Genomic DNA, 72089 nt, shown 5'->3' on the forward strand with positions numbered 1-72089 from the left:
AGCTCTACAGGCCAAGGGAGATGGTGTTTGTTCGCTTCCGCAGACAGTTTTTCTGGATCATGTGGCCAGCATGACTAAGCCGCTTCTGGCAAAGCCAGAGCAGTGCATGGAAATGCCATTTACCTTCCTGCCAGAGCAGTACCTATTTATCTGCTTGCACTGGCATGCTTTTGAACTGCTAGGATGGCAGGAGCTGGGACCGAACAACGGGAGCTCACCTCGTTGCAGGGCCTCAAACCGCTGACCTTCCGATTGGCAAGTCCAAGCAACACAGTGGTTTAAACCACAGCGCCACCAACCATGACTTTGACACTGACTCAACAGCACCAGTCACATAAAACGGGGCTCATCTCGCTTTATTGGCTGAGGGAGCCGGCGTACAGCTTCTGGGTCATGTGGCCAGCATGACTAAGCTGCTTCTGGTGAACTGGAGCAGCGCACGGAAACACCACTTACCTTCCCGCTGGAGTGGTACCTATTTATTTACTTGCACTTTGATGTGCTTTCGCACTGCTAGGTTGGCAGGAGCAGGGACCGAGCAACGGGAGCTCACCCCGTTGTGGGGATTCGAACTGCCGACCTTCTGATCGGCAAGCCCTAAGCTCTGTGGTTTAGACCACAGTGCCACCTGTGTCCCTTGGTACAGAATTAACCTTGGTACAGTAGGCTAATTTTCACTCACACACACAGAATCATAGAATTGTGGAGTTGGAAGGGACCCCAAGGGTGAGCTAGTCCAACTCTGTGCAACTCTGTATCCTCCATCCAAGCAAGCGAGAGAAATTATAAAAGTCCAAAGACACATTCCACCCAGGCAAAATCACTCAAGGAGGGTGCAAAGCATACCAGTGATGCTTATGGCTTGTGGAGTGGGTGTGTGGCTTTGTAAGAGTCCTGAGGGTCAGATGGAGAGACATGGAGGGGCACATTTGACCCACATGCCTGAGATTACCTTCCTCCTGACTACAGCCTCTGAGCTAGACCAACGTCCTTGCCCTGAAGGACCTCACATGTTGCAAATGCTCACCACTACAGACACCATGCCTAGCCAGAGAAAAGAGAGAGGAGACCAGGTGCTGGGCTCGGACCAGAATATTGCCTCTTTCAGGATCCGCATTCTCCCCCAGCACAATTTTCTCTCCCTCCCAGAACAAGAACCCAATGATTTTGGTGGCAATGGCCAAAAAAAGTAAGTAGGCTTGATTCTGGGGATGGCGAAGAGGTTTAAGGCTTTGTGCCTGGTACCCTTATAGGGATGGGGACCACAGGGTCAAGGAACCTGGGCTCACTTTCACAGACTGCATATTCCTTCTGCCTACCATGACTATGCGTGCCTCACAACCCAAAAGTTTGAAAAGATCAACATAGTGCAAGGGACAATGGAAGGCTTCCAGTTTAACCTTTGCCTGTTCTTTCACCAGATATGCCTCTCACCCCCCCTTGCTTCTGAATAATGCCCTCCTTTTCTAAAGTGCACCCAGTACAAATTTTCTCTTATGCAGTCACATCTGCAAAAGCCATTCTCTTTCCAATGAAGCTCTTAAGGAAAGCGCTCGTATTTTCTAGTGGAAGTATCTCAATCACAGAAAGATGGAAGTATCTGAATGAAGACCTACTTATACTTATCTTTCCTCTGCTCTTTCCAGGCATGGTCTGTGCTTTAAAGCTCTGTTCATGCACCATTGGGGGGGTTTTTTGTTTATTTTTTGCTCCAGAGTTTTCTTCGCAACCCACCCCCTTTTAAAACTCAATTGGAGCAAACAGCAATCGGCTGAAATGTCAATTGAATTGACATTTGCTCAGCATTAAAGAGCAGCTTTTTGCAGGAAAATCTCAGGGGGCGGGGGGCGGGACACACAAAAACATGGACATGGAGCTGTTCCTGGAAAGAATGGGATAAGTGTGGAGAAGCACTTGGGCAACTTTGCTCTTCAAGTGACATCAGTTGCCCAAAAGCCCTCGGCACCATCCATTGAGTTGCAAACATGCAATATAATAATTTATAATAATAATTTACTATTTGCCTGTTGTCTTTGTCCATGGAGTTTTCTTGGCAGGGATACTGGAATGGCTTGCCGGTTCCTGCTCTGTATAGTTAAAGCTATGGTGTTCCCAGTAGTGATGTATGAAAGTGAGAGCTGGACCATAAAGAAGGCTGATCGCCAAAGAATTGATGCTTTTGAATTATGGTGCTGGAGGAGACTCTTGAGAGTCCCATGGACTGCAAGAAGATCAAACCTACCCATTCTTAAGGAAATCAGCCCTGAGTGCTCATTGGAAGGACAGATCCTGAAGCTGAGGCTCCAATACTTTAGCCACCACATGAGAAGAGAAGACTTCCTGGAAAAGACCCTGATGTTGGGAAAGATTGAGGGCACAAGGAGAAGATGTTTGGACAATGTTCTCAAAGCTAGTAACATGAGTTTGACAAAACTGCAGGAGGCAGTAGAAGACAGGAGTGCCTGGCGTGCTCTGGTCCATGGTGACACGAAGAGTCGGACACGACTAAACAACAACAACATTAGTGTTTTCTGCAGAAGATGGCCTCCCACAGACAGCATCTCATCAGGAGCTCTGTTCAGTATTATGTAGGAACTCCATCCTATTATATATCAGAAAAACACCACTCCATTGTCTTTTAGTGCCTGCTAAAGAGGCTCCTTTTTCAACAAGGTTTTGGACTGGAGAGACTTATCCCAGCGTGTACCTGTATTGAATCAGAAACTGTTTTTATATATGGCTTTATTGCAGATGCTTTTATCGATATGTTTAGGATGCTTTTGTTGCTAATCGCTTTGGGATGTTTCATGGGAAGTCATTCTTAAGTGAAATACACAAATAAATAGTGATTGGTAGCAAAGCCTCCTTGTTAAAAAAGAAAAAGGCCACAATAGAGAACAATATTTACGCACATACTGCTTTTACTGCTTTGTTCTCAGCTGTTCTCAGCTGCCTTGGGGGTCCACTGGGAGGAAGGGAGGGATAGAATGATGGAATAAGTGAATGAATGAATGAATGGTCCCAGTGTTCAAAGTGCTTCATGCGCAGAAGCAGTAACATCCATCGACTTGGATGGCTTTAGAAGAGAATAAGGCAAATTCATGGAGACTATCTATGGCTGGAAGCTGCCATGGTTGTGCTTGTTCTCCACTGTCGGAGGCAGGATGCCTCTGAATACCAGTGGTTGGGAATCACAGGTGGAGCGAGTGCTGCTGCACTCGGGTCCAGCCCTCAGGGCTTCCTGCAGTAAGGCCAGGCTGCCAGACTAGCTGACCTTTTGGACCAGGGGTCAGCAAGCCTTTTCAGCATGGGGCCTGCCCACTGTCCCTCAGACTTTGTGGGGGGGGGCGGACTATATTTTGAAAAAAATAATGAATACCTATGCCCCACAAATAACCCAGAGATGCGTTTTGAGTAGAAGCACACATTCTACTCATGTGAAAACACCAGGCAGGCCCCGCAAATAACCCAGAGATGCATTTAAAATAAAAGGAAACTGTCAGGGAACCGACATCAGAGCGAGAGGCGAAGGGGAGGCTCCCAGATGATGCTGGCGAAGGACCCAGCAGCAGGGGGAGAAACAGCTCAGTAGAGGGGGAAGCAAATCAGAGCAACACCAGGGATAAAGGGGGGCAGATGGGGGAATCGGAGAGAGGGCTCCAGGACTCTTCACTGGACATCAGTGAGGAGAGCCTAGGTCCTCCGCTGCCCACGCCCTCCCTGCGCAGAAGGCTCCCGTGCAGTGAGAGGAGGAGGAGACTGGGTGTCAAGCAACTTTTATGTTGGAAGAGGTTCAAGAAACGCCCACTGACGGATTCTGCCAGCGACTGAGGCAGCCACGATGAGAAAGGGCTGTGCAGTCAGAAAGGTTTAACAAGGCAAATTAGCCTAGAGAGGCACCAGTTTACGCACGAGTAACTCATACCCATTACAGAAACATTCTACTCATGTAAAAATATGCTAATTCCCAGATTGTCCATGGGCTGGATTGAGAAGGCAATTGGGCCACATCTGGCTCCCGGGCCTTAGTTTGCCTACCCATGCTTTGGATGGATCCAGCAGAGTATAGTCTTCTCGTGACATATTTCTTGCAAGAACCTTGTAAAGTAGGATGCTGTTATTGTTCCTGAGCATGAGAGCCTGGCAGAATAGCACCTAAGTTCACCCCCATGAGATGGGAGCTGAGGTGATATTTGAACCCTTGACTGTCCAGTTTGTGCTCCTAGCCACCGCACCACTCTGGCCCTGGAGGGCAGGGGAAACTGGACAATTTACAGAAGCAGGAACCCTTTCTAAAGCAATAATAGCTAAACAGATATGTTTGGGCCAAAACTCCAATTTCCCATTATACAAAAAATGCATGCTAACTGATTTTTAAAAAATCAATTCCTAGAATATAATACAGAAGCAGGGACTTGCGTTTCACCATTAGCCAGAGATGTGTTAAATACCTGCCTAAATAGATATGGATTTTATTGTCATTGTCGTTCAATTTTAAGTGCAAGTTGTATGAAGCAGTGTTAATTGAAATACACTGCAACATTTTCCCTACCCCAGGTATGCTTAATTTGGCCTCTCTTTAAGCAATTCTTCTGTAATTGTTCTTTTTCTTGCCTTACTTAGCCGAGCAAGATCGCATTTTCGCACATTGATCGCCTTATTCAGGTGTTCAAAGCTACAATTCCCAAAGCGGTTTAAGAATCAATTCCTCTACACAGAGAGCTCTGGGAACTGTAGTTCTGGGAGAGGAATCTATTAACAACTCTCCACACAGCCTCCAAGATTTTGGAGGGAAGCCGTGGCTGTTTAAAGTGGTATCATTGTGTTTTAAATGTATGGTTTCGATGTTGCCTCACGGGTTGTTCCTGTCAGGGCTATGGGTGGGCACACTCCAGAAGACACTAAAGATGTGGGAAGAAATTCATTTTGCTTTACATTTTCATGCAGACCTACTTAAGCAGCACTTCCAGAAACATTACACTATCATTTGAAATTTGCAGTGCTCTGAGTATTGTGATTTGGTTAACACACGTGTACAAAAATGTATGTACTATGCATTAAAATGTATTAATCATATGAAATGGCATACAAGAAAAAAGTGTATATTAGGGAGAGTGTGCAGTAAAATTCTGAAAAAAATCTCATGGTTTTTATTTATTTATTGCGAAACTGATGCAGAACTATAACAAACTTAATCCCAGGGAGAAATGAGGAACTGGGGAAAACTGGAATTGACAGATTCATTCATCTCTACTGGACCCAGGATGAAAAGAAATGGAAATTGGAGCCTTATGTGAACATCTAGTCCTTGGAAATCTCAGACCCTGTGCCTGCCAATTCTAGGATCCAATGAGGACACACAGAAAATGGCACGCTCACTAAGTTACACATCACTACCAGCCCATGAGTTTAGGAGTCTTGCATGGTCAGATCATTGCACATCTAGTTTAGCATTCCAGCCAGCAGTTGATCCTCCGACTTTCTCAGGCGCTCTCACCTACTGCTACTGGATCCTTTTAATACAGGGGGCTCCCAACCTTTTTTAGGCTGGTGGGCACATTTGGATTTTTCCTCAGTATCCCCCTCCAACTAGAGATAAAGAATCCTCCCCACCCCTCTCTCTTGCAAGGGATCTGAGTAAAAGTCAGATCCGCCAAAATTAATCTGAGCCTTGGAAAGACACAGAGCTAAAAGAAGTGGAAGTGTTTGACTCTTCCAACTTCCTCCTTTGGCTCTACGTACTTGTCAGATGTCAGTGGTGGTTGCTCGTGAGTAACCAGGCGGGACTCCGACCTGTCTTTTACAGGCTTTATTTTGGTGCAAAAACTATTTACAGTGCAGAAGCATCAGTTCATGTCTGCCTCAACCGCTAGCAGAATCCGGGAGTGGTTCTTTCTGGGTCCTCCCCCAACATAAGAACTTAGTCACCCCCAGCTGTTTCCTTCCTTCTTTGCATTTTACTCTGCTGTGCAAGGTGGGCGACGGAAGAGGCGTGTTTCCCTCCTGGCCGGCCTGGCCAGGAGCGGTGCTGAGGCTCCCAGCAGCATCCTCTGGTCCCTTCCCCTCTTCCCCACTAGAGGTGTGGCTTTCCCCACCAAGAGGAACTGCTTCGCAAGATTTTCAGAGCTTCCCTGTATCCCAACGGCCCCTCTGCCTCCCTTCCCTTTTCCGATGGCAGTCCCCTGACAGTACTTTTCAAAGGAGAAAAGATATTACCCCTTTCCACCACCTCATGAAGCAGTGGGCAGTGGTGGTGGGTCTCAGAGGCTTTGTGTGGGCCAGGACACGAGCTCAAGGGAGCTACGTAAGCACCTCCTTTTTTAACTAGAGATGCCATAGATTGCACATGTGATTTTTGTGTGTGCAAAGCAGGTGCCCTGGCCGTCACTCAGCTGTGGTTCCTTCCACTCAGTCCCTGGTCAGAGCCCCAGCCAGTGTTACTAGGCACTGAGATATTGTCGAAACCTTCCCTTTGATACCAAAGGCATCAGCCCATATCATAGCAGATCTACACTACTGTCTGCGCCAGGAACAAGCTTTGGTGAATAATTAAGTGGCAACAAATATGTTTCTTCTTAATGAACTTATTTTGGTTGCTTGTTTTTGCAGCACTTCTGCTTAATTAAAGCACACAAGGGCTAGCTTCCAGGGGACTTAATTAACTGAAACCTACCGAGAGGTAAAAATAATCAAGTACAATTAAAATACACTAGGCGTCTTCTGGCGTCTTCCAACCCTCCCTTGCCTCCATTCCCTCTCCCAAGAATTTGAAGCTGATCTGTTATCGTGGAGCGTTTGCAGAGCTCAAAGCAACCCATTGCATATAACAAAACGGAGCTGTAATGGCAGGCATTAAAGGAAATGTCCCCAGGGCTGACGTGAGAGCTGAGAATTTCTAAGAAGGCCAGGGCCATCTTGGAAAATGATGAGAGGTGTGATTGGAAAGAACCTTTTCCCTAGCTGGGGGCAGGGCTGGAAGGGTGGATTCTGCCGAGAAGAACTGACAGCGAATAAAAAGTTAAGTTTGATTTTAATACAGCAATTTCAAGGGTTCAAAATATGTCACACCCATCCTCCCGGTAATTCTTACCACAGGTATGATGGGACCCTGTTGTTAGCCCCCATGGTGCAGAAGGGGAGTGCAAAGGTTGAAAGAAGGGTGAATTCATTTGAAACAGGGGTGCATGAAGCTGCCTTATACCAATCACTGTTCTTTCTAGTCTACACCAGGGTTAGGGAATCTTTGGTGTGGGGTCCAAATGTGGTTCTCCAAGTCTTTCTACCTGGTCCTCAGGAATCTCTGGAGAATCAGAATTCAAAACGACCTTAACAGATCAGAGAACTAGGCACAAGCTAACGAAATGAATTTCAATAGGGACAAATGTAAGGTTCTGCACTTAGGCAGGACGAACCAGATGCACAAATATAAGGGGGAGGGGGACATCTGGCTTACTAGCAGTACATGTGAAAAGGTTCTAGGGGTCTTGGTGGACCACAAGCTTAACATGAGTCCACAGTAATACCTAGTAAGAAAGCTTCTGGTTTTTTGACAAAGGTTTTTTGACCTACCAAAATTACAAAAGAACTTGTTTATGTACGCTACAACAGCCGCACGGACCTTATTATTGGAAAGAAGAAGGTGCCCCACCCAAAGAAGATTGGCAAGTTAAACTAATGGACTATGCTGAAATGGCACAATTGACGATGAAATTAAGAGGAAGAGACGACAATGAATTTAAGGAAGAATGGAAGAAGTTTATTGCTTATATACAGAAGCAATGTACACAGGGTTAGCAGGGTTTTAAGACTGCTTGTAATTTTACAATGATTGGATAATAGGTGATTGAAATATGTTATAAATTTAACAATGGATATGCAGCATGTTGACAAATAATGGAACCAGGGAAGGGATTACAGGGAAGTCAATTTGTTTTGTTTTGTTGTTGTTTAATTTTTTTGGAAAAAAATTTACACACACACACACACACACACACACACACACACACGAGTCAACAGTTTGATGCAGCACCAAAAAACCCCCTAATGCTATTATAGGCTGCATCAACAGAAGTATAGTGTCCAAATCAAGAGAAATAATAGTATCACTCCATTCTGCCCTGGTCAGAGCAGACCTGGAAAACTGTGTCCAATTCTGGGCACCACAATTTAACAAATTAACAGCTTTGTCCACCCCTAAGAAATAAAACATCCTAGCACTTTATGAAACTTCATTTTCCCGAAACGTAGTTCCTACTGCATATTTCCCCTGTTGCACAAAGTATGTCCAAGATTCTGTTAGAATAAACTCTGCAGAGGGCCTTCTGAACCTTTTGAAAGAGAGGGAATTGGATCTTCTGCATGCACTTTGTGTGATCTGTTGTTCCTCTCCTTCAAAGAGCACACTTTCAGGAATTGCAGACTACTGCACCAGCTCCCCTTGAACTGAACCCCAGATCCTTCCTTACTGAATGTCCAGCACTGCTATTTCACTTTGGTTCTGTTACGATGTAAATAGGAATACATAGATCTTCGGACCTCAAGAACAGCAAAGCATTGTCAGGAATGTACTGTTTGGTCCTGATGAGAATCACCAGCTATCATTCCTCATTTGGGTGTTTAATTGACAGTGGAATCAATGCAGTGCAGAGGGCCCATTGTTTTGTTATGGATCATAAACTGTTTCATGACTGAGCCATTGACGGTAATTTGATGGGATCTTCATTTCTTTCTCTCTCAGGCATACAAAGTACGTGATGAGGTCTTTGTTTAGCATAGAACAAAGCTTGAGAACACCAGAAATATGTCTTTTGATGGAAGGGCGGTTTGAGATTATGGCCCCAGCTGCACTATGCAGTTAAAGCAGTATCATACAACTTTAAACATCTATGCCATTCCCTAGAGAATCCTAGGAAGTGTAGTTTGTTAAGAGTGCTGAGGGTTGTTAGGAGATAGAAAGGAACAGCGACTTTTGTTTTTTTTATTAGCCATGGGGCGGGATTCAAAATTAGCTGCACTCGGAATACACCAATTTAAGTTAATGGGCATGGTTAAGTTAGGGTCATTGATTCCACCGGGTCTTCTCTGCATAGGATCTAGTTGAATTCCACCCATAAAGTTTATATATAAACAATAGCCCCCGAGCACCATTAGCTAAGGAGTAACAGCAGCAGAGGGCTCTACTGAGATGATAATTGTGCATATGGAAGTCTCTGGGTGAACAAAAACTGACTTCTGTATTGAAATAAAAATTCTCCAGTCCAAAGATATAGTTCAAAAGTTTTGCTCACAGAACTCAACTTCAAACAATCTAAAACAATAAAAGTTACATTCAGATAGTTGCATAATTTCTTATACTGGTCCCAGCAGAAAGCATAATATCTTAGATTACAAATATATTGCATTTTGAGCTGAAACAAAAGCTCTGTTTCTTCTCCATTATGCTCAGGCTGTTTGCTGGAGGCAGAGGTTCACACATCCATTCTCTTTGGTACCTTGGAACAAAGGGCTTACCCAACATGGATGCCTCCTGTATTAGCATATGCATAGACCTTTAAAGTGGAAGACAGGAGTGCCTGGCGTGCTCTGGTCCATGGGGTCACGAAGAGTCGGACTCGACTAAACGACTAAACAACAACAGACCTTTAAAACTATCTCTTTTGTGTGATTCTGAGCTGATTATCTTGTGACTGAGCCTGCAGAGATACAGTCCCATGATACAGCCCAGTTAATGATTAACCTGGTAGGCACTTGTTCAGCTTCAGAGAAATTTTCAGCCATGCCCCACGGTATACAATACAGACACATTATGTATTTATTTCCATTTCAATGCATACTAAACAATTAATTGGCTCCTGCCTGTGGTCTTTCCATGATAATTTTGCTTGCCATGGTGGTTAATAGGATGCAGGGCCAGACAAAATTTTGGGTTGATCCAGGAGGGCTGGATGTAAAGTCTTGCTATGGCTGCAAGCTTTATCTCAGGGCAACAGAACCTGTGATCCTCCAAAGCAATTTCAGCTGATTTGGGGGGAACCGCTTGAAGCATCCATTGGATTGAGCTATTTCATTTGCTTTTGTTTGATTTGCTCATTGCAAACAGCTGAAAGTTGCAAATTTTGATAATAAACCCAACTTGCAATGGGGGTTGAATAATTTTGATAGCAACTGTATTTAAAATATACTCTGTACCTGCTCAGAGGTCCTGCATCTTGGATTTTATCTTTTCAACTAGTACCTAAGCTAAAAAAGAAGATACTATGTGCATAGGTATTTTATATCCATCCAACTAAAGCAGCCATAGCCTCCCCTTTCCAGTGGAGATGCGCTCACTTTATCAAACTGCTTATGTTTGCGTGTCAGGGGAGGGGGAATTAAAGGCACCATGTGAATGGTTGCTATGCAACAAAGGCCCCTTCTCACCAGCAGGAAATGTGAGGGGCTGCTTGCTTGGTTACCTAGCAACCCCTCCATATAATTTCCCCCACTGCTTTCTGTGGATGTGAACTAGGCATGCAGCTAATCATAATGATATAGCCGTGGTGTACCTTTAAACCTTTCACAGCTGAAAATAAGCACACAGTCTATGTACTTGGGAGGGAAAGACATTCCTGTGCCCAAGGGTTGCAACCACAGCCCTTCTCCCAAGGTGCTGAATAGTGTGTGTGTTCCTTTCATATGTTTTGAACCACACTAAAAATGAGCTAGTCAATTGGTGAGTCAGGCACTTCATGGAAACTTAACTCAGGAAGAGTGTGAAGGCAGAAGTCTTATCGATCAAAGACGCTCCAAGTGTCCCTATTTTCCAGGGACAGTCCCAGATTTACAGAAGCCATCCTGGTTCCTTATTTGATCCCGGAATGTCCTGCTTTTCCTTAGGACGTCCCCATTTTCATCAGAGAAATGTTGGAGTGTAGAGTTATGCAACTCACAAACCAAGGACATAAGTAACAGAACAACCTTTAGAAGATACAGTGGTACCTTGGGTTAAGAACTTAATTCGTTCCGGAGGTCCGTTCTTAACTTGAAACTGTTCTTAACCTGAAGCACCACTTCAGCTAATGGGGCCTCCTGCTGCCGCCGTGCCGCCAGAGCACAATTTCTGTTCTCATCCTGAAGCAAAGTTCTTAACCCGAGGTACTGTTTCTGGGTTAGCGGAGTCTGTAACCTGAAGCGTCTGTAACCTGAAGCATTTGTAACTCGAGGTACCACTGTATCTGAGAGCAGTCCTGCATGGGGACTTTTCTTTACTGTTTAATGTTTTATTATGTTTTTATAATAAAAACATGGAAGCTGCTTAGAGTGGCCAGGGCAACCCAAGCAGATGGGCAGGCTATAAAACAACAATAACAACAACAATGGAACAGGACATCCCTGTTTTCATCGGAGAAATGTTGGAGGGTATGAGATCAGAGGTCGAGCCTTTGCTTGTCACTGTAGACAATACTGAACTAGGTCAACCAAATGGTCTGACTCAGCATAAGGTAGCTTCTTACTAGAGGTTAGGGCTGCAGCTATGTGGTAGAGTATCTCCTTTGCATGCCGAATGTCCCAGGTTTGATCCTTGGCATCTTCAGGTACGACTGAGGATGTTCCTCAAATGAAAAATCTCTAGAGCTGTTGCCAGTCATTGTAGACAATCCCGAGCTCAGTAGCTTCATGGTCTGACTCAGTATAAGGCAGATTCATGTGTTCCCATGTTTGATCCCCTGGTATCTGCTGCTAGAAGAGTCAAGTAGCAAGAGACCAAGATACCTAAATATTTTCATATTCTACATTTCCTCTTAGGATCTCAAGACAGCCTATGTAGAGGCCCCCTGTTTTTACCTTTATTACAACCCTGTTAAGAAGGAGTAGCTAATATTGTGCCTTCCAGATAATGTTGGACTACAACTCTATGCTTTGCAGCTGCCTCCCCCAAATCAAGTAAATAAATAAAAATACTTAACTAACTAACCAGTTGCGTCACAGATAACTCGATTCTGCTACCCCAACATAAAGCCTGCCCCTTGCCCAAATAAATCCATGTCTAAGTCGCCTCTTCTCCAGGGCTTTCCCCAAGCAATTAGAGACTGCCTGCCGGCAGCCTGTCTTTGCCCAACCCATTTCAGCCATCTTCTGGTTCTTGGAGACAAAGGTAGGGGATTTTGTCTCAGCAGGAGGGGGAGACACCTGTGACTCTTCACCAGCCTGAATCATCTCTGCCTCTTGGTCTCCCCCTGGAGAGAGGAGACCTACTCACCTCCTCCTACTCACCTCCTTCAGCTTCTGCCTCTGATTCTAGGCTTCTTTCTGCCACTGACTCTCCTGGCTCACTAAGCCCTGTTAACCTCTTCAGCTTCTGATGTCTCCTCTTCCCAGTCTTCTCCCTCTGCCCACCACTTCCTGAGCTCTGAACCTTCTTCTTTTGGTGAATCTTCAGCTGGTTCCTCCCACCATTCCTCTGCATCTAACCAGTCCATGACATCAGATCTGAAATCCTGCAGGTTTTAAGGACACTTAACTATTGGCTTTGCCTAAGCTCACCCCCCCCCCCGGTCTAATATCCCTAGTGATGCAGGATTGTCACAAGAGCGCCTGGACTAAAATTGTCTATCATAAACTTCACTCTTGTGGTTTATCACCACAACAGCTACTCACTTTGGGTTTTAGTAAAGCAAACAGTCTAATTTGACAGCGCCTAAATGATATGGAGTGTCAGAACAACTTGGCCATAATAAGGAAATTTTGCTCATAGTATGACTATTTCCCACCTTCCCATTTCGACTCTCTGGCACCCTATCTGCATAACCTAACAATTCTAAAATATAGATGTGCTTTTACTCTTGCAAGATTGAATGTATTGCCCTTGGCTGTACTCAAGGGACGATTCCAACCAATTCCATACGAAAAGCGCTTATGTCCCTGTGGAAATGGCAGTACCGAATTGGTGGTGCACGCCCTTCTGGCTTGCACTCTTTATAAAGACTTGTGGAATGAGATTATCACCCCTCTTTTATTGTCCATTCTGGGTCACCCAGCCACTGCCACAGTGTCCACTGCCACAGTATCCAGGTCACAGCAAAGGTTGCAAGGTTCTTAGCTGGGGCAATCAGAATAAGGTCCACTATTTGACTGTTGATTCAGGACCCTAATGTGTGTTTTATATAACTGACTTTTGTTTCTGTTCTTTGTATATCGCATTGTTCTTTTATTGCTATGGAAAATGGCTGACGCAAATAAAGATTCATTCATTCATTTCCACCCCTGTACTAACCACCACACCAGTACGGCACACTGGCTCCCACATCCCATCACTGGTGATGGGAAATACCTCTTCCCAAGCTGCTAGAGAGTTACACTGAGTTGCAGCACTTTCCCACCTGTTGCTGCCCACTCTACTGGTGTATTTACCAATGTGCTGCTGAAAAACATTACCATTTCCCCCTTCCAGTGGTCGGCTTGGAAAATATCAACACTTTTCACTAGGTCTTTTCAATAAAAGGCAATCAGCTATCCACCAAGGCATAATGAACACTAATTAATATTAATGTTTCCAAGTAACTAATCCACTGTTCATCTGGGGGACTTGCTTATTCATCACTCTTTACTCAAGGGGGATATTCGCATTGCCTTTAACAAGGACTTTGCCCCAGTAAAACAGGGCTGGATGGGATAATCTCAGGGCAGCAAATAAAACACGGTTATAGTTAATTAACATCTATCACTTTACGTCATGATTAATTGTGGATTTGACACCCAGTGCAATAGTAGGTAAGATTTAATCACAGATTATTTTTGTTTGGCCCTAATTATTTTTGTGCCTGCTCCATTAAACATTTACTGTTTATTTAATAGGAAACAGTAAATACAGGAAGCACTGATGTTTGTCTGGAGGATTTGTACAGCTTAGTATAGGTTTTTCTGTCGTCTCTTATCACTTTGTGCACTTACTTCCCTCTGCCTATGATCACTGCTCCTCCAACTTTGCCACTCTTAGCTGCCCAAAAGTCTTCTGATCCTTTGAAACCACCATTATAAATATACTGATTTTTACTCTTTTGCGGGGGGTGGAAGGTGTTACTCCGACAAACAACCCATTGTCCCCACATCAGGTTGCAAAATAGGTAGCTAACAGCACACAAAACACTGTAAGTATACAGCAGGTATGAGGAACCTCTGGCCCAGGGCCACGTGTGGTCCTCCAGACCTTTCTATCTGTCCATCGGAACTCTTCCCAGACACCCCACACCCTTTCCCCAGATCACACCCTGCCCTCTGTAAAGAAGGGTGCATGGTCCTCCTAATCCCTGGCCAGAAAGAATATGAGTCCTATCATCCTTGACGGCTAGCCATTTTACTTGGGGCTGATGGGGTTTGGAATCCCATTATATCTGGAAGGCTACAGGTTTTCCACCACCTTTGTTTTGTCTCAGGCAATGGTCCCAGCTGGGGGACGGGGTTCAAGCCAGGCCAGAGGGCTTGTGCTGGTCATCAAGTCCAGGAATCACCAGAGCACATAATCCTCACACCCAAATGAAACTAAGAAACAGAGTCTGCTAAAGTAAAAAGAAATATTCCACATTTGCAGGGAAGGCGCACTCTGTACACCACATGCCCTTTAGTCCTGAAGCTTACGTTCCTAGTTATTTTTTTCCATACTATTATGAGGTATAAACATAACTTCTAGACCCTTTCTGAGCTTCTCTTTCAGTCCCTGATGTCCCATCAATCCTAGGGAATTAATGAAAACCACCTTGGGAAGTTTCGTTTTACGTTAAATGTCAGTACGATATTTCTGTTGAACCTATGGGACTTGCCATGTTCTCCTCATGGAAGGAACACACTTCTAATTTTACAGAGCAACCTAAGGAGGCATCTGTGACAAAAACACATAATTTCTCTCGAAATATAGCTTTCTAAAATATAGTTTGTCTCAGAATTCACGTTTTAAATTCCACTCAATTTTTGAAAGGATTGAGGATTGGAGCTATCATTCTGTGACATTATGAAAGTGGACAAAGCAGTATTGAAAGTTTTAGAATAATAATAATAATAAGATGAAGAAGAAGAAGAAGAAGAAGAAGAAGAAGAAGAAGAAGAAACAATTTTTGAAAGGAGAATTGCTTCACATCATGAACAAAAACATCAGCTGGAGAGGAACGAATCAGGTCAGTTCATTTCAGAATCCACGGTGGTTCCATCACTCAGGCATGCCTAGTTCTTCCTGCTTACTTCCCTTCTTGCTCCCTGCCCTTTCCTGCTCTAGTGTAAACTTCCTACATGCAAATCAGCTTCCTGTGGGCATCTCAGACTCAAGGTTTCATTTCTGGCAGTCACTTCCTTTGCTGTCAAAATGACAGCTCACTAACATGATAGGCTAAATTTACCCAGCATCTTTGCAAAGCCCTGGTAGCGCTTGATAATGAGTCACTGGTGGGTTTCAACTCCCCCCCCCCCCCGCCATGGTATGTGTGAAATGGAACAATTAATTGTACGCTGCATGGCAGTATTTAAATGCATGGCAGTATTTAAATAATATGTGCATAGGAAACAGTGTTGATAGCTTTCCCTTCTTTCTCGGTCAAAAGTATGAAGGTGCACAAGTCCTCGGAAAAGGAGCTAGTTTGTTGTAATAGAACTCCTGGTGCATCGGGGATGGCTAGAGGTATAAAGACTGTCCCCTTGAGCTTGCTAGAAATGCAAGATCAGACTATCTCTCTGTCTAGCTGAGTATTGTCTACTTTGACATGCAGCTGCTCTTCAGGGCCTCAGGCAGAGTTCTTTCCCACTGTATTTTAGATGGAGATACCAAGAAGCAAAGCCGAGGTCTTCTGCATTCAGAACAGGTTCTTCCCCTGCCCCGTGGTACAGCACAGCAAGGCAAAGTCCAACTGGGGTGTAAGACAAGGTGAAGTCCAGGCTGGATGCAAGGCAGGTGTCAGGTTTCGGGGAATCAGATCCCTCCCCTGGTGGCAGTAATTAAGATCAAATGAAAGGAGTGTTCTTACCAGATAAATTCTTTAATAATTGCACCGAGAGACAAAGGAATGCATTTCTCTATAAAAACGGCGTTGCTCTCAGTTAATGTTTACCCCCTCCATCCCCATTAATCTATGCCACTCCTACGTCATGTAATCTGTGCTTGTTGCCTCTGTGCTTTCTGTTCTCATTCTCAGAGCCCGTCTACTCCTGGGTGAAGGTGTGTGTGTCAGGAATGCTGTCCAAAGCCACTGAATTTGCCAACTGTCTCTCTTCTGGTGTGCCCTCTTCTATCTGTTCCTCACCCAGTATTTCCCAGCTTTCCCCCTCTGGACTATGCCCCTCTGCAAACCACTTTTTAAAATCAATACTGTCCCCCTGCCCTTGGAAAGGTTCAGGAGAAGGGAGCGGCTCCCACCATTGCTCCTCAGTCCAGTCCCTGACAGCAGGGCTCACACTTTCAGGAGCACAGAGCTTTCAGTGTGGATCACTATCAGAGAAAGGCTTGAAACCAGGGATGGGGAACTTGTGGCCCCCCAGACGTTGCTGGACTCCAATTCCCATCAGCTCCAGCTACCATGGCTAGTGACTATGAGAGTTAGAGTCCAGCACATCTGGAGGATCATGTGGGGAAGGACCATGCTTCAGTGGCAGAAAATCATCTTTGCATGCAGAAGATCCCTGTTCCAAACTCCAGCATTTCCAGGTACGTCTGGGAGACAACCCTGCCTGAAACCCTGGAGAGATGCTGTTAGTCAGTGCAGAGAGTGATAAGCTAGATGAACCATTGGTCGGATTCCATACTAGGCAGCTTCCTACATTCCTACACTTCTTGTGCCGCTGATTCACCATCCTTGATTTAAACAAACATTTTCAGGGTGTGGTGTTCATAGAAGAAAAATGATATTGACGGATGAACAAAGGATATTGATGATGGTAGCCTTGCTGGTTTTGCACCATCTTCCACAGCGAAGGCTGCAGAAATATATGGCAGTGAAATGGGTAGATTTTGCACAACTTCCTTGCTTCGTGTCTGTCTGCAAGTCTCCTGACAGAGCAGAACAAACAAACAAAACAGAATTGTTGATGATTTCTCTCTTTATGGCAGGGAGATGCATCCCTCTGCTTCCAGCACCTCTTGAGATGACTGAGTGAAATGCAGTAGAAGTGAGTGCTGGATTTGGTGAATTGAGCATTGAAATGTAATCAACCAGCCAAGTGTCCCCCCCCCCATCATCTCCCCCAAATCATTTTTTCCTTGTGTTTAAGTATATGTGACGTCCTTGCTGCATGTGCACTTTGACAATCTGGGAACGCCAAACAGGCATGCTGCAATAACAGAAGTGGGATTGCAGAGTAAAGAACATTATCTGTGTTTAAACCAGTTAACCTTATGAAGCTTACTCGCAAAGGCAAACCTCGACAATTTTATATATGAGCCCTGATTTCCCCAAAGCAGATCTCCCACTGCTTGCAAGTAGAAATGCCAAATTTAATAGCTAAGAAATGTATGTTCTCTTTCCCTTAAACCCCAAGAGATGCTTAACAGCATCTTTCTTTTTCAGAAACTGGCATTCTTTATTGTTGTGCTCAGTGGTGTCTATTCCAGGCTCCTGCAATGGATATTTAAATCAGTTTGCATTGAAATCCTATACATGTGTTCTCAGAACTGTGAGGATGACTGAATCTGTCAGTTTTGCTTTCTCCTCAATCTTCAGTTTGATTCTCTACATTTTAACATTGGTTTGCAATGTTCTCCCCCTGAAAAAGTCCTCATGATAGTGTTAGGATCCTTACTCCGTGTTTGCAGTCATGGGATTCTTTTACATCACATGACGGTGTATGTTTTCATTCCACATAGTAGGAAGTGACGGAGACAGGATGTTTATATTACTGTGTTCCATGATGTGGGACTATTGTCCTTTGTCTTTTTCTCTTTGCTGTCTGATGAGAAAGAGGAAGGAGCTAAAGCAGAATGCTCCGAGTGTATTATATGTAAATAAAGTAGATTAGCCAAAATGCTGTATTACTGAGTTTGTTACACGAACCGCTAATACTCTGCAGGTTCCATAAGTGTGCTGATGACTCTTGGTATCAGTCGCTGTGATGTTTGGGCTGGAGAAAGCTTTTGAATCTCCTGAACGACCGACCAGGAGGGAGAGAACATGCCAGTTGGGCATGTGTCTCTACCAGGGTCCTACACACGAATAGGACAATCCTAACAGAAAGTTCACCAGCATTTTTGTGAGAATTTATCCCTATATACACATCTTTGTATTCGGTTTTCCTGATGTACAGTGAGGGGGGGAAAGTATTTGATCCCCTGCTAAACTTGCCCGTTTGCCCTCTGACGAAGAAATGACCAGTCCATAATTTTAATGGTAGGTTTATTGTAGCTGTGAGAGACAGAATAACAACAGGAAACCCCCCCAGAAACCCAGAAGACAAAAGTCAGAGATTGATGTGCAATGAGTCCTATGAAGCAATATATCCCACAGCCCTTAGGGACCTCATTTCTATTGAGGGCAAACCATCGGGTTCCTACATAGTGCCAGCGGAATCATAGAATCTTAGAATTGTAGAGTTGGAATTGACCCCAAGGGCCATCCATTCCAACCTTCTGCAATGCTGGAGTTTCCGCTGCTTTTCCCATTGCCTTGCCATACATCCAGGTTTCCCCAGACATTTTGCTGATTCAGCAAATTTTTACAGCAAATTTCTCCCCTAACGCCATTTTTACACCCGAAAACCAGGACATGTCAGGAATTTTCCTGACATACGGCAAGCCTAGCAGTATCAACTGATGATTCAACTGGTGGATGAGCCAAATTATTCTCGTGCGACAACAGCAGCAAGAATACTCATCGCAAAGTACTGGAAGACACAAGATTTACCCACTCTGGAAGAATGGCAGATGCAAGTGATAGACTATATGGAACTGGCGGAAATGACTGGCAGAATCCGAGACCTGGGAGAAGAGTTAGCGGAAGAGGACTGGAAGAAGTTTAAAGACTACTTGCAAAAACATTGTAAAATGTTGGAGTGTTAAATTGTTAAAATGTTGGAATGTTAAAATGATGCAAGATATAAAGATAATGTGGCATCAGTGACTTAGGTAAAAGGAGTATGTAACAAATGTTTCAAAATACAAGGGTGGAAAAAAACTAGATTACATTGTGTCAAATGTAAACAAAAGGATATAAAGGGAAGAATTGGAGACACATTGGGTTGAAATCTATAATATAGATCAAGATTTGAAAGAGGGTAAGATATTTGCTGAACATGGTTGTGTAAAAAGGAACACAAAAAAGGGAGGTGTGAGGAAGTCAGGAAGAAGGGTTATGAAAATAACAAGTAAAAAATTGGATTTTATGTTTTTTTTTTAATGTTTTTTTTCCTTTCTTTATTTCTTATTTTTTAGGTTTTTTACTGTATTTTTCTATTTGTTTTGAGTGTGATGATGATGTTTCTTTTAAGGTTTGATTGGAAGGTTTCTTTTACTGTTTAAAACTTCAATAAATATCTTTAAAAAAAAAAAGATGAGCCAAATTATTCTCGGACTGGAAGGAGCTTGCAGCAAAGTGTCCTTTGACGAGAGCTGGGGCTTGCTTGCTTGGCCAAGCAGCTGCAATCTGCCTGCCATTTTAATGTCCCATAATCCTGTGTTGGTGCAGTGGTTAGAATGTCAGACTAGGACACGAGAGGCCAGGGTTCAAATCCTCACTCAGCCACAAAGCTCACAGGATGACTTTGGGCCAGCTACTGACTCTCAGCTTAACCTACACCACGGGGTTGTTGTGGGGATTAAATGAGGAGCAGGAGAACCATATATGCCACCCTGAGCCCCTGGGAGAAAAAGGGTGGGGGTTTAAATGCAACTAAATAAAATTTAAAAAATCATAGGGATAATTAAAATGTCAGGCAGCTTCCAGACTGAGCTGCCAGTGTGTTGGGGTGATGGGGGGCAGGCCTGGCATCAGCAATGGGCCTTGAAGCAAGCTGCCTATTGGGTGCTGGGTGCCCTAAAACAGAACAGGCAAAGCTTTGATTTTGCCTCTAACCCAGTGGGCTTCAAATGGTAGAAGGTCACACAGCCAGCTGCAGAGCATCAAGTGACGGAACATGCACATGTGAAATGGCAGCAGCCCACATTGATTCATACAGTGCAGGTCTGGGGGCCAAACGCATGCCTCTTTGTCTGGCCCTTGGGTTCTGCTGAGGCAGCACCCTTCACTGCCTTTGCTTTGCACCCTCCTTGAGTGTTTTTGTCTGGCTGGAATGTGCTCTTGAACTCTCATTGTGCTTGCCTAGATGGAGGATAAAAGAGGGTTGTGTGAACATGTGCAGAAACTGGCCTACTGCCCAAAGCCAACAATTATATGAATGGCTCTACCCACCTTTGACTCTGGCCCTGCCCACCACAGGCATGTGCCCCCCAGAAGGATTTCTGGAAGGCATTAGGGCCCTAGGGCCAAAAAAATGTTCTCCACCCCTCGTATTGTGTGCCTACTGTTTTGTTCCCTTCCGCTTTCCAAGGCTTATTTCACACAGCTACCATTTGGAATATTCACCTCGCTTCCCATGACCTTCCTCAGGGGTCGTTAGACAATCTTTTCTCCAAAATGTAACCAAGCCCGGACACTCTGTTCCGCAGCAGAAGCAGCCAGCTTGCACGGTCGCTCCTGCTCTGATTTATACGCCTCTCCTCCAGTGATGGATTCCATTTGCTGCTGCCAGCTGTGAGGCTGATGACAGCAAGTGTCCCATAAATCTCCAGCCTGGCCAATGTGCTTGAAGGTCCTCGCTTTCTTCACTGATAAGGCTCTTCTCCTCTTGGTTGCCCTCCCAATTCTTATTGCAAGGCTACTCCCTGAGCACCCAAGGAGCAAAGGATAAGCAAGTCATGGCAGCATCAACAAACAAACATTACGGAAAGGTCTTCTGGGAAAGTGCTAATCAAAGTGGTGGTCCGCAGACTGGCAGTGGTCTGCGAACCATCATCTGCCAGTCCTCAGGGAGTTCTGTCTCAAGCTTAATGATTTATTCAAGCTAGATAGCCATCCTGGTTTATCCTCAGCACTGATTGGGAGCTGGCAGGCATCCACTGTAATCTGCATGGATTTATTATGGCATATGTTTTCATGGAGCACAGTCTTCCACGTCATGAGACATTCAAATTGTCAGACATATTTACACGCCTATGGTGGCGGAGGGGATGGAGAGCACAGAAAGAAACAATGGGAAGAAGAAGGGGCAGAGGAGGAAGACAAGAAGGGCAGCCAGCAATAACTAGGCGAGACCAAAATAGTTATAGCACAGTATTGATGATAACATATACATTCTGGCATTGGTGAACTGATTTATATGCCCAGTGTGATTAAAAAGAATAAAACACTGATATAATATCAATTTAAGCCATAGGCAATGTAGCTGAGTTTCCTAATAAACGATGATTCAACAGTTTTGTGCTGGAACGTGCCTCTCTTCGATATTCCATTGTAATTTCTATTTTATTATTTATGTATACTTAAAAAAATAAAATAAAACTTCATTACGAGACTGGCTTGATGTTTAAATATTTCTTGTTCTTCTGAATAATATGACATAAATATGGTACCTGTACCTGGAACATTGGGGATAGTTTGAGAAGCAGTGTTCTGGGACTTCCCTTTTGATGCATAGTGCAAACAGTTGGGATCATGCTGTGAGCCACACTCCACTGTCCCTGCCCTGAAACGTTGATGCGCTGAGACAAAGTTCTCAATATGGGATGTAATCCACTGAGAGCAGTAAAGTGCAACATTCCTTGTTTTCCTAGAGTGGACATGCAAGGGGATGTTTGGTCCAGACAATCGAAAACTTCCTGTTTATTATTATTATTATTCCTCCTGGGCTGGAACATCCTTCCTTTTGCATGTGACTAGAGGTGGGCATGACCTTACCTGTCCAGGTAACAAAAGGACAAGGCATGCTGCCGCACACTCTCTTTTTCCATCTTCCTTTCGTTGTGTGAACTGCAATGACTGCTAGTCTGCAGTCACTGGGATTATTTCCCCGCGGTGAGGATCCTTACGGGGTCCTTCCTGCAGGATCACATTCATCCAGTGCTTTGCCAGCTTCACTGGCTCCCGGTGGAGTACAAGGTCAGGTTTAAGGTGAAGGTTTTGACCTTTAAAGCTCTATATGGCCTAGGACCCACGTACCTACGGGACCGCCTCTCCTGGTATGCCCCGCGGCAGACCTTAAAGTCCACAAATGACAATACCTTGGAGGTCACAAGTCACAAGGTGGTTAGATTGGTCTCAACTAGGGCCAGGGCCTTTTCAGTACTGGCTCCGACTTGGTGGAATGCTCTGTCACAAGAGACTAGGGCCCTACAGGTCTTGACATCTTTCCACAGGGCCTGCAAGACAGAGCTATTCCGCCTGGCCTTTGGTTTGGACTCAGTCTGACCCTTATGTTTCCCGCCCCTTATGGTTTTGATCTATGGGCTACTATTAAAATGAGGTTGCATTTCAAATTATATTTTAACTTGTATTTTAACTTGGTGGGTGTTTTTTTTTTTTGTAATTTTACTGGTGTCAGCTGCCCTGAGCCCGGTTCTGGCTGGGGAGGGTGAGGTATAAATAAATTTATTATTATTATTAGGGGTAGATCCACATGTATATATTTGTAACTAAGTCTGCCTTCAGGGATTCAACTGTGAACTGATGTGAGTAAACTTCTTTTATTGACTTTAAATAGGATTGTCATGTCTTTATTCTTTTAAGAGGAATAAAAGGGAACTTACCAGGAACATACAATTCAATACTGAGTGAGAGGCTTACGCAAGCCTGCAACCAGCTATCTGCTGTGCATGTTAAAAAGGGGAACGTAAACTCTGCTAAGTAAAGAAACTTGCTAGTGCAAGTTATCCCCCCCCCACAGGTGCTCCATGCAAGCAGGAACCTGGACTGCATAGAGCTCCTGGTTGCATGGAGCACTTATATCAGGGCTTGGGAACCCCAGACTAAGCCAGTAAGCAGCCACAGCTCAGACTCTGTCCTATCAATCTGCAGAGGCTGTTTCTTCAGCCGCTATTAAGGAGGTTTGGTGCATGGTAACAAATTCAGTTGGCTTGGATTAGCTGCCAACCATCTAATGCCATTTATTAATGAAGCCCTGGTGTCTCTCGTCAAGCACGAGGGCCATTTTGATAACTAAAGAGACAGCTTACAAACAATACTTTTGTCATCCTAATGGTGATCAGAGCGACGTGGCAGGAAATTGTGTGTGCAAAGTACCCTCATAAGGGAGCCTTTCGGAACAAATTCTGTTCCCCTTCACTCTCTGTTTAGGTCATGTCATTATGGAGTGGCTCTAATGTGCTCCTTTGGTCTTCTATCAGTTCTCCCTGCCTTTGGTTCGGGGCGCACGAGCAAGAGATTGATGAGGATTACGCCGTTCCCATTTTCTTCTCTGCTTGCATCTGAAATGGTAATGAGCAAGACTTGAGAGGGGTTCGCGAGGCTCATTTGATGTAAAGCGCAGAGAAGCGGATCCCCCTGCAAAGTCAGCTGGTGCCTTTTCATTTCTGTGCACAGAGATTAATGCCATCAAAACAAACATATAATTTTGGAGGGTCTCTCTAAGTGGATGAATTGCTTCCAGGAATGTTCTCACACTAATTAGACCAATGTGTGTAATCATGGCGCAGTGGAAAGAAGGAGCTGCCTCCTTCTCCATCAGAACAATGGACCATTTAGCATGCTGCTGCCTAATCAGACTTAGGTAATAGTGATGGGCAAGTTCCCTCTGGCTCAACTCAGAGAAAAAAGACAAGCTGCTTTGCAAAACTGGGAGATGGCGCTGCTGATTTCCAAGCTCACCCAAAGGTTATTCTCTATATTTGTTGTTGTTTAGTCGTTTAGTTGTGTCCGACTCTTCGTGACCCCCTCGACCAGAGCACGCCAGGCACTTCTGTCTTCCACTGCCTCCCGCAGTTTGGTCAAACTCATGCTGGTAGCTTTGAGAACACTATCCAACCACCTCGTCCTCTGTCGTCCCTTTCTCCTTGTGCCCTCAATCTTTCCCAACACCAGGGTCTTTTCCAGGGAGTCTTCACTTCTCATGAGGTGGCCAAAGTCTTGGAGCCTCAGCTTCAGGATCTGTCCTTCCAGTGAGCACTCAGGGCTGATCTCCTTCAGAATGGATAGGTTTGATCTTCTTGCTGTCCATGGGACTCTAAAGAGTCTCCTCCAGCATCATAATTCAAAAGCATCAATTCTTTGGCAATCAGCCTTCTTTATGGTCCAGCTCTCACTTCCATACATCACTACTGGGAAAACCATAGCTTTTACTATATGGACCTTTGTTGGCAAGGTGATGTCTCTACTTTTTAAGATGCTGTCTAAAAAATGTATATTCTCTATATACACTGCATATATTCACCAGAGTTCCCAGTTTCTTTCAAAATACAACAAAAGTCATGGGAAATCAAAAAAATCTTTGGAACTGCAGATATAACAATGTTGGTGCTGGGTGGGCCTCTCTGGAGATGGAATTCCATCAAAAACAGTGTGCCACCACAGATAAATTCTCTCTCTCAGGTCACCACCAGTCTTAATTCAGATGGTGGTGGCAGAGCTGGAGACCTCTGAAGATGACTTCATTGGTATGTGTCATGGCCCCTGACCCAGAGATTTTGCACTGTGTTGTGGAGGACTATAGGGAGAAGAAGGAGATTCAGGATGCTTCATTTTCAGTATCTTTTGTGGGACTGGGCCATGTTCAAGATTCGTATGCGCAGCCCACCATCTGACCCCTGGCCCAAATCTGGGGTTCCTCAAGAAGGTCAGTGTACCCCGAGTCAATCCATCCTGGATTTGTTCCTGATGGAAATACATCACCATTTCAGTGCAATGTTCTCTAGTCTACTAGAGAATCTACTATACACACAGCCACTGATATTTGTGATGTGATTGGATAGAGGCAGAGTGACCCATAGCTGTTAGTGGGCAGGTCTGTCAGGCAGGAAGGAGAGGCAGGCAGAGCAGGAAGGCTGTGGGGAAAGGTCTGAGAGGTAGCTGCTTCTTCTCAGGAAGAGGTAGATCAGTTTCTCCTTCCTATCTGATGCCCCAGCCCACAGGATCAATACTTTCACACAACAGTCCCACTCTAGTGCACTTTCCTCCCCCTTTTAAATCCCATTTATTATAAAATAGGATTGGAAATCTCCTTTAAGAACCCTTAACCCCCACCCCCCAAATTGCTATGAGGATGAATGGGGGTGGGGGTGGGTCCCTGGTAGCACAGGGCAATTCTGCCTGATGTAGGGATCACAGATCAAGGCCCCAGGGTGGATCAGCAGGGTCTTTGCAGACTCCTATAATCTACACATTTTATAAAATGATTGCTGGGATTTGGCTGTCGGAAACAGTGTTGGCGAGGAAATGATTTTCCTGGTCCGAATGTATGGCAACTAATGTCAGGAGTGTTGATTTTGGCAAAATTCCTAAAAAATAGCTCAGACGCTTCAACTTTTGTGTCTGGATTGTCACTTTTTGAAATACGGCAACCCTACAGGCATTTAAATGTTATTTTCACAAATATGTGCATTTATATGTATGCTTTAACCTAACATATTTCTAGACACGTTACTGGGCTGGAGATTTGTTGCTGGCACCCATCTGTCTTGGGAGTGTGCCTTTGTGGGTGAAGTTAAACAGTTGGGAGATTACAGCGGCTGCTGTGGCTGTAGAGACAGATAAGGGAGAGACATGTTTTGTTGCAGCTGGAGCAGAGGAAGGCGTCCAGTTGTGTTGCTGCAGATGTACCATGGCGTTTCTTCTCTCTGTGCTCCTCCCAGTGGTCATTCCACCTCTGGTCACTGCTATGGATGCACAACCTGTCTGTCTGTCTCCAGGCTCCATGATTGTCTGCAAGGGAGGGTTGGTGTTGCCAGCCTTCACGTCACATTTGCAGAAAGCTTTGTAACTGAGTTGGGATGCGCGTGGCGCTGTGGGTTAAACCACAGAGCCTAGGGCTTGCCGATCAGAAGGTCAGTGGTTCGAATCCCTGCGATGGGGTGAGCTCCCGTTGCTCGGTCCCAGCTCCTGCCAACCTAGAAGTTGGAAAGCACATCAAAGTGCAAGTAGATAAATAGGTACCACTCCGGCGGGAACATAAACAGCGTTTCTGTGTGCTGCTCTGGTTCACCAGAAGCGGCTTAGGCATGTTGGCCACATGACCACATGAGCTGTATGCCGGCTCCCTCAGCCAATAAAGCGAGATGAGCCCCACAACCCCAGAGTCATCTGCGACTGAACCTAACGGTCAGGGGTCCCTTTACCTTTACCTTGTAACTGAGTTGGTCTGCCAATGGGCCTGGTGTTTAACGCCAGCTCCCCATAAAACATATCCTTGGAGATCCTGCCATCCTCCATTCTTTGAACACGACTAAGCCAGCGTAGGCGTCATTGAGATAGGAGTGTGAACATACTGGGAAGAGGCTTGCGAGAGCACATCTTTGTCTGAGCACATCTTTGAACTTTGCTGGAGAGCTCCACTGCAAAATTCAGAGACATGTGAATGTCAAAGGATGGCTGAGTTTTAGTTCTCAGGTTGTTTTGGAATCAACAAATTTGCCTTTAAAAGTGAACTAAATCAAATCCCTGCCCTAGCCCTATGCTCAACATAGGAAGGTGAAGGACTCATAAGGTGTTGACGGGGAAGAATATGTGATAGTGTGTGCCCCCTACATAGGTTGGTATTTCCTTTTGGGGCATAATGGCTGAACAGATCTCTTTATATGCTCCCAATCTCTTTATTATTACTTCAAAAAGACATTTTTTCACACTAACCAATGTATTTCCTTCTTCTTCTTGTGCAAATGGCAAGTGTCTAAACATTTTAGCTTCTGTTGCCTGGGTCACAGACTAAATGGTTTAGACCTTTTTTCGAAAAGAAAACAAGCTCTTAACCTACAGAAGCTTGTCCTTAACCCACAACCACCTGTGGATTCAGCATCTTTGTTGATTTGATTCTGCTCAACACTTGAAGATGTCAGGAATCAAATAAACACCAGGGAAATATGATGGGTCAAATCCAGGTTGCATAAGCTTCTGAAGCACTCAACACATCACTCCCTGCCCCACGTTTCAGGTAACTGACAGAAACTGCCTAAAGATGATAATTTGCTTACTTTCCCTTTCTGGCATAAAAAGGAAGGTAATATTCAGAAAAATGGACAATAATGCATTTTATGCTTATTTTCTAACACTGATATCTCACTGATACACCCCATCATGAGCACGAAGTGTTTGTTTATTTCACACACAAACACACCGTTTAATTGATAATGACAGGCTCTAAATGCTTTACAGGGAAGAATAAAAAGATACATTAAAATATGCTGGGGAAACTCATATTTTAAAGGCAAGATGGCATAACGTTTACAAATCAAAATATGAGTAAAATCCAGCACTTTAAAAACAATTATACACAATAAACTCCTCTTGATGGCAGAAAGTGAGGAGGAATTAAAGGACCTTTTAATGAGGGTGAAAGAGGAGAGCGCAAAATATGGTCTGAAGCTCAACATCAAAAAAGCTAAGATCATGGCCACTGGGCCCATCACCTCTTGGCAAAAAGAAAAGGAAGAAATGGAGTCAGTGAGAGGTTTTATTTTCTTGGGCTCCATAATCACTGCAGATGGTGATAGCAGTCACTAAATTAAAAGACACCTGCTTCTTGGGAGAAAAGCGATGGCAAACCTAGACAGCAACTTAAAAAGCAGAGACATCATCTTGCCGACAAACGTCCGTATAGTTAAAGCTATGGTTTTCCCAGTAGTGCTGTATGGAAATGAGAGCTGGCCCATAAAGAAGGCTGATCGCCAAAGAATTGATGCTTTTGAATTATGGTGCTGGAGGAGACACTTGAGAGGCCCATGGACTGCAAGAAGATCAAACCTACCCATTCTGAAGGAAATCAGCCCTGAGTGCTCACTGGAAGGACAGATCCTGAAGCTGAGGCTCCAGTACTTTGGCCACCTCATGAGAAGAGAAGACTCCCTGGAAAAGACCCTGATGTTGGGAAAGATGGAGGGCACAAGGAGAAGGGGACGACAGAGGACGAGATGGTGGGACAGTGTTCTCGAAGCTACCCGCATGAGTTTGACCAAACTGCGGGAGGCAGTGGAAGACAGGAGTGCCTGGCGTGCTCTGGTCCAGGGGGTCACAAAGAGTCGGACACGACTAAACAACTAACAACAACAATACACAATAAAATTACATGTTTGGGAAGGCTTGCTAGAGCAGCAGCAACAACAAAGTTTTTAGCAGGTGCTGAAAACGCAAAGGTGAAGGTGCTTGACTAATATAAATGGACAGGGAGTTCCAAGGAGGCGATGCTGCCACACTTTGGTTCTCCTACTATACACATTTGTAGGCAATTCCCCCCCCCCCCCAAATGAACATTCTTGCAAAGCCGTTCTCCTTAATATAATGCATTTTTTTTGCATTGTATGTATTTTTCTGTACTGCTAAATTTGTGTGAATTTCAAAATAGGTCTTTGTTGCAGTTCTCATATTGTTTTGAAAAAGCGAAAAACTGGCAGGCTTGCCTTTTGATGCAAACCACCAAAATCCACTACTCTGCTAATCAATCCATGGTCAGAGATGTCCCAGGGCTTTGGGGTACGGATCCTGACAGCAAGGAGGAGGGAGATGGGGACAAAACTGCAGTTGTCTCCACGTGTCATCAGCTCTGGCTCCACTTACTGTTTTTCATTATTTAGTTTTCATTAAAGTTTTTTGTGATACAAAACAAACCAACAAACAAGGGAAAGTACACATAGCATCTTCACTTACTGTTCGGCTCCCTGCCTTCCACTCTACATGTGCAGAACATGTGCAGAGGAGGACAAAGAAGATGATTAAGGGTCTAGAAACTAAACCATATGAGGAACGGTTGAAGGAGCTGGATATGTTTAGCCTAGAAAAGGGGAGACTGAGAGGAGATATGATAGCCATCTTCAAATACCTTAAGGCCTGTCACATGGAAGATGGAACCAACTTGTTTTCTCCTGCTCTGGAGGGTAGGACTCGAACCCAGGGCTTCATGTTACAGGAAAGGAGATTCCAACTAAACATTTGGAAAAACTTTCTGACAGTAAGAGCTGTTTGGCAGTGGAACAAACTTCCATGAGGGGTGGTGGACTCTCCTTCCTTGGAGGTTTCTAAGCAGAGGTTCGATGGCCATCTGTCATGGATGCTTTAGCTCATATTTCTGCATTGCAGGGGGTTGGACTAGATGACCCTTTGATCCTTTTCAACTCTAAGATTCTACTAATTCTACTAATGGGCACCAGCTGTCACTGGGGAAATTTAGGGTCTGATTCTTTCCCAGGAAACATTGGGTGGGCGAGATTCTCTGCAGCAGTCTAAATATTCATTCGGGTTTATTTGCCAGCATAACAAAAATCTAAACGAAGAAAAGCAATGGAATAATAAAAAATAATAATAATGTAGCTAGCTAACTGGAGAGTGTGGCATGTGTTGCGTATGTGCCACTGAACTGGAGAAACATACCCATGTTGGTATCACAGCATGTTAAAATTAATATCCTTCCATTAAAGTGGATAAGATGGAGTTGATTCATTAACATTGTCTTCCATCTCAAACCGAGATGCCTTTCATTAGAGACCTAATGGGGTTTGAAAAGAGGATCTAGGTACATATAACGTTAATCATGTTGCCTCTTCTTTATTGCGCAGCAAAAAGCTCCATTTCTGCCTCTCTTTTTTAATGATTTCTAAACTGACATTCCATTACAAGCTGCTCAGGGCTGAGATTGTTTTCTTGAAGAGAGAGAAAGAGAGAAAGAGAAAGAGAAAGAGAAAGAAAGAGAAAGAGAAAGAGAAAGAAAGAGAGAGAGAGAGAGAGAGAGCCTTTTGTCTGAAAGAAAATAATTGTATATTGATTTATATATATATATATTAGTACATGTGAATTAATATAATATTTTATAAGTATCTGCATATATTTGTAATATCTTGTTTGTCTGTTGCAGCCTCAGGTTTTTTGTACACCGCTTTGCCATATTTGTAATATATCAGGTGGCATAGAAACCCCTTCCAACTTGTAATTCTGTGATTCTGTGAAATCAAATCAAAATCTCCTGGCATAGGTCATCATACAGGGTGACCAAAGCAGTTTCTGTGCCAAAACTGGGCCTCAATGCCAATGGAAATGGAGCTAGAAAATCAGCTTCCTCCAAGGGTGTCTGGATCTGATGAAGCCCAAAGCCTGAACCGAACCAGCCCAATTCAGGTGGATTTAGCCAAGTCATGAGGATACACCCCCACATTGCTGCAGGTCAGGGAAGTGATGTGGGAATATTCAGGGATGCAGGAGTGGATATGTTGTCAGAGTATATCCTTATCCACCTTGTGTTAACAAGTTCCACAGTTTCAGCAGAGTAACAGTCCCCTCTTTTAAATTTGCAGCGGATGTGTTTTGCTCAGGCTCGCTAAAGCCTCTATAATAACTGTTCTGGTATTTCCCACTTATTCCCCCATAAAAGATAAGACACGACACAGTTTTCTACAAAAGTATAAAAAGAGTTTACTTACATTCTGTTCACAATCAGATCCCAGAAGGCAGACTTAGCTTAGAAAAGGAACATACGCTTGGAAACTATTGCATAAGAAGACAGTCCCTCTGTCCTCTCTTGGCTGGAGGCCAAGAGAGCATCTTTGGCTAAGCAGATGTTGTTTCTTCGATGCATGTAGTGAAAGAGAGAGAGATGGCTGCCCTGTCCTGCGCTTTTGTCATTACCTGCACAGGTGAGGCCACACCCACCTCTAGTCACATGCAGAGGAAGCCTGTCTCAGCCCAGAAGGAAACAGGAAGTTTACCTGCTGGCTGGACAAACATCCTTCCCCATGCGCAAACATGTTCACTCTAGGAATGTTGTACTTGACTGCTCCTGTGTTTCACATCCCACAAGTGACTGGCAAATCAACACCCAGCAGGATTGAGCCCTCTGCTCACAAGCTGAAGAGTGGTGGGTTCAATCCCGCTTGCTGCCTTTCCTGCAGGAAAAGCACTGGTGAAGCAGCATCCAGCAGGATCGAACCCACCTGCACAGTTAGGCAGTGGCTGTGCATAGCCTTAATGCACACTCCTTTCGTGATCTGAGGCTGCATGCCTCTGAATGCCAGTTACTTGAGAACAACAGTAGGACAGAGTTATTCCCCCTTGTCCTGTTTGTGGAATCCCCAGGGACATCTGGTTGGTCCCTGTGGGAAAGAGTTTCCTAGACTGGCTTCTGGTCTGCATTAGCATTCACATGGCTTTCCTTATGTTCTTATGCAACATTGTTTGTGCAACTGAGCCTTGAGATCTTAATAAAGGTCACAATTTTAATAAGTAGCAGGTGGAGTTTGAAGAGATGTCTCCTATAAACTTTATTTTTATTATTAAAGAAATCACACACCTTGTAAGAGTATTGCTTTGTGTTCCATTGAATCTGCTGCCTATCGTGTTCTTTTTGTTGTTCCTGAACCAAAAGTGAGCAAAAGAAACTTTTATTAAGGGTAGTTGTTTTTTTTAAAAAAAGTGTGTGCGTGGTACAGAGTCAAGCCAGAAAAAAATGATATGAAAAATCTCTGTTAAATCCCAAATTAAATTTCCCCTTCTGAGTCATCTGCATTTGAAATTTACTGTTTGAAAGATGATAGCTCATAGCTACCATTTGCTGAATCTTATATTTATCATTTACCAGTTTGCATTGGGATTTCTAGAAAAGGAGCAGAAGAAGAAAAGGGGGACAGAGGGGAGATGTGAGCCAAACTTCTGCCCTAACATGGATTTTGACCCACTTTCCCCAAAGCAGACTTTTCCAACCTTCATTCTCCAGATGTTGCTGGACTCCCCTCCTTCTCTGACCATTGGCCAAGCTGGCTCGGCTGATGTGATTTGGAGCCCAATAATGGCAGGGGATCCGACCACTGCCATATGGCCCAGAAAAGGTTGCCCAGAAAAGAATGTGGACCTCAGGGCTGGATCTCGACACATCAAAAATGTGATTCAGTTAAATGCATTGTAAACTTCATAAAGGGAAATCCAATTGGCGAAAGATGGGACTCCACAGCGCCATCTGGTGTCACAGTGTTATAATGCATATAAAGCGCTTTTTCTTTACTAGTATAGCTGAGTCCCTGGTCTAGATGAATAACTAAAAATGGAAGGAGAATAGGTGCAGCAGCTGCACCACATATAAAATTTGCTGGAGAAGGGTTGGAGACACTGAGATAGTTAGTTGAAATGCGGTTGGAGGATGGATGGCGGCTAACAGATTGAGGTTGAATCCTGACAAGACAGAAGTACTGTTTTGGGGAGACAGGAGGTGGGTGGGTGTGGAGAACTCCCTGGTCCTGAATGGGGTAACTGTGTCCCTGAAGGACCAAGTGTACAGCCTGGGAGTCATTTTGGACTCACAGCTGTCCATGGAGGCGCAGGTCAATTCTGTGTCCAGGGCAGCTGTTTACCAGCTCCATCTGGTACGCAGGCTGAGACCCTACCTGCCCACAGACTGCCTCGCCAGAGTGATGCATGCTCTGGTTATCTCCCGCTTGGACTACTGCAATGCGCTCTACGTGGGGCTACCTTTGAAGGTGACCCGAAAACTACAACTAATCCAGAATGCGGCAGCTAGACTGGTGACTGGGAGCGGCCGCCGAGACCACATAACTTACATTGGCTCCCAGTACGTTTCGGAGCACAATTCAAAGTGTTGGTGCTGACCTTTAAAGCCCTAAATGGCCTCAGTCTAGTATATCTGAAGGAGCGTCTCCACCCCCATCGTTCTACCCGGACACTGAGGTCCAGCGCCGAGGGCCTTCTGATGTTTCCCTCATTGCGAGAAATGAGGTTACAGGGAACCAGGCAGAGGGCCTTCTTGGTAGTGGAGTCTGCCCTGTGGAACGCCCTCCCATCAGATGTCAAAGAGAACAACAACTACCAGACTTTTAGAATACATCTGAAGGCAGCCCTGTTTAGGAAAGCTTTTAATGTTTGATGTATTACAGTATTTTAATATTTTGTTGGAAGCCACCACCAGTGGCTGGGGAATGAATAATTATTATTATTATTATTATTATTATTATTATTATTATTATTATTATTATTATTATTATTAACTGAAGTCTAGCTCCAAGGGCCTTCTTGTGGTTCCCTCACTGAGAGATATGAGGTTACAGAGAACCAGGCAGAGGGCCTTCTCGGTGGTGGCACCTGCCCTGTGACATGCTCTCCCATCAGATGTCAAAGAGTTAAACAATTATACAGTTGTTCCATAGACATCTGAAGGCAGCCTTCTATTGGGAAGCTTTTAATGTGTGATGTTCTGTTGTGTTTTTGTATACTCTGTTGGAAGCCACCCAGAGTGGCTGGGCCACCCCAGTAAGATGGGCAGGGCACAAAAATAAATTATGATTATTGTTATTGTTATTATTAGTTGTGGCACATTTTGTTCTGCAGTGTGGAGGAATAACCAGGTTGTACATTTATCCCGCATGCTTTTTAAGTATGATGTCACATAATATAAGCTTGGGGGGGAAATGACCCTCTAGAGCCCTTCCAATTCCAAATTCAGCATTTCTAGCCATCCTTGACAAATCACCACCTATTTTTCACAGAGCCTCATTACTGCATGGATTAATCGGTTACTCAAATTGTGTTCTTTCCCTGATTTTTTGGCCATTCTCCATCACTCTCGCTGGACTGAGCTGTCTGCAGAGATCTAACTAGTGAGACCAATTTCTTATCCTTATTAGCTAAGCATAGCAATAATAAAATATGTAGACCACACACTTTCTCTGCCTTTGCCAGGATTAAACGCTTCCTAGTGTCTCAGCCACAGGGAAGTATTCATGAATTTCTGTCAGTATGTTTTGAAGGCCTTAGAAAAGTGAACTCGCGGCTCCATCTGTGCTGGTGGGCTCCAGAGTGCCTTAGGAATCTCAAACTTCCTTTAGATCACTTTTCATTAGAATGCTGAATTCCAGTCAAGGTCTTTGTGTCCAGATCACCAACTTTTTAATAGCTTCTTCTTCTTCTAGGATAAAAAGTTCTGTCTCTAAGTGTTTTTCTGGCTCCCAGTGTTTGGGGGATAAAATGAATTGAAAATCTCACAGGAGTAGGAAAAAACATCCTAAAAACAGTGCGATTTTTCCCCTCCCAGACATCGGATGAAGGTTAAGCAGGTGTCCAAAAGTGTACAGCAAAGGCACCTGTCTGATGGCAATTGGCAGGGAGTTCCAAAGTGTAGGAATTCCCTACCTATTGATTTCTTACAAGGACAGAAGGAGTATGATGTGGTACCAATGCATTCTGTGAATCGAAGCTGCTGAGAGGCAAATGTGGGGAAAGACCCCTTGGTTGTGAGTGCTGGAAGACCTGCTCCCTGTCTTGCAGGCCTTTCCCCACTTGGCTTTGGGGGCGGGGGGCTGATTCATAGAATCATAGCATTGTAGAGTAGAAGGCAGCAATGCTTTTGTATACCAGCTGCTGGAAACCACAAGGAGGGAGTGTAAGTCTTGTGCTCAGGTCTTGCTTGCTGGTTTCCCACAGGATTCTGGTTGGCCACTGTGAGGATGGTGGGCTAGATGAGTCTTTGTCAGTGGGGTATTGTCAGGGTACTGCCATCAAGATGTTAGGATATTTCCGTTCCACCTTAAAAGGGAGCAGGCTTTGTGAGTCACAGAGTCTGTGCATGTCCTGTTCACAGGATGTTTATGTTTGCTATTGCTTTCGTTTTCTCTCTCTGTCGAAGACGCTGATGCAGACAGTCATGTCTTTCTTAGTTCTGATCAACGCTGAATAAAAGCTTGTAAATAATGCTCTCCTGAGTGCGACTTCTGGCTGTGCATTATCTGCTGATAAGAGTGTGCATGAGCCCTGGAATGTGGCAAGGTATTCCTGGAAACTCGTGTCGCTAATCGCTCATACTGCGTGACTACGGGAGATCGATGGATCGTCCGGCAGCCGGCTTGGGGGCCATGATGGACTTTATCTCCCTGGCAGTATCCCAACAAAAGAGGGGGGAGGGGGGCAGAAGCCTACAGGTAGCCTCCAACGTTGCTGAGCAGTAACACTTTGTCAGGGAGTGGTGAGAGTGAAGTCTCTGGTGAAACGGAGGGGTGAAGTGAGGCAAAAGCTCACAGAGGTTACTGTGAGCCCTAGCACTGCTCCCAGCCAGGCTGATAGGGAAACAGACATGCAGCTTCCATCGCCTAGTTTTCGCAAGGGGGTCAAACGTAAAGAAAGGAGGTGGAGACTCAGGGTGTCTAAGTTCTTATGCTGGAAGAACCCATTCCCGGAATCTGCAAGTGACTGAGATGGACATGAACTTTAGGTTCCTGCACTGTACATAGTTTGCACTTAATAAAACCTGTAAAAGACAGGTCAGAGTCCTGGCTGTTTACTCGTGAGCAACCACTTGCATCCCTGACAGGTATGAAATAGTCATGGTCAGGACTTCTCCTGAGTCCTCTCTCTTTTTTTTTTAAGAAGATATTTATTAAGAGTTTTTAAGGTATAACAAAAAAAGTGAAAAATAAAAAGAAACATACAAAATAAAAATAGTTAAAAACACATTAATTTTCCATAACATAACTTCCTTACACTTATTTCCCCGGACCTCCTCATACCTCCCTTCTTTGTATTCCAGTTCAATTTGTTAGTTCAGCAAATCCTTACCATTAAACTTTACCCATTTGTAAAACTCCTGAGTCCTCTCTCCTCCTGTGTAAGGTGAGGTTTGATGGCCTGGAAGGAGGAGGTTAGGCAAAGCAGCATGAAAAAAGAAATTTAAAGCAAGAAGAGAGGGAAGGGGAGCTTTTAGGAAGAGACCTATCTGATTGGGGCCAATATGCGACACCACTTTTGATACTGCTTGTGTGAATACGTATATGGCCTTGTTTCCAATCAGTGCATGTCCCATAGCTTCATGCTGAAATCCTGCAACTTTTCAAACCCACTTTTGTTGAGCTATAGCACAAGAGCAACAATAGACATGACAATAATGTGGCAACACTGGGGATAGCATTGCAGAACAGAGAATTATGTGCAGATGGTCCAGTATAAATCCACAACGAAGGCACTATTATTGCATCAATTACATGTTAGAGGAAAACAAAACAAATCCAATCATCAGTTTTGCGCCCCCCCATGTGTATTAGTGTTAATCTTTTTAAAATATTACACACCCCCCCCGGGGAAAGTGCCTCAAAAGGCATCATAAATTTCTCCACGCGTTCCCCAGCCCCCTTTTGTCCTCTTTTTACACACTACTCCACCCCTATGAATGTGCCACCCACCAATATTCTCTGGAAAAATTTTTGCACAACCCTACCAGAATTTTCGATTCCAAAGAAAGCGCTCCCTCGCAATAATGGGAGTAATCTAACCAAACCACCACCTTTTAAATAGAAGGTTCTCCATCACACAGTGAGTAAACACGCATTCCCACCATTCTGCCTCCCCACCTGTTGTGTCAGTCCAAGCACTTAAATTTCCTAGACAATGTCACCCAAACAGCCAACCCTGCAATCAATGGCAGGATGAAATAGCTACCTTCACAACCCATTGTGCGTCACTAAGTGAACAGCGATTACTGAGCAATAAGTAAGACTCATTTCTACTCTTTTTCCAATTTGGCACTTAGGAGGGAAACACAAACGCAATTATTTATGAAGCACTAAGGTCATAGAATCATAGAATCTGGAACAGCCCCCCTGCTCAATGTAGGAAATACTGAGCTAGGACAGCCAAGGAGAATGCTGTGGGGAGAATTCTGTTGTGCTCAGGTCTTCTTTCAGGTGTTTGGTTGGCCACTGTGAGAACAGGACGCCAGACTAGATGAATGTTGGCCTATTCCAATTGACTATCTTTATGTTATCCCCAAGGCTGTTAGACTTGAGGATGTCAGCATCGCCCTAGAGCCAGTGCACCAACTGGACTCATGCACCTCAACCCCGACTGGGCTAGGCGAGCTGGGAAGCACCGCCAGAGACCTCCTTTCTCACAGGAAAAGGTCACAGTGCTGTGGACTCACAGCTTAGAGCTGAGAGCACCGGATTCACTGTCTCAATAATACAGTCGTTGCGCAGCAGAGTTTTGCAGAGTCTTGCAGAGTATAAACCACTCGGAGAGCAGCTCTGTAGAATATCTTCCTTTTATTCTATAACTACAACTATGATACAAAACTATATACAGAGCTGAATATTCTAAGCATAAATCAATGCTACACTGAGAATCTGCAACTGCACTTAGCAGCAATCTTATCTCTAGGATCTCCAACACTCTCACTTTCTCCAATACACTGACTGACTGACTCTCTCTCTCACACACAGATATGTTGCTGGGCAGAATAAGTAGATAGGCAGGACACGCCTCCTCCTCTCTGGAGAGTCAGCAGAGACCATCAGGAGATCATCAGGAGATTCTTGGGTATGGGAGGGGTGAAATCTCCTCAGAGGACCCCCAGTAAGGGAGAGTTCACCACCAGTTAATTGTGCCCATTGCAGACCTCCTCTTAGCTTCAAAAGATTTATCTTCATGTTTCAATGAACTCCATCCTCTCTAAGCTGCCCATTACATATGTCCCTGCAAGTCTTTGCCCTCTTCTATATGATTGTCCTTCAGATATTTGAAACCAAGGTGTCAGTTATCCAGGAAATACGCTGGAGAGTCAGTGTGATGTAGTGGTTAGAGTGGCAGATTAGGACTGGGGAAATCTAGGTTCAGATGCTCACCCAACCATGAAGGTCACTGGGTGACCTTGAGTCAGTCACAATCTCTCTTGAATAGGGTTGTTGTGAAAGGAAAAGGCAGAGGAAGAACTGTGTAATGTTGAGTTGCTCTCACTTGAGAAAAAATATAAATGTAATGAATGGTAGTCAGCCTAAATTCCCTTTGTGTCACTAGGCCCAAATCCGAACAAAAGACTGTGACCCCAATTGACCTTTATGGTGAGAAAATGGGGAAGGTATTAAGCCATGGTCAGTTTGCTGGTGTCAGCTGGGACCACTCTTCTGCAGTTATATGGCCATTTTACAAAGCAGAACTTAATTATCATACCAAGAGAGATATATAGTGGAAGCTGAGTGGAAGCTGCATGTGGCTTTCTGAGAAAGACTTGCAAGGCAATGGATGACATCCTTGAGGAAATGGCCCCACTACCAGTGATCCAAACCTAAAACATTCAGAGGTTATACCATATCACAATCCTACTGTGGTCCATAGCATCCTTACCAGAACCTATTCAAAGTAGGGGAGATCATGTAAAACCTGCCCCCGTCCTAATATTAGTTGATATTGCTGGAGGAAGGTCCAGGTGGTGGTGGTATTTGGCCCATGGTGCCATTTTCCCCAAACCACACCTGCCTGCCAATCAGTTAATGTAATAATAATAATAATAATAATAATAATAATAATAATAATAAAAATTTTTATTTATATCTCGCCCTCCCCAGCTGAAGCTGGGCTCAGGGCGGCTAACAACAATCAAAATAGTCCAACATTCTAAAACATTCATTATAAAATTAATTAAATCAAATTAAAATCAAATTAATGGCAACCATCAAGCAAAATTTTGTGCAGATTGCCAGAGGAGGGGGTCAGGCTGCTCCCTGACAAAAGGCCTGGTGGAACAGCTCTGTCTTGCAGGCCCTGCGGAAGGATGTCAGGTCCTGCAGGGCCCTAGTCTCTTGTGACAGAGCGTTCCACCAGATTGGAGCTGCGGCCGAGAAAGCCCTGGCTCTAGTTGAGGCCAACCTAACCTCTCTGTGGCCTGGGATCTTTAGGGTGTTTTTATTTGCAGACCGTAAATTTCTCTGTGGGACATACCAGGAGAGGCGGTCCCGTAGGTACAAGGGTCCTAGGCCGTATAGGGCTTTAAAGGGTGATGGGAGCTCATGGATGGGGTTCAATCCTGCTGGGTGCTGTTTTATCAGAACATTGTCAGGAAACAGATTGGTGAAACAAACCCCTGCAAAGTGGGACTGAAGTCTCCATTCATCTGCTAGTGATGGGAGTTGCCCACTTATTATGTTGTCATATGTTTGGGAGGTGGCTGGATAAAGAGATAAAGATCCGGCCCACTAGGCCAAAAGAGGTTTCTCACCCCTGAACTAGATCATAAGTATAGGTGGAGCCAAAGCCAGATGGGCATTGGGTTTGCTATGTTGGGAGAAATTCTCCCCAGCTGTGGATTCTTTTATTACTGTAGGGTTGTGATCAAGCAACCTGAAGGAGACAATAAGGGCCATGAAACAGTATAATGTAGTACTGAATTTAATATATTAATTTGAGGCAACTTGGCAGTATTTTGGCTGGAGGAATAACTGTGGCACACATGTGTCAACTATACGATAATCCTACATGCATGTAGAATTTGCATTATAAATTAGCATGCATGTAGAATCACCACACATGCAACATCACTGATGTTAATGCAGTCCATTAATCAGAAGCAATTTCCATATCAGAGTTTTGGATCCTGTGAAAAAGCTTTCTGAGCTGCAGTTGATCCTAGGGTCCTTTTCAGCACCAAGGACAGAGCAACAAGTTGTCTGTCAGCAGAGATTGGCTGCCCATGAACACTAGGAGCCAAGCTGAACCTTTGCTAACCCTTGCAGAGTAAACTCCTCCAAATTGTAGGATGTTCACTGACTATAATTTGGTTTCATTGCAAACTAATAAATATTGAGACAAAGTCTCTCAGGCTCAAAGGCAATAAAAAGTTAACTTCAGAATAAAATCAGTTTGGCAGATGGAGTACATAAGGTAATTCATCAACATACACACACAGAAAGAGAAATCGAGACTGACATCTGGAAGTCTTTCTTTACCGGGGACGGTCAAGCATGGTTCCTGGTTTTCTGATGCTCTCTGCTTGGTGTTCTTATTCTTTGAATACCTAACTAGTCTTTGTTATGTTTTGCCTCCTGGGGATTGAAAGTGGGGAGATCGCTGTTGCAGGAATCATTGTGCAGAGGATGGAGATAGCATTTTCTTCCGCTCTTTTGTTGAAGGCTAAAATTTAAATGAACCAAAATAAATACACACATGGATACACTGGAAGCTTAAAATACAATCCTGCACATGTGTATTCAGAAACAAGGCCAATCAAATACAATGGAACTTACTCCCAGGCCTGAAGTCAAACTGAAAATCCAAAGAAAATTTGGGGTTGAAGCCTGATAGTAGGTTACAACCATAGGCGTCAACTCCTAGGGGCCCAAGTCCCTCCAGCCCCTCCAATAAAATATTTGAGCTCCCCCTACCCAAAAATTGTTGAGCATTGCTGCCTTTCTTCCTTTTCCATGTTTGGACTTTGTTTTCCAATAAGCTCTGTAAACGAACTTGTAAAAACATTGCTGGATGGTAAGAGAGCTGGGATTGGGCAAAAACCTCTGACATTGTTTGTTATGGCCCTTGTGATTGGAGGGGGTTGGGGAGAGAATGCAAACTGCTTGCTACAGGACTTGGAGACACCCAATGAAGCTAATTATTGGAAGAAGAAGAGGAAGAAGTAGAAGAAGAGTTGTTGTTTGGACTTGATATCCCGCCTTTCACTCCCCTTCAGGAGTCTCAAAGCGGCTAACAATCTCCTTTCCCTTCCTCCCCCACAACAAACACTCTTTGAGGTGAGTGAGGCCGAGAGACTTCAGAGAAGTGTGACTAGTCCAAGGTCACCCAGCAGCTGCATGTGGAGGAGCAGGGAATCGAACCCAGTTCACCAGATTACGAGTCTACCACTCTTAACCACTACACCATGCTGGAAGATTCAGGACAGACTAAATAAAGTACTGTTTCATGCAGAACATAATTAAACTACAGAAATGGCTCCCACAAGAGGTAGTGATGGCTGCCATCTCGGATGGTTTTAAAAGAGGATTAGATAAATTGATGAAGCACAAGGCTCCACTGATGGCTACTGGCTGGTATGGCTATGTTCTCCCTGAATACCAGCATCTGGAAAGCAAAGGTGAGGAGAGGGCTGTTGCATTCAACTTCTGCTTTCAGGTCCCAAAAGGAACCTGGCTGCCACTGTGAGAACAGGAATCTGGACTAGATGGGCTATTGACATGATCCAGCAAGGCTCTGCTTATGTTCTGAATAGGGAAAACTGACTCAGTGTGCTGGGCCCGGGGGTAACCTGTGAAACGCAGTCCAGGACCAGTTCAGAATCCGAAGGTTCTGCTAGTAATCAGTCTGACAGAGCCAAGGCAGGACACGAGGCAGGAAACCAGGCAAGGACAGATACAGGATCTCAGGCAGGATCTAGCATATAGCAATGTTGCTCCCGCAACCTGGGGTGGGGTCCGACAGCCTTTTATCTCTGACAGGGTAACGTCTGGTCCTGATCCCCTGGTGACTCACCTCCCTGTTTCACCTGAAGGCGAGCACTCCTCCTGTGAGTACTCAGATCTCTCCTTCTCTCAGACCTTAGTCTCTGCAGCTTGGGAGACGTCGGTGGGTTACTAGACCAAGGGTCCACCTCAGCCTCCCCTGACCCAACTGGTGGTGGAGCAGCTGTAAGTGATGGCCCAGCTGAAGGCAACCACGTAATCCCCACATCTGGAGTCAGGGCAGGCTCAGGCCCCTGACTCGGCCCAGCTGGTGTTTGTTGCAGGGGAACCTGTGCAGACTGGGGCTCTTCAGGATCTGGCCCCATACTTGGTTCAGATGATGCCTGAGGCAAAGGATTCGGTGCAGACTGAGACTCCTCTGGTTCTGTGACAATGAAACAGTAATAATTTCTCATAAAACCACCAGCAGGATTCTAGATTCAGGTAGGTAGCCGTGTTGGTCTGAAGCAGTCAAAATAAATTTAAAAAATTAAAAAATTGTCTAGTAGCACCTTAGAGACACTTGTGCATGCAAGCTTATACCTAGAACATGTTGATGGATCTCAACCATAAGTCTTGCTACCAGCTGCAAAGTCAGTGAATTCCAGGACGACAAACAGGGACAGAACTTGCTGACTAGTAACTTGATGTTTAGTTAGCTTTATTATATCAGCAGAGTAAAGCACAGCTTTGTACAAGTTACTACAGTGGTGCCCCGCAAGACGAATGCCTTGCAAGACGGAAAACTCACTAGACGAAAGAGTTTTCCGTTTTGGAGGTGCTTCGCAAAACGGATTTCCTATGGGCTTGCTTCGCAAGACGACAATATCTTGCGAGTTCCTGCTGGGTTTTCCCCTTCCCCCCCTTTTTCTAAGCCGCTAAGCCGCTTATCAGCTGATCCGATCAGCAGATAAGCCGCTAAAAGCCGCTTATCAGCTGATCCGATCAGCAGATAAGCCGCTAAAAGCCTCTAAAAGCCGCTAATAGCGCTAATCCGCTAATCCTTCAATGGGCTTGCTTCCCAAGACGAAAAAAACCGCTAGACGAAGAGAATCACAGAACGGATTCTTTTCGTCTTGCGAGGCACCACTGTATATACACAGACTAGATTCAAACTCCTTCACCAAACTCAAAAGCTCCAACAACAAAACTGCTGTGTGATACAGTGGTACCTCGGGTTAAAAACTTAATTCATTCTGGAGGTCCGTTCTTAACCTGAAACTGTTCTTAACCTGAGGTACCACTTTAGCTAATAGGGCCTCCTGCTGCCGCCGTGTGATTTCTGTTCTCATCCTGAAGCAAAGTTCTTAACCTGAGGTACTATTTCTGGGTTAGCGGAGTCTGTAACCAGAAGCGTCTGTAACCTGAGGTACCACTGTACTAGTTATTAGGAAGAACTTAACCAATCACCACCTGTTGCTAGGCTTCCTTGTTTCCAAGCAGACTTTCTCACGTACTATGTTTAACTTGGCTTGTTGCCAACCCACTAATTGTTCACTTCATAAGCTGCTGGAACTGAAAGTCTCAGCAGAACAAACTTAGCTGGTCTCTAAGGTGCTACTGGACAATTTTTAGTTTTTTTATTTATTTTGACTGTGTCAGACCAACACGGCTACCTACCTGAATCTAGAATCATGGAAGGCACCACATTGAGCTGCATGAATGGAAGTCCATCAACCTCACAAAGAAACTTGCACAGGTACAGACATGTCCTACGTATCTGAAGAAGTGTGCATGCACACAAAAGCTTATACCCAGAACATATTTGTTGTTGTTGTTTAGTCGTGTCCGAATCTTCGTGACCCCATGGACCAGAGCATGCCAGGGACTCCTGTCTTCCACTGCCTCCCGCAGTTTGGTCAAACTCCTTCATGGATCACTGCCTTGCTGTGGCGAAGGGGCTTGAATAACTCAGAGAAGCTATGAGCTATGGCGTGCAGGGCCACCCAAGATGACCAGGTCATAGTGGAGAGTTTTGACCAAATGTGGTCCACCTGGAGGAGGAACCAGCAAGCCACTCCAGTATCCCTGCCAAGAAAACTCCATGGACAAGGACAAAGAACAAACTCAATTCGACTCTAAGGTGCTACTGGACATTTTTTTCAAAATTCATTTATTTATTTCACCAGCAAGATGTAGACCTCACCCTTGTCTTAGAGTCCATGTCTACATTCTCTCTCTCTCTGCCTGCCACAAACAGGGCTTGAAGACAAACTGCTGTTTGTCATCCAGCAGTTGTTTTTCAGAGATGCATTGCTTGAACATGGAAGCTCCACTTAGCCATTAGAACTAATGGCCACTGCTAGCCACTTCCTCCTTGCACTTATCTGTTCCCCTTCTAAAACCATCTAAGGGGCCACCCCTGCACCTGGTGACATTGAATTCAAATAATTATAAGAAAGTACCGCATGAACCAATCTTAAGAAGGACTTGCAAAACCTCTCCAAGCTAGGCTTGCACTTTGCTCTTACTGCCTGGGTTGCTGCTCTCTAGAACAGTTCCCTGTGCAATTAAGGAATACCCAAATTAATTACAGAGTTTTTGTAAGCTCCTTAAATTAAATTTGGCTTGGGGTGGAGGCAGGAATGCTACTGGATTAAATAAAGAGGGATTATGCTAAGTCAACTCTACATATTTATTTTATCACAGCTCAATGATTTCTTTTCAAAGCATGGTACTCCAGTTAGTTCAGCTGGTGATGTGACCAGGGAAGTGTACAGGTTGTCTGGCCTTGCAGCCTAAGAAATCACACTCTTAGGATGGGGGGAGGGTTGTGGCTCAGTGGTAGAGCACTTGCTTTGCATCCAGAAGGTTCCAGGTTCAATCCCTGGTGTCACCAGGTAGAGTTGGGAGAGAATCCTGCCTGAAGTCCTGGAGATCACCTGTCAAACTGTGTACTGAGCTAAATGGACCTATTATTATTATAGTGGTACCTCGCATTATGAACTTAATTTGTTCCGGAGGTCTGTTCTTAACCTGAAACCGTTCTTATCCTGAGGCGCACTTTTGCTAATGGAGCCTCCTGCTGCTGCTGCGCCGCTGCATGATTTCCGTTCTCATCCTGAAGCAAAGTTCGCAACCTGAGGTAACTACTTCTGGGTTAGCAGAGTTTGTAACCCGAAGTGTTTGTAACCTGAGGTACCACTGGATTATTATTATTATTATTATTATTACTACAGTGGTACCTCGAGTTACAGACACTTCAGATTACAGACGCTTCAGGTTACAGACCCCGCTAACCCAGAAGTAGTACCTTGGGTTAAGAACTTTGCTTCAGCATGAGAACAGAAATCGTGCTCCAGCGGCGTGGCAGAAGCGAGAGACCCCATTAGCTAAAGTGTACCTCAGGTTAAGAACAGTTTCAGGTTAAGAACAGACCTCCAGAACGAATTAAGTTCTTTACCAGAGGTACCACATTTATTATTATTATTATTATTATTATTATTATTATTATTATTATTATTATATCATCAGGGATTCCCATGCTCTGCCACTTAGCCAGGGGCCTTTCCCAGCATGTTATGTCATGTGAGAATGTCTTTCCACTGTGTTATATGCACTCTCCCCACATGTAGATGTGGAAGGGATGCCATGGGTCATCTAGTCCAACCCTCTGCAACACAGGAATCCCTGACAGATTGGCCAGCCAACCTCTGTTTCAAAAGCTCCCTTTTTTATTTTGAGACAGAACCACAGTTGCCATGGACCCTCTTCAATGAGTTCTCCTCCACCTCCTCTTCTTCTTCCTCCTCTCCTCCTCCTTCTCTCTCTCTCTCTCTCTCTCTCTCTCTCTCTCTCTCTCTCTCTCCTATCACTTGCTTGATTGCAGAAAACAAGCAATCTGTAAACCAAGTGGCTTACAGAAGGATAAAAGACTAAAACTGATAAAAATTCACAACCATCCTTTAAAACATACAAAAGTTAAAAGACTAAGACAGATTAAAATCACCTTTATTTTCCAAGCCTCTATCTCCATGCTGCAGGTTCAACCATTTTTATGTATTTATTTTGAACACTTGTACAGTGGTACCTTGGGTTACATACGCTTCAGGTTACAGACTCTGCTAACCCAGAAATAGTACCTCGGGTTAAGAACTTTGCTTCAGGATGAGAACAGAAATCGTGCTCTGGTGGCACGGCTGCAGCAGGAGGCCCCATTAGCTAAAGTGGTGCTTCAGGTTAAGAACAGTTTCAGGTTAAGAAAGGACCTCCGGAACGAATTAAGTACTTAACGTGAGGTACCACTGTATCCCACTCCTCAGCCCCTCCCCAAAAGCTCACAAAGCAGCTTAACATACAATTGCCATGCACCATAGTACTTAACATTTGTGCACCTTTTTCAGAGTTCACCAGAAGCGTGATCAAGCTGTAATTAGATATGGCCAGCCATTCTGCTTTTGCATGTCTTCATCCTCAAATCCATTCTGTTTGATTTCAGCACTGCTAGACATGAGAGCATGAGAGGAGTCCTGCTAGATTGGGCCAAAGGACCATCCAGTGCAGGATCTATCTCCCATAGTGGTGGACCAGATACCCATAGGAATCCTGCAAGCAGAATCTAAATGCTGCAGCACTCTGCTTTTCTCTGGTTCCCAGCAACTGGTGTTTCAAAACATGCTGCCTCCAACTTCTTTCAACATCTCTTGCTCTCTGGGTGGTCATTTCTTCTTCTTTTTTTAAATAATATTTTATTAAATTTTATCAACAAAAAAATACAAAAACAGGAGATACAAAATCACAAAATACAAAAATACAAACATTAAACACACTAAAAAAAAACAAGAAAAGGGAGAAAAAAGAAACACATAGAAAAAAAAGAAAAACAAAACTCCCTCTTTTTTAATTTCTCATCTTTAGTAAACTTATTTTCCTGACTTCCTCACGCCTCCCTTTTTTGTATCCCTCTTTTAAAATTGGTTCAGCAAATTCATATTCAATTAGTTTATCTATTATCAATCCCATCTTACGTTTAACCTTGTTGCTAGAACCCCTTCAGTTCATTTCAACGTCATCAGCATTCAAAAATTTTACAGTGTTTCTGTAAATAAGTTTTAAATTTCCTCCAATCTTCTTCCACCGACTCTTCTCCCTGGTCTCGAATTCTGCCAGTCATTTCCGCCATTTCCATGTAGTCTATTAATTGCATTTGCCATTCTTCCAAAGTGGGTATGTCTTGTGTCTTCCAATGCTTTGCAATAAGAATTCTTGCTGCTGCTGTAGCATACATAAAGAAAGTTCTAGCCTCCTTTAACACCGATTGGCCAACAATGCCCAGGAGGAAGGCCTCTGGTTTCTCTGGGTGGTCATTTCGGGGGTCCAACTAGGTTGCAGGACTCTGGACTTTGGCTCCAAGGTCCAGGCCTAACTGTACCACTGGGACAGGTGTCAGGATGCTGAGGAAAGACTCAAAATGGCAGTGTGCTCTCTTGGCAACAGCTTCCTTCCACACATTGAGAAAATGGCTACCACCCTTTCATCACATTGATGGTCTTCATATTTGTTGAAAGCATCCGCTGTAGGCTCTGAATGATTGATAATCCCTTTCAGAGGCTGACTGTCATTGAGATGCTGATTCAACTGAGCTCTGTTTCCCTTCATTTCCGTATCAGCTGTATAGCTTCATTGATCGCAGGGATCAAGGGTTTCTTGTTCTGTGGCTCAAACCGAAGAATGAAAAATTAAAGGGACGATTCATCCATATCACAATTCCCAGATTTAATGAATTGGCTGCTGCTTCTGTTGATGGTTGAATATTCATTGCCTGCTGGCATCATTGACTGGGTGTCAGAAACAGTTACTCGTGCTGTAGGACTCTGCAGTAGAACTTCAAAAGAAGATACTTTATGGTTTGCTGGCAGAAGGTCCCAGGTTCAGTCCCTGACATCTCCAGCTAAAAGGCCCACAGGGCAGCTGTTGGGGAAGACTTTTATCTGAGACTTTGGAGCATCACTGGAAGTCAGAGTAGAAGCGCAAGGTGGAAGAACAGTATGATCTGGTTGCATAGTAGATGCCCAGCAGAATCCAAATCCCACCTCATAATTTTCAATGGTACATATTATGTTTACTGTTAGTCCTACTCTGAGCAAGCCCAGTTAATGGATATGAGTAGGAGAGTCAATGTGGTGTAGGTGGTTAGAGTGTCAGACTAGTAACAGACAGACCAGGGTCCAAATCCTCATCTGGCTATAAGAATTTCACTAGGTGGCCTTGGGCCAGTCATTGCCTCTCAGCCTAGCCTACACTACCTTGAGCTCCTTGGAGAAAAAGGTGAGATATAAATGCAATAAACAGGCAAAAAGAAACTATGACTTTGTTCACATTCCTGTGATTTTCTAGTCCATGGTTTTTAATTTCCATTCAGATTACTTTGTTAGGAGATACCACTGCTTGAACCACCCAGAGTAGCTGGGGAAAGAGCCAGATGGGTGAGGTATAAATAATATATTATTATTATTATTATTATTATTATTATTATTATTATTATTATTATTATTATTATTACTGCTTAATGTGTTGCTTCTCAAACCAGCTTCAAATTTGTCTCTAGCCAAGATGTGAACATGTTTGAATACAGGAAAGACATCTCTACCCAGCCAATGTCCCCTGGGATGTACACAACCAGAAAAAAATTGCACTCAGTTTTGCCTTTAGCTTGCAACTTACTTGACATCATCCATGCAAAGCAGAGGTGGGAAACCTTTTCAAGCCGGAGGGCCACATTCCCTTCTAGGCAGACTTCTGAGGGCCACATGTCAGTAGTGCATGACATTCAGAGTCAAAAGTGGATGGCTCAAGAGTATAATCTTCACCTTTGTATGCTAGTCTAAGTTCTACATCCACACCCCTCTCTATCCTCCATCCAAGCAAACAACAGACATTATCAGAGTTCAAAGTTGATTGATTGAGTTTATTTATATGCCACTTTCCCAGAATGAGCTGTGCCCAAAGTCATTTACAGCAAACATTCAAAACATTGAAATATAGAGCACTGGAAATACAAACATACAAAACGCAGAACATGCCGGTAAATTAAAAAAATAATAATGCATCAACTATTTGGTAAACAAAGAATAAATTCAGTATTACGAAACAACAACAATAACTCAGGCTTAAGCACATAAATTCAAAGCATGGATGGGAGGTCCCCTGAGCATGGACAACTGAGGATAGTCTATTTTGGTCAGGAATGGCCATAGGCAAAAAACTAGCCTCAACTGGACATAAGCACTCTTGGCCACAGAAGCCACTTGGGAGTCCAGTGATAATGTGGAATTCAGGAGTACTCCTAAACTATGCAACTCTTCCTTTAAGAGGAGCACAACTGCTCTCAGAACTAGTCGTCCATCTAATTCCCTGATGTAGTAATCATTGCTGGACAACTTCTCCTATCATCCCAGGGCACTGGTTGCACTAGTTGGTCTGATGAGAATTGGAGTCCAAAAGATGAGTCAGGTGAGGGAAGGCTGTTTTAAGGTTGCAACAGCATTACAGAGTCCTTTTCCATGAGTTTTCTTATGCTGTCACACCAATGGGAAGGATAGCAAATTCCGTGATGATGCTTAGAAAATACTTGAGTATGGTTGTTGCTGAAATGGAAGAAACAAGGTTGGAAATGATACAAATAATCTACAAAGCATGAGTGATTTGCTTCATGTCCCTAAAGTTAAAAGGACTGCAGTCTAAAATAGACTGTAAATTATTCGGTAGTTCCAGGTCAAACGCAGGACCCCTGTAAAACCAACAGAGAGAAGACAAATGAGGATTGTCACCGAATGACTAATGAGGACTCTCGAGGCAACTCAAATACTGAAAAGAAGAGTAGAGTTTATCCTTGCTTCACACATCCCCACTCCCTATATGTACACCTAATTAAAAACAATCAAATACTGGGTAGAGAAAATGAGAAGCAAAGAACAAATAAGAGAAGCTCTAACAGGAAATAAAATAACTTGGTTTAACAGTATACAACTGGAGCAATGGACAAAGAAGTGGTTAAGGGAAAACAAGAACTGCAAGGAATGTACAAAATTTGGAAAAAAATGATTATAAAAGAGGAGCTCTCTGGCCTTTTTCTAGTCTGTCAGCTGTCTGGGACAGAGCCCTTTCAGTGGTGACTACTCTGTTGTGAAATTCTCCCCCTGGGAAGTCTATGTGGCCCCATCATTTATTTGTTTATCAATTATAAATATTCCTCTGCTCTGTGTTTTCTTATTAAATATTTTCCTATCTTGATATTTAAGCTGCTGCAGTTTTCAAATTGTTTTCAAATCTGATCATGTTTCTTTTGTGTTAATGATGAATAATGAAGATACCTTGGAGTCAGTGGGATTTGGCTATGTTATGATTGTTGTTCTTGTTTAGTCGTTTAGTCATGTCCAACTCTTTGTGACCCCATGGGCCAGAGCACGCCAGGCACTCCTGTCTTCCACTGCCTCCCGCAGTTTGGTCAAACTCATGCTGGTAGCTTCGAGAACACTGTCCAACCATCTCGTCTTCTTTTGTCCCCTTCTCCTTGTGCCCTCCATCTTTCCCAACATCAGGGTCTTTTCCAGGGAGTCTTCTCTTCTCATGAGGTGGCCAAAGTATTGGAGCCTCAGCTTCAGGATCTGTCCTTCCAGTGAGCACTCAGGGCTGATTCCCTTCAGAAGGGACAGGTTTGATCTTCTTGCAGTCCATGGGACTCTCAAGAGTCTCCTCCAGCACCAGAATTCAAAAGCATCAATTCTTCGGCGATCATCCTTCTTTATGGTCCAGCTCTCACTTCCGTACATCACTACTGGGAAAACCATAGCTTTAACTATACGGACCTTTGTTGGCAAGGTGATGTCTCTGCTTTTTAAGATGCTGTCTAGGTTTGTCATTGCTTTCTCCCCAAGAAGTAGGAGTCTTTTAATTTCGTGGCTGCTTTCACCACCTGCAGTGATCATGTTATGATGCCTGATGCCAAATCAAAGTGAGGGCAGGCAGAATTGCTCTCACTCTGATATGACTTGCTGACATAGGAACCAACTCCTAGGGGCCAAGGTCCCTTTGCCCTCCCCCGATAAAATATTTGAGGGGGCACCCCCCCATTGATGTACATTGCCATCCAAATAGTGTGTGTGCACTGCATCATGTGGTCAATTATTTGGAGCAGGGCATACCAGCCCCTCCATATGTTATTCAAATTGGCACTCCACTTGCTGATGTTGTGGGCCAGGGAGGCTCCCCCTCTCCAAAAAGGAGTCACTACTGGAGTCTCTTCTGCTGGACCTGCTTTCCACTCTTTTCTAAACCCTGCGGTGAGCTTTCCCCTTCTTAGGGAACAGTGTGTGTGGAATCAGGAGCCTGTAAGAATTCACTGAAACGTCATTTGAGTGAAATCCTTGAGGAGGTGCAATTCATTTTCAGGATGAGTGACTTTCAGCCCCACCCATTCCTAGTCACCTGTCCAGGTCACATCAGGCCTCTCCATCAGGCCTCTCCTATCTCCATAAAGATAGGACATTCTTTATGTAGATAGGACATTCTTTATGTATGCCACAACAGCAGCAAGAATCCTTCTAGCAAAGTATTGGAAGACACAAGATCTACCCACGTTGGAAGAATGGCAGACGAAGGTGATTGACTATATGGGACTGGCAGAGATGACTGGCAGAATCCGAGACCGAGGGAAAGAGGCGGTGGATGAAGACTGGAACAAATTTAAAGTTTACCTTAAAAACTGTTGTAATTTGGAAAATTAGAGGATCAGGGTTATAAGAGATAAAGAACTACAGTTGTTTTAAATATCTTATGGAAGTTAAATTTACGAAACAGAAATAAGTTTAATACAAAAGGGTTGCTGAAAAATCTTGAAACAAGAATGCAGAAAAGGGGTGGTACGGGGAAGTCGTTTTTGTGTTTATTTATGTTTTTGCTTTGTTTTATTTTTTACTTATGGAAAATTAATAAAAAATCTATATAAAAAAAACATCAGGCCTCTCCATCTACCCAGCCCACCTTTTCATTTGAAGATGAAAATGACTGCTATTAGTTTAGAGCTACTCTCTCTATCTCCTCCAATGGCTTGGACAATGGCACAGGAGGGATTTTAGTTTCATAAATACGATGATAGAAAACTCGACTATAGGTCTCCAGTGACCACTTCCCACCATACACTCAGGAGCTCTCATTTTCAACAGTGATGACAATTAGTTCTGCCTAGTGTTCCTAATTGAAGACAGATTGAAACCTCTGTATGTGTGTGATGGCCTGGGAATCTGATTCAGAGGCTGAACCTGAGGAATCCCAGCCTGCACAGGAGTCTTCCAAGACCGGCTGAGCTTGGGCAGGGGCTTGAACCTGAAGGGCCCTCACCTGTGCCGGATCCTCAGGAGCAGACACCAGCTGAATCCTCTCTGGCTCCGGAGGTGATCGAGGACCCATTGCCTGCAGGTGCTCCTCTCCCAGCCCTGTCAGGGTAAGGTGAAGTTGCCTCTGGGTCCAGTAACCCTCCAGCCTCTCCCGAGCTGCAGAGGCTCAGGGCAGAGAGGCGGAGGGAACTGGGTTCTCTCAGGAGGAGTGCTCGCCTCCAGGCCAGGAGAGGCGAGTCACCTGTGGACCGGGATCGCCCTATGCCTCAGAGGAGATAAAGGTCAGTCAGCCCAGTCCTAGGTTGCGGGAGCAACATCGTAGGTAACCTGTTCCTGCCAGCAACCTGTCCTGCTCTTCCAGGGTTCCTGACCATGTCCAGCTCCTTGCCTTGGACCCTGCTTCACCCTTGACGGACAGCCTCCATACCCTCGACCTAGGACCAGACTCAGACCATGCCGCACTGTAACCTCCCCCCAGGACCAGCACAATGTGTGTGTATATGCTCTCTCTCTCTCTCTCATACATCAGGATGTTGAATAGATCTAGTATTATAACTCTGCCTTGCCAATTCCTACATCTACCTGCTAAATGTGACCAAATTGTTGTTGTTATTTAGACTTGTTAGTCGTTTGTTGCCTAAAGATCTCAAAGTGGCTTACAAGTCAAAAGAAAGTAATTCTTCATGCAGTGTAGAGCTAAATGATGGAATTTGCTCCCACAAGAGGCTGCCATGACCACCAACTTGGATGGTTTTGAAAGCAGATCAGATAAATTTATGGAGGGGATGGCTAGCAACAGCAACTAACCCCATGGCTGTGTTCTACTCCCACTATTGGAGGCAGTATGCCTTTGAATCACAGTGGCTGGGAATCACATTTAGGGAGAGAGCTGTTGGGCTCACAATACGTTCGTGGGCTTCTCAAAGGCATCAGGTTGGCCACTCTGAGAAGATGATGATGAGCTCAATGGGTCGTTGATGTGGCCCAACAGGCCTCTCCTTATGTTTTTTATGTGCCTCCACCTGCATGCATCAAAGATGCTCCACCTCTTATCGTTACATGATTGCAGGGATTCACTCTCCTAGATGCCGTAATCACTTTTGATGGAGTGGCAGACTGGAATTGCTAACCACCTTGAACATTTTTTTTTTTTTGGAAGGACAAAGTATCTCTCCCCCCCCCCCCCAAATCAATACATGCATTTTAACCTGTCTTTGCTTTCAACTTTCTGACGAAAGCAGTGTTGGGGGGGGGGTCTGTATACCCAAACATATGTTAGAAACATCTAACTCCCAGGTGATGGCCCACAAGAGGTTCCCACCTTTGCTGAAACTAAGCCAGGGATCCACAGGCATGCTTTTTCCATGATGGAATTAAGGGTGGGATTTAAATGTGAAAAGAGAAAGAAAGGAAAAGAAAACAAGAAGGAATGAAATAATATGGTTAATTCCAGTGGGGTGTTTTGTTCAATGAAAATGTGTATATACAGTGGTAAAGGTAAAGGGACCCCTGACCATTAGGTCCAGTCCTGACCAACTCAAGGGTTGCAGCGCTCATCTCGCTTTATTGGCCGAGGGAGCCGGCGTACAGCTTCCGGGTCATGTGGCCAGCATGACTATGTCAGAAATCAAGCCTTTATCAGGAGAAACTGGCAACTCTCCCAGGCACCCGGCTTGGTCTCCTGTTGAGCTCCCTGTCTGCATTCCCCAGGAGGATACAGGCTAGGTCGCGATAGGCGATTCTTCTCGGCGTGAGAAGAACACCCCCCCCTCTTTCCTGCCCCCCCGGCAAGGGAAAGAGATAGACAGAAACGTATTTACATTCCTTTATTTCTGTCTTTGCAGCGTTACAAAACCATGACTGCTCTCTTCAAGCTCCAGCAGTCGAGAGAACAAACACTTCCTGTACTTCCTGTACAAGAGCAAAAGGAAGAGCTCATATTACACTCTGAGCTAATTCCGGTGCATTGCCCTGTGAATTGACTGTCCCTCTGTTTCCCACGGAACAGTCCTAACATTCCATCATGTGCTGTTTTCAAGCTTGCTTCTATATTGTAACAGACTATGCTGCTTCTGGCGAACCAGAGCAGCACACGGAAATGCTGTTTACCTTCCCGTCGGAGCAGTACCTATTTATCTACTTGCACTTTGACGTGCTTTCAAACTGCTAGGTGGGCAGGAGCAGGGACTGAGCAATGGGAGCTCACCCCGTCGTGGGGATTCAAACCGCCAACCTTCTGATCAGCAAGTCCTAGGCTCTGTGGTTTAACCCACAGTGCCACCTGCATCCCATATACTGTGGTACCTCGGGTTAAGTACTTAATTCGTTCCGGAGGTCCATTCTTAACTTGAAACTGTTCTTAACCTGAAGCACCACTTTAGCTAATGGGGCCTCCGGCTGCTGCCGCGCCGCTGGAGCACGAGTTCTGTTCTCATCCTGAAGCAAAGTTCTTAACCCGAGGTACTATTTCTGGGTTAGCGGAGTCTGTAACCTGAAGCATATGTAACCTGAAGCTTATTTAACCTGATGTACCACTGTAAATACAAAACATTATATCTATATCTATATATCATCTATATCTATATATCTATATCGCAAGAAGAAAGCAAGGGGATCACAATAAGAAATATTGAGTGGGAGCATAAAATGGTAAGTAAATGGGATTTCCCTCCAAAAGCAAACCCTTCTACTGCAGCACCCTGTAAAACAGATCTTATCACTTTGCTAGAATAACACAAAACTAAGGTTACCTATCAGGTTTCTCATTTATTCAGCACCATCTATTTTAATAACTTCTGATTTTTTAAATATTAATTTCTAACCTCCAGTGGGATGCACCAGTTAACCTCTTGGCATACAACAAATGTGCTTCCATTAAGCTGAGTGTTTATTAACATTGCCCCAATTAAGCAGCAGTCATTGACACCAGTTGACTTTACCCCGCAGGAGTCACTCGGCAGATGTCCCAGCAGACCACCCGCCTCTTTGATGGATCATCCTGTTTAGGACAGACTATACTATATGCACGATATTTGCAGAGGAATTTAAAGGTGCTTCTTCCTGAAGTGCCTTCTAGCAACTGGCAGCACATCAGTGTCACATCCAAATGATGGATCTTAGCAAACAGCCATCATTACAGCTCCAAAACAAAGCAATTTCAGAAAGAAAACAGAAGTGTGCAAGAATGTTCGCAAGACAGGAGGCTGCGGGGGACAATTTAAAGGCCCCTCTCTTGTCCCTGAGGGCTGTAACCACGAGGGCTATGAAATTAATGAAGCTTAAGCTTCAAGGCCCCTAATCTCAGAAGGGGCCCAGAAGTAACTTTAGTTCACATTGCTTAATTTTTGGGGTCTAGTAGACCCCATTTGAGTGACACGACTCAAATGGATCATATTTTTGTTATATATATTGCAACAATTCCAAAAGTTTGACAGTCAGTAGCACAGATGTTGTAAAGGTGTGATGATCTTTCATGGAACAACCCCACTGAAGACGATAACAGTGGTTATCCAGATCTTGTTGCTGGTTGTGAAGCCCCCCCCCCCCATGACAGTTCAGAAATGTGCGCCCACCACTGAGGGTTATCCATTTCTTTGGAGCAAGGGTGGGGGGGATTTGTATCTCTCAAGATGTTGTTGGATGACAATGGTGATGGATGATGGGAGTTTCAGCCTGGCAACATCTAGATGTTTCCCAACCCTTTCTTGAAGGGAAGAGAGGTGTTACATTTCTGAATTTGTTCTTTTTTTCACTTTGGTCTTCATAGCCAGAAGCATAACTGAGAAACAACAACACTGGATGGAGTGAGCATCTCATAGATGCCCCTTTGATGCTTTTCCTATGACCAGATGTTGTTGGGTACCAATTCTGATCATCTCCAGCCAGCATAGTCAGGGTTTAGGGATTATGAGCATTTCAGACCAGCTGGAGGGTCACCAAGGAATAAGTGGGTAGAGCCATGGATGTGATTTTCAGCCATGCAAAAGCCAGAGGGTTCTCCACCTACCCACACACTTGCCCATCCTAAGTTGAGAAGCAGAAGAAGAAGCAGAAGAGGAGTTTGGACTTGATATCCCACCTTTCACTCCCCTTAAGGAGTCTCAAAGCGGCTAACAATCTCCTTTCCCTTCCTGCCCCACAACAAACACTCCATGAGGTGAGTGAGGCTGAGAGACTTCAGAGAAGTGTGACTAGCCCAAGGTCACCCAGCAGCTGCATGTGGAGGAGCAGGGAAGTGAACCCGGTTCACCAGATTACGAGTCCACCGCTTTTAACCACTACACCACACTGGCTCTCCAGCTGAGGGGAAGCAAGAGGCACTATTGCAGTTCAAGAACATATTGAGGGAGGCAAAAGTATATGGGAGAGAGCTGAGCAGGGTCTGTGCTAGGTGTGGCCTAGGAGAGGGAGGATGTGCTCTGAGCAGGAGACATGTTGTTGTGGGAAGAGTTCCAAGGGCTAAATAGAGATGTATAAATGCAGACATAGACTGATAGATGTAAACATGTAAAGTCACATGATGTCACCTCAGAAATTCTTCTGGGACAGATCTAGAAGCAAAACTCAATCAGCCAGAAGCAGGTTAGAAAAGAAACACCGCTGTTTATCAAAAGATATGGAAAAAGCAACTGCCATTAACCGATGGAGAAAAGAGGGGACTTGCACACAACACCTCTGTCTGTTTCGCTGCTTGTTTTGAACCTGAAATTTCTCCTGCACATAAATTGCAGTAAATTGCTATCTGGGAAGAACCTGCTAGCAAAAATCTAATTAGCAGTGACATTTGACTGGAAAGGTACACTTGCTTTAATTAAAATCAACAGAAACGGCATTATCTGCCATTTTATGTAAACACAGCTCATTTTCTTAATCAGGCCTGCCTCTTTCCCCAATTATGTTTTTCAAAACATGTATCTGTTGGAAAATAAACTGTACAAATATTTGCAGCCAGATCATATCCAGTGTATTACTGTTGACATCTGCATAGGATTGAGCTGACACTCTTTAGGATCTCAGCCAGACCTGGTACCAGCATCTAGCACAGGAGGGCAACTGCTGGGGGTCATGAAACCCAGCACAAATTTCTTCCAAAATCCCCCCACAAAACAGATTTCTAAGGGTCTATTGCTCTGAAGAGAAGTACCAAGCTAGGTGTCTGTCATGCCTAAGTCTGTCCAGACACTGAGTCCTCAGAGGAAGAAGCAGAAACCCCACAAGTTGAATACCTTGGGGAGCAAGCACATTCCCATAGAACCAGTGGTGAGGATCCTCTTGAGAGACCCTTTGGGGGGATGCCCCCCGAAGACCCCCTGGATATGTCAGAGGGGCAGAATCACAAACACACACACTGTCCTCAGGAACGCCAGTGCCCAAAGGTCTGGTCCAGAGCAAAAAAACCAATGACCTAGCACATGTCTACGGACCCAGAGTCATCATCTACCTTGGGAGCAAGGGATTTCTTTGTGTGCAAATAATCTCCAAAACTTCACCACCACCAGCAGCTGTGGCTAGGATATAAGCTATGAGACCAGAGTATATAAGGTCTCCCTTTTGAGTCTTCCAGTTGCCAGAAGCGACACCGATATCTGGCTCCTTCATCCTAAATGGTTTTCCTGTCTTTTTGAGTTGCACCTTGCCTGGGCTCGGTGTGACATTGATCTTGGACTGTTACCTGATTTTGTCAGTGGGTCATATTTTGGACCTGAACTGCTTCCCCGTGCTTGACCCTGGATTGTTTGGACTGCACTGAACTGCCAGACCTGCTCGCCTTGGTGAGTGTTTTGGTCAAGAGGCTTATACTTCTTGGGACTGGCCCCTGGGGCCACCCATTAGAACATGGTCGTGTCTACACAATGCCTCAGGGTTATGTATCCTATGTCATCTTACAGAGGCATTTTGGGAAGCTCAAGATGGTGGCTGCTGCTTTGCCTGGCACACTGGGAAGAGAAGAACTGTGCATTGCTGTCTTTTCTTGTTGCTCCCATATACTGAGATAGACCATTGGCCAATCTAGCCCACTGCTGTCTACACTGACTAGCAGCTCTACATGCTTTCAGTCAGGGGATAATCTTAGCCTCTACTTGGAGATTCTGGGATTGAACCTGGAACCATCTGCATGCAGAGCACATGCCCTATTACCAAGTGAAGGGTTGTTGCTTAATTTAATGCTTCCTCATAGGACAAAATCTCCCCACACTTTCAAAAACCAGCTTCTCATGAGGAAGACTAGTACCATCTCTTCGTGTGATTCTGCTACCTATTTTATTTCACATTATCTGCTTCTTTTTTAACCCCATCTTTTGGACAGCAGCTTACAAGAAAAGCAGGCAATTATTTAATGCTTCTTAGCAATAAAAAAATATAAATCCCATTTAAAGCAGATCAATACAACCAGTTCAAAAGCAGGGAAAAAGAACTATCCATCATACCTTCAAAAGACTGGTGCAAGGGGAAAAAACACACAATTAAGTACCATAATTCACTTTCTGAAAGTCATCAAGGGACAAGTTTTGGATATATTGAAGCAGACAATTCCAGAAAATGAGTACAGCAGCCAAAAAGACACCCTCTCTCTCTCACACACATATATATATTTTGCTAGAGGCTGAGAATGATTTTGGATCTTTTTCGGTGTGTGTGTGTGTGTGTTCAGGAACAAATCATCCCCAGATCAGAAATCCCCACGTCATTTAATTCTGAAGCCAACCTTTCTCTAAATTTTGCCTTCCTTCGAAGCGCTCAGCATCTTCTCATCTGCAAGAACTCTCCTTCCTCTCTCATTCTCACCTGCATGGAAAAGAGGGGTTCTCCTGAACCTCCAGAAAGCTCATTGGGTCTTGCCAGCTAGATGACCCCCCCCACACACACTGATGATGTACTGGATAAAAGAGCTTTTTGACAGTGGAACAGTCAACCTTGGAAGGTGGTGCACTCTCATTCATTGGAGCTTTTAAGCAGAGGTTGGATGATCATCTGCCAGTGATTCGTTAGTTGTGATTCTTGCATTGTGGGGGTTGGACTAGATGACCCTTGGGGTCCCTTCCAACTTGGCAATTCTGTGACTCTATGGTGATCTCTCCTGCTGATCAAGCATTTGGCAGCAGGAGAAGGGGCCATAGGTGCACAACAAAATATGTGTGCAGGGCAGAGAAAGGGAACCTATATCCCTTCCATCATCCCTGATGGCACTGGCTGAGACTGATGGAAGTTGGGAGTCCAACAAAATCTGAAGGGCTGCATGTTCCCCTGTCTTAGCACCATGGTTCTGATCCAATTTCTGTACCCTACATATCTGCTTTGGGGTGTCAGGTGATCTGATCCTGGTTAGTCTATCTTCTCTAAGATATGCAGAAATGATTATGGTGTCAATCATGCCTGCAGTACATATGACCCACCAGGGACGCGGGTGGTGCTGTGGTCTAAACTACTTAGCCTCTTGGGCCTGTCAATCAGAAGGTCGGTGGTTCGAATCCCCACGACAGGGTGAGCTCCCATTGCTCTGTCCCAGCTCCTGCCAACCTAGCAGTTCGAAAGCATACCAGTGTGAGTAGATAAATAGGTACTGCTGTGGTGGGAAGGTAAGCGGCGTTTCTGTGCGCTTTGGTTTCCATCAGAAGTGGTTTAGTCATGCCGGCCACATGACCCGGAAAGCTGTCTGTGGACAAACGCCGGCTCCCTCGGCCTGAAAGTGAGATGAGCGCTGCAACCCCATAGTCGCCTTTGACTGGACTTAACCGTCCAGGGGTCCTTTACCTTTACCTTTTTACATGTGACCCACCAAGCCAAACACAGTAGACAGCCTTGTATTTGTGCTTGCCAGGAGCTTTGTTAACCCATGTGTTTCTGCAGTGAGCAAGGCCAGGAGTCTTATTAAGACCCTTGGTGAAAACCTGGTGTATATAGAGCTACTGAGGCCAGGGTCTCCAGTTTGGTGGCTCATCCCAAAAACTTTTGAAAATGAGAATTAGAGGATGGTCTCTGAGCACACAGAGAGCACCTTTGCTTTTGACTGCCCTAAAGCAGCCATCATTCAACCTCTTCAGAATTTGATATTAGTAGAAATTGGCATCGTGTCTCTCTAAGCCTGAACATTGGCATTATGGTTATACATTTTTTAAAAAAGAAATCAGCACAGTGTAGATCAAGAGTATCTAATTTGTGGCATACCTCAGATAAGAGTCCAGTTTCCATTCAACTCAGTTGCTGGATTCTGTCAGGAGTTCATCCTATACTCTAGTAGGACCCTGGCAGAGACACATGCCTGACTGGCATGTTCTCTCCCTCCTGGTCAATCGTTCAGGAGCTTCAAAAGCTTTCTTCTGCCTGAACATCACAGCGACCAATGCCAACCGGCACTGGCACACTTAGGGATCCGCAGAGTTTGCACAGTTGTGTAACAGAACCCCAGCAACTCAGCATTTTGGCTAATCTACTTTATTTACATATAAACACACACAGAGCACTGCAACATGGCTCCCTCTTTCTCTAGCATCAGACAGCAAAGAGAAAAAGAGCAAAGAACAACAGTCCCACTTCACAGAACACAGTAACAGAAACATCCTGTCTCTGTCACTTCCTACTCTGTGGAGTCAAAACATATACCGTCATGTGAAAGACAACAATCCTTTAACTGCAATCATGGAGCAGGAATTCTAACAGATTCCACCTCATCTACCTTCAGATGGTATTGGAATCCAACTCTGGTTCATCCTGACAATATGACAGGACTGATAGTTGTAGCCAAACAACACCTGGAGGTTCGCAAGTTCACTGGTCCCAGTATAGTTCAAAATATAGTTTAGACCTCGATAGGGGTCCTCTTTGTCCTTAGCAACTCTTGGGCACTGAGCATTAGAGGGCTACAAACTCACCATATTTCTCAGAGCTGAAATTGTTTGCCTACAGGACGTGACTTGAAAGATAGTCAGGCCTATTGCTTCATTGGCAAATAACTCAGTGTTAGTAAGCAAAAATCATTCTGCAAATTACTTTTTTTCCCAGTGACTTTCTCTCGGTTTTCCACCTCCCTGTCCCCCCACCCCCACTTTGGCAAAGCTTATTAAGAAAGATCAGATTGATGGCAGCAGGAAATTGGAAGCTAAATACTCACAAATGTTGACTAATGGCATTTCCCTCTCTCTCGTCCTTTTCCCCTAGCAGAGAGAAGGAAGGTCTTATGCTCCATCCAAAAGCATTAGACAGAATGTCCATCTGTAACACAATAACCTGGGGAATAGCATTTGTTCAATTGCAAAATATTATCTACACTGCAGGCTATTTCCTATTGTCTTTCGTATGGCCATCAGATGTGGAGAGTCAACAGGAGACCTTCTGGACTAGTACTAGTACTGGCTAGCCTGAGCATCTTGTCATCAAGAACAGCTGCTCTATAGAGTCACCTCAACGGCAAGGCCACCATACAGGATGTTCCTGTATTCCTTAATGCCTCAAAGCCAGGATGTTCCTGACTTTGCTATCTGCTTCTTATCTCCTTGACTTCTGTTCGGTGCCTGCCATGCACTGTGCTGCTTGCCCCTGGCCTCTTAGACCATCAACCAGTCCTGGTCATGAAGGATCTGGTTCAGGAAGGGCCATGGTTTGGTGGTAGAACATCTGCTTTGCATGCAGAATGTTCCAAGTTCAATCCCTGATTTCTCAACTTAAAGCCAAGAACGGCTTTTGGGTGAAGTCCTGGAGGACCACAGTCAAGCAGTGTAGACCAGGGGGAGCCAATGTAGTATCCTCAGATGTTGCTGGATTTCAACTTCCATCAGTCCCAGTCAGCATGGCCAATGGTCAGGGATGATGGGAATTGTTGTTCAACAACATCAGGAGAGCACCAGATTGATTACCACTGGTGCTCTCCTGATGTTGTTGAACAACAATTCCCATCATCCCTGACCATTGGCCATGCTGGCCATTGAACTAGATGGAGAGCATGCAGAAGGTCCCAGGTTCACAGTAACATAGGAAGTTGCTTTTTACTGAATCAAGCCACTGGTTTATTGAGCTCAATATTATCTACATTAACTGATGGTGGCTCTTCTTTTCAGCCAGAGGGCCACATGACCTTTAGGGCAACTTCCCTGGGAAGTAGTGGAAGGGGCCAGAGCCCAAAGTGGCTGGGGCAATTAATATAAATGTTACCTTTGTACAGTAGGCTAGTTTCTACACACACACCCCTCTCTTTCTGCCCATCAACCAGGTTAGCAAGAGGTGCCACCAGAGTTTAAGAACACATTCCAACCAGCTGAAAAATTCAAAAGAAGGGTGTGAAGCCTGTGAGATGCATGGCCTGGGGAGAGGAGGTCAGCTGGGGTGAGGCGTGGCCTGAGGATAGTCCCAAATAAAGACGCTTAGAGGACCACATTTGGCCCTCAGACCCCCTAGGCCTGGAGTACACAATACTAAGCGAGGTGGACAAGTAGTCAGATCTGGTCCAAGACAGTTTCCTCAGTCTCTGTAACATCTGATTGCTTTCTTCAAACCTAACATCAGGACTGTGACCTGGTGAATATGTCTTGGTAAATGCTGGGAAGCAAGGGACAAATTAAAAGCATCCCCCCACCTTCATTTGAGCAATATTTCACACTCTGTTACAAGTGCCTGTGGACAAGATGTTGTTTGAAAACACTCAGGCATATTTAAATAAAATATGAGTAAATCATGCACATGAGAGGAGCTGCACAAGAAATAAACACCATCGTCCTATAAGACTGGAGGGGTTTTGGCAATGAACTAGGTGGTAATTTATGTCGGAGTTCCATTGGAAAGTGAGCGTGTTCCATCTCTGTTGACTGCAATTGTGGGCTATAATGATGTAAATAAAGTGTAGCATTGTTCGTTTTCGTTTGTTAAGGGTACACTTGTTTGGGTAACAAATGCAATTCATTATAACTGAGCATGCATTCCCACAGACATTTAGCTGCTACTTATGTCATTTTGGTTCTACAAGGGGGGAAAGAAAACAGGGATGTCGACCCATTACAGACTTGCAGCTGGTGAATAATCTTCCTTTTGAACAGAATCATCAATTGATTGAATCAGTGAATAGAAGAGCATTTGCAAAACCTCAATTAGCTAGTTTTCTTTTTAAGGAAACACCAGCCCAAAATGAATTGTTAGTCTCCGGGGCAAGCCACCTGTGCCTCGCAGCAGCCAATCTGATGCTTCAGAGAAGCCCACAAGTGGGCCACAAAGGCAGTAGCCCTTCCCTGATGTGTGCCTTCATCCTGCAACTTGTATCCAAAGGTATACTTCCTTTGAAGCTGAAGGTTCTATTTAGAAGGGATGCCTGCTGAAGTCAAAATTGGTAGGTCAAACCCAAAGGCTTGAAAATGCCTGGATGATGTCTGACTATTTTTTGTAACCCCCATCAATACTGAATAGGAGATAATTGGTAGTGCCTGCGCATGCATACTCAGTATGCATGTGCAGGTTGCAACCTCCAGCAGAAAGAGATCTGAGGCTATATAGAAGAGTGGAAAGGGAGCCTGTATTTCTGCTGCTTGCCCTTTAGCTTAGAGGGCAGTGGCTAAGAGACAGAGCACAAGCTCTGCTTGCTGAAGTTTCAATCTCTGGCATCTCCTAGTAGGGCTTGTTCCATATCAGAAACCTTGGGGCACCACCGCCAGTCGGTGTAGACAATATGGAGCTAGGTGCTGTAGTCTAAACCACTGAGACTCTTGGGCTTGCTGATTAGAAAGTTGGCGGTTTGAATCCCCATGATGGGGTGAGCTCCTGTGTCTCTGCCCCAGCTCCTGCCAACCTAGCAGTTTGAAAGCACCCCAGTGCAAGTAGATAAATAGGTACCACTGCGGCGGGAAGGTAAACAATGTTTCTGTGTGCTCTGGCTTCCATCACGGTGTTCCATTGTGCCAGAAACGGTCTAGTCCTGCTGGCCACATGACCCAGAAAGCTGTCTGTGGACAAACGTTGGCTTCCTCAGCCTGAAAGTGAGATGAGCGCCACAAGCCCACAGTCGCCTTTGACTGGACTTAACCGTCCAGGGGTCCTTTACCTTTACCTTTTAGATGGACCAGTGTAAACAGCAGGTTCCTGTGTTCCTGGCATGACTAAGCATCAGTTACTGCCATCTTTGTGCATATTCAGATGTTGATTGCTATTACCTTTTCCAGCACACCTGCCTCCCTCTACCAGACCACCCACCCAGGCCATTGTACCTGTAACAATCATTTATCCATTACTGTCCTCAAATCATTTCCCATCCCATTTCCCTTCATCCCAACATTTGCCTGATTCTGCTCTATGCTTACACTTCCTCCTCCTTTTTCACCACCAGCAACTCCAGCTGCCAGCCGCTTCCCCAGTTTCTATCAGATGCAGCAATAACTCACCCTTAACCAAACATAAAGTCAGGATACATGAAAAGAGCTGATCAGTGAAGCATCCCAGTGACACGCAATATCACGATACACATTGGTGCACAAACATCACTCTCAAAGATGCTCTGACAGCATTTTCTCCCCCCCCCACCTCCAAAACACAAACTTATACAAAAAAATAGTCAACTGAAAATTGGGAGGGGGGGGGGAACCAAGAAACCCAGAGACTCAAATTGACAGAGTTATCTATCTCTTGCAGAGCGAGTTACGTATAGAATCTTTGGCTCATGTGTTTCTTGCCTGTAATTTCTATCAGGATTGGTAAATCCAGATCAGGCTTATGCATGTTATCTGGCCTACCTCTTGGCAGATTCAAACAAATTACTAACAGAGACTGTAGCTAGATTTCTCTTTCCAGCTGTAGAAACATGAAATGAAATATCCCCCAATCAAACCTATCCTGACCAGCTGCTGTTCTCATAAATTAGAAATTTTTAATCTGGTTATGCTGCTTTTAAAAAACTCAATATTTGCTTCTGTATTTTAAGCTGTCATGTTGTATATCTTATTTTAAACATGTTTTAGATACTCCTGATATATGATTTATGTATTGCAACACACTTTAGGGTACAGTGGTACCTCGGGTTAAGAACTTAATTCATTCTGGAGGTCCGTTCTTAACCTGAAACTGTTCTTAACCTGAGGTACCACTTTAGCTAATGGAGCCTCCCGCTGCCGCTGCGCCACCGGTGCATGATTTCTGTTCTCATCCTGAAGCAAAGTTTCAAAAGAGGTACTATTTCTGGGTTAGCAGAGTCTGTAACCTGAAGCATCTGTAACCTGAAGCGTCTGTAACCTGAAGTACCACTGTATTTTGTATGTCACAGTATTTTACTGGTACGGCTGTTGGTTTTATTTTGCTCGGGCCCTTCACTACATAATAAAGAATTTGTATCTGTATCTAGTATGGTGCCTATTAATTCTTTTCTCTGGGGTCCTTAAAGCAGAAATGGGGTGAAACCACACTTCCGGTTTAGACAATATTCTGTAACATTTTGTTTTGTTATTCTAAAAGGAAAACAAAAACCTTTTCTCTAGAGAGCAAAACATTCAAGGAGAGTCTGTGTTATGAAGCCTTTACCTTGAGTTATCTCTGCTTGCTTTGTCTATTGTCTCCCTTGGCACAATTATTTCATACAACTTCCATTTGTTGTCGACTCTTTTCCAAGGTCAGCTGTCATAAAAGTGACAAAGCTTGTGGTTGCTTAGGAATGTCGCTGCGCATTTTGCATTGACTTCTATCTGTTTCTTGGCCTGATGTCTGTTGCATGGATGATAAATAATAATAAAAATAATTTTATTGATACCTCACCCATCTGGCTGGATTTCCCCAGCCACTCTGGGCAGCTTCCAGGAAAATACAAAACATTATAAAATGTCAAGCGTTAAAAACTTCCTGATACAGGGCTACCTTCAGATGTCTTCTAAAAGTCTGATAGTTCTTTATCTCCTTGACATCTGATGGGAGGGCATTCCACAGGGGAGGGCACCACTGCTGAGAAGGCCCTCTGCCTGGTTCTCTATAACTTCACTTCTCACAGTGAGGGAACTGCCAGAAGACTCTCAGAGGTGTATCTCTGTGTCCGGGCCGAATGATGGGGGTAGAGACGCTCCTTCAGGTAAGGCCACTCTATTTGTGCTCTGGATCAAGGAAAGATTTTTTTTTAAAAAAAGAGGTAGTGTTTGAAACCCAGATTTCTCACCTCACCTTCTAAGCCAGGTCTGGGAAACCTCTGACATTCCTAAATATTAGCAAGACAAAGGAGATGGTGTTGGACTTTCGGAGAGAGAGAGGGGAACTAGCCCAGTTGTATATTGGGGTGTGTGTGTGTGTGTGGAGAGAGTCTCTTCCTTTAAATTCCTGGGAGTTTACCTTAGTGAAGACCTCACTTGGAAAAACAATATAACTCAGCTGGTTAGGAAGGCCCAACAGAGATTCCATTTTCTCAGGGTTTTGAGAAAGAACAGTGTTAAACAACAATTGATGACCTCCTTCTACCGGTCCACAATAGAAAGTGTCCTCTCATATTGTATCACAGTGTGGTATGTTGGCTTGAAAGCCACGGACAGAAAGTCTTTACAGAGGGTGGTGAACACAGCACATGATATCATGGGCTGTCGCCTGAGCCCGCTAGATGACATCGCAAGGGATCATTGTCTTAGGAGAGCGAGAAAAATTATCAGGGGCTATTCACACCCCGGCCAGCATCTCTTTAATCTTCTACCCTTGGGCAGGAGATATAGAAGTATAATCAGTTGTACCAACAGGCTAAAAAACAGTTTCTATCCGTGGGCTGTTAGGCTGCTGAATGGAAAATAATATAGTGCAACTGACTTTCGGGGTTGGTGTTGTGTTGTGTGACAAGCACACAGAGTGCAATGAGATTGATTGTTTGTGTGTGGGGGAGGGAGGCTCGGTTAATTTCATTATAGACAGGTTGTACATTGACAATAAAGGTATGATGATGATGATGATGATGATGGGAGTTGGAGCTCAGCAGAATCTGATGGGCCAAAGGTTAACCACTCCTGCTCTAAGTGAACATGATGCCCTCTGGATGATGTTAAACCACAACTCCTATTAGCCCCAATCAACATGGCTGATAGGTAGGGAAGATGAGAATTGTCATCTAAGAGTAGTTAAAGGACATTACATTGGCTACCCCTGCTCTGAACCATATTGCACTCACAAGTAAGGCTGCAGGGCTTACTTGAGAGTAAGACCAGTAAGTCACTGGGACCTATTTCTGTTCTCAATAGACATGTATATGATCATACTGTTACCCACTCTGAATGGCTTTGTAGAGAGAGAACTCTAGATTGGGGAAGGGTTTGTGGCATTGATAATCAATGTGTGGAATGCCCTTTAACCCGGTGATAAATGGCTTATGTATATCGATCCAAAGTTCTGATTTAAATGAATCCAGACTGAATGTTCCATTAAAAGTTTGGAGCAAGTCAATCTGGCAACCTAAAGATCAATCTTTTTCTTTACAGGGCTTAACATTACTTTGAGACCAAATAAGACTATGGTGAGATGGGGGGGGGGGGAATACCAGATGGCTGAATAAAGAGACAGGTATGTTTACTGGGTTGAAATGGGCTACTTTATTTAAAATCAAACCATAAAATACCTGCAGAGGGAAAGGAACAATTGGTGCTGAAAGCAAACTTAAACCTAGAACTGCAGCCAATGGGTGACCAAAATCTCTGCCTGCAGGAAATGGTGATATGACTTTCCAGCCTACCTCCCTTCCCAGGCCAGAACATGACAGTGAGTATGTCACTGGGGCCCTATAGTTCCAGGCAGATGAGGCAAGTTGGACCCAGTATAGACCTTCTGGTAGGTCAATGACCTGCGGCAATTCAGGACTTGGACCCTGGATATTTCTCAGATGAGTTTCAACCTATACAACATGGGGGTTGACTGGGTTGGTGCCCAGCTGAGCCATGTGTTCTTCAGGGTTGGGGGCCCATCTTTGCTTAGCCTTTCTCTCCTCCAGTTTTTCAGGAGATAGCTTCCCTGGCCTTCTCTGGGGAGCTTGTAACCCAGAATCCTCCATTTAGTCTGCCTGCAATCAGGCGTGGAGGCAGTAAGGCATGAATGCAATTATGCTCCCTTCACATCTGCTTGGCCACCTTTGGCACTGACTCCAGCTGAACCAATGGTGCTGCTCCAGCTTCAGCCATATGTGACGTGGCTCCAGGTAAAATCAGGCTACAATTGATTTTCTTGCCATGTGGTGATGTGGATGGGAAGCAGGGTGAAGGGAGAGGTAGAAAATGAAATCAAGGGATGGAAAGCTATGTATGTGATCCAATTCCAGCATTAATTTTAGAAATTCTTCTGGTTAAACCAGAAACTTTGGATAAGTGGGATGAAGAGGGAAGAGGGAACCCACAAAGGAAGGAAAGGGCATAAAAAGGAGGTTGTCTCCACTGTAGTATGCATTGATCCTAAGCTCTGTTTGAAATAAATCCACACTGAGCATTTAATTAAAAGTGTGGCGCAAGTCAGTTTGACAGCCTCAAGATTACTCTCTCTTTAATCGCCATGGGAGGTTCTTTATGTATTTATTCTAGCTATTTATTAGTCAATTTTCAGAGCCAAGACCTCACAAAGGCCATGCGCAGAGAGAAATAAGAACAACACTGGGGAGATTTTGAAACGCTAGCAGGGAGTGACCAGGTTGCTGGGGGAGCTGTCCCTGGTCCTGCATAGAAATATAGGAAGCTACCTTATGCAGGTGGTGCTGTGGTCTAAACCACAGAGCGTAGGGCCTGCTGATCAGAAGGAGTTTGAATCCCCGTGACGGGGTGAGCTCCCGTTGTTCAGTCCCAGCTCCTGCCAACCTAACAGTCTGAAAGCACCCCAAAAGTGCAAGTAGAAAAATAGGTACTGCTCCGGCGGGAAGGTAAACGGCATTTCCGTGCGCTGCTCTGGTTCGCCAGAAGCGGCTTAGTCATGCTGGCCACATGACCCGGAAGCTGTACGCCGGCTTCCTCGGCCAATAAAGCGAGATGAGCACTGCAACCCAAGAGTCATCCACGACTGGACCCTAATGGTCAGGGGTTCCTTTACCTTTACCTTTACCTTTACCTATACCTACCTTATGCGGAGTTAGAATATTGGCCCATCTTGTCAGTATTGGCTCTCCAGGGGTTCAAACAGGGGGCATTCCCAATGGCAGGGATTGAACCTAGGAACTTTTGTTTTGAAAGCAAGGGCTCTCCCACTTAGCCACAGCCCTTCTTCACTAAACCTAGCAAAAGAGGGGCTCATGAAATCCCTGTGCTTAGGCTCGTCACCCACCCACAACAGCAAAATAATGCAGTGTTTTAAACCACCAAAATCACTAAAAAAAAAAATTAGCACCCCCCCCCAAAAAAACTGGGGGTTTCATTAAAAAATGTATTGAACTCTGAGCCCAGCAAGTAAATTGAGAAAAATAAATCAATGTTGACACATTTTCAATTAAAAGCACAATCACTGCCTTATGTTGAAGCAGCAGTTAAGATAAGAATTTGTTAAATATTTAGTCCTACTGGTATGGGGTTGGTTTTTTTGTTTTTGTTTTATATATCATACCTTTAGGAAGTTTTGAAGGCAAAGGTATGGAACTAAAGCATTGGGAATCTCTCAGACTCCATGAAAGGGTCATGGATGATTATTGTTATAACTTTATTCAGACGTCACATTTCTGTAGAACAGGGTGAGGAATCTGTGTCTTTCCAGATATTGTTAGACTCCAAGTCCCATTACTCCCCAGCCAAAAGGGTTGAATGTTATGGACGATGGGCATTGTAGTACAGGATCATCTAGAGGAGCACAGGTTGCCCATCCTCACTATAGAAGCACGCTCAGAGTAAACAACAGAACAAAAATGAAATGCATACAGCCATAGCTGTATAAAAATACAAAACAAGGCAATGTAAACAAAACCATAAAAACATAGCAACAGCAAAATAGTGTCATCTACTGTATTTTTCGCTCTATAAGACGCACCAGACCACAAGACGCACCTAGTTTTTGGAGGAGGAAAACAAGAAAAAAAATATTCTGAATCTCAGAAGCCAGAACAGCAAGAGGGATCGCTGCGCAGTGAAAGCAGCAATCCCTCTTCTGGCTTCTGGGATAGCTGTGCAGCCTGCATTCACTCCATAAGACGCACACACATTTCCCCTTACTTTTTAGGAGGAAAAAAGTGAGTCTTATAGAGCAAAATATACGGTCCTACCTCCCAAGAGCAGACAGCCAAATACAGAAAGTCTGCCGAAGTAAAAGCAGGCTTAGGACAATGATATATAACAGTACTTTAGAATCACTGCCAAAATATGTTGTTGAGAGGCCATAGGTCAGTGGTAGAGGATATTTTTAGCATGCAGGTTTCACAGTCAAAACCTGGCACCTCTAGTTAGGACTGAGAAATATCCTTGTCTGAACCCATGGAGAACAGCTGCTGACAGTATAGAGGCAATATTGAGCTAAATGGGCCAATAGTTTGACTTTGTAAAGTACTATGCCATGCTGCTAGACCTCAATGTCTTTTATTTTTATCTAGGGCTATCACCGAAGAATTGATGCTTTTGAATTATGGTGCTGGAGGAGACTCTTGAGAGTCCCATGGACTGCAAGAAGATCAAACCTGTCCCTTCTGAAGGGAATCAGCCCTGAGTGCTCACTGGAAGGACAGATCCTGAAGCTGAGTCTCCAATACTTTGGCCACCTCATGAGCAGAGAAGACTCCCTGGAAAAGACCCTGATGTTGGGAAAGATTGAGGGCACAAGGAGAAGGGGATGACAGAGGATGAGATGGTTGGATAGTGTTCGCGAAGCTACAAGCATGAGTTTGACCAAACTGCAAGAGGCAGTGGAAGATAGGAGTGCCTGGCGTGCTCTGGTCCATGGGGTCATGAAGAGTCAGACACGACTAAACGACTAAACAACAACAACAACAACAACAACAACGGCTATTTCTCCCCAACATCACCTTAACAAAGCCCTTTCGTAAACATACCTATGAATAGGTTTCTTCAAGAAATTTCACATTTAACGATATTCTCTTGGTGCTATTTTGCCCTCTAGATGTTGTGGACTACATCTCCCATCATCGCTGACCATTAGTCATGCTGGCATGGGGTGGCAGGAGTTGGGATCCAACAACAACTGGAGGACACCATGTTGGTTTCCCCTGATCTTCATTCTATGCTTACAGGATGTCGTCGTGACACTGCCTGCTGAGGAATTAATTTTTTAAAAAATCTGCTCTATGTGAGTGGAGCTCTGATGATCAGTTTTTAGAACAAAAAGAAATCTAATTTTCTGCTCAGGTGCGTCACAATTACCATTGTTCAATGCAATCTAAGGAAGAAAAGGCTGGACAGATATTTATACAGGCAAAACTCCTCTCCGGTGTGAACTTTGCTTTTAATGTGACAGCACTATTCATCTCGGGGATAAATATTCTCCTGAGAATTTGGCCACCGGCAAAGTTGGTTACATGATCTGCATTATTTACAGTTCATTTCCTCTTGGAATTAATACTGAATCATTTCCTGCTCCCAAGGGGGATTCAAAAAGCTCACCATTTGCCTTGGATGATTGTGTAGGTGTGTGAGGGAACAAATTGAATTTATAGCAGTTCGTGCACAACTTCTCCAATTGCTGATTATTACTGTTTTAAGCTATTGCGTTGATTCTAGGTACTGATACCCATTACTGAGACTCATTATAAGGAGAGGAAGCATAGAATTATAAAATGCATGGGTGGATTCCGAGGGTCATCTAGTCCAACCCTTGCAAAGGACCTTATCAGATGGCCATCCAACCTCTGTTTAGAAATCTCCAAGGAAGGAGAGTCCACCATCTTCTGACTTAGTCTGTTCCATGCTTGAACAGCTATTACCATCAGAATGTTCTCCCTAGTGCTTAGTTGGAGTCTCCTTTCTTTAATTTGAACCCATTGGCCAGGATCCTAGCCTCTAGAGCAGCAGAAAACAAGCTTGCTCCATCTTCCATGTGACAGTCCCTTCAAATATTTGAAGATAGCTATCATATCATTGCTTAGTCTTCTCATTCCCCAGGCTCAACACACCCAACTCTGTGAACCATTCCTGGAACCAAATGTTACAGCTTGTCGATATCCACCTTAAACTGTGGTGTCCAGAACTGTGACACAGTACTCCAGGTGGGATTTAGCCAAGGCAGTATGGAGTGATACTGTCACGGTCTGGTCTATGGGTGATCAAAGTCCCGGCTGAGGACGTCGAGACCAGGGGGAAGATGGCAGGGTGGGAGCAGGAATGAGAGTCCAGAAGCCAGGGGTCCGAGGGTCAGGAAGCAGGGAGTCAAGAAGTCAAAGGTCCCTGGGTCAAGAAGCAAGGAGTCAAGAAGCCGAGGTCTGAGGATCAGGAAGCAAGGAGCCAAACGCAGCAAGGCAGGCAACGTGTTGCTGTGGCAAAGAGCTGAAGGGAAATGCTGAACTTATATCC

Source organism: Podarcis liolepis, assembly GCF_965112155.1.
Source record: "Podarcis liolepis genome assembly, chromosome: 15".
NCBI classification, from domain to species: Eukaryota; Metazoa; Chordata; class Lepidosauria; order Squamata; family Lacertidae; genus Podarcis; species Podarcis liolepis.